Raw genomic sequence first — 62,010 nt, 5'->3', positions numbered from 1 at the left:
TTGTACTTCCACCTCATGGAAAGAGACCTCCGGGAAGGCCAAAAAATAAAAGACATACTCAACTGAGAGAAGATGGATTCAAGAAGGCGAAAATTACATGCAGCAATTGTGGACAACATGATCACAACAGGAAGACTTGCAAAAATGTCAGGCCTTATGATCAAGAATAAAAAAATAATTTGTTTTAGTAGTTTGTTTTAGAAGCTCATTGACTCTATGAATTTGGATCATGTTCGGTTATATGGTTTATATTTTTAGTTCCGCAATATCGTGTTATTCAATTTAATAGAATGCTTTCTTAGTTGTGCAATCTCATGTTATTTTTTACTGGAATATTTCTATGTGTATAGTTACATTTTATATGATATATAAATGAAATGATATAGTTTACTGGAATAATCCAGTTGAGCTTGAGGCTTGGAAATGTCTTGCTGAGTATATTTGTCAGGTTGGGGAATATGGGTGATGCTTGGTATGTTTTTGGTTTGTTAGTATTTGTGTAATATAGGTTTAATTCAAAGTTTAATTCACTTGTTAGTATTTGTGTAATACAACTTTAGCTTAGGTTTAATTCCCTTGTTAGCATTTGTATAAATATAACTTTAATTCAGGTTTAATTCAATTGTTACCATTTGTGTAATATAGATTTAATTCAAGTTTAATTCAGGTTTAATTCACTTGTGAAAATTTTAAGGTTAGTGTTGAGTATGCTCTGTTCACTTGAAAATCCTGAAACAACTACCATGACAACATCAATAAGGACACAAAGAAGGAACAACTTCAAATAGAAGACTTACATATAAACAAAACAGTTAGGTATATAATATGAAGACTTACAAAATAGACCAATACAGTTTTTCATAGCCATAGTAACTACAAATTGTTTTACATTATATAGTTTTCATAGTCATACTAACTAATATAACTACATTCCTTTATCTAACTGGTCTTTCGTCTTCACTTTGAAGGTCATTCGCTTGCTTCCTTCTTGCATATTTTCATAATATAGCTCCAAATCTCTTTCGGAGAATGTCTGCCTTTACTTGTTGATTTAGAATATGTTGGTCATTACTTACAAACTCCGCAAATGCAGCAACGAAAACTCCACAATCCCTACAAAATTCAATATAAAATTATTATCAAAAAATCAATTTAATACAAAAAAAAAAAACACATATTTGATAATATTTACAGCGAATCCTCTTGTTGTCTGGGAACATCTTTAGTTATGAAATGAAACTCAATTTTCTCGNTGTATAAAGCCACTTAGTGAATGAATCGATCAAATCAAATTCATCATCTGTTGATTGAAAATTAATCAATATATATTAAAATTATATTATGAATATAACAGAAATGTACTGAAAATATAAACGACTAGACTATATATTAAAATTATATTATGAATATAACAGAAATGTACTGAAAATATAAACGAACCTCCATTAAAATCTAATCCACCCGAAAATGTCTCGCCAGCATGCTTCTTAGATGGTTCCTTGACTTCTCGAATAACAGAGCTGCTACCACCACTCTTAGCAAACAGCAAAGAGATATCCTCCAATAATTGTTTGTTTGAGTTCACCACAAATTCTTTGATTTGATTGAATCCTAAATCAATCTTCTCTTCAAGTGCTTTGTTATTTTCATTCACCTAATAGATATTAAATCATAACGCAAATATTAAAAAAATAACAGTTTTAAAGTAAAAAGCCTAAAGTTTAGTTTGTGTATACTTTTACAAGCTCTTTTCTCAATTCTATGACTTCATTGGTCAAAATGTCTAGACCATGACTTGATCTTTTATGCTCCAATTTCAAAATTTCAGCATGGTAATCACGAGTTTCAGGAAGCCTGAATTTGGATACTTCATCTTCACTGGCCATTATGTTCTCAAACTGAAAAACCAAATACACAAAATAACATTAGATATAGTAACTTGAGTTCAAATAAACAATGTAATAAAATGTATTAACTTTGTACAAATACCTTGTTTTTTGTAGGCATGAAGAGACATTTCTCAATATATTTTAACCATGGACTTTCTGCAATTGTCTTCCAATTCAAGATTCTTGGAATAGAATCAGCAACACGAATAACTATATCTTCATCAACCTTTGAACAACACTCAAATATCCAAATTTGAAGAGTAAGAGGCAAGCCACCAATTCTATAATACTTATGTGTTGACTTAAGCTCATGCCTCACAGAATCAGACAACTTTTTGTAGACATCTAAACTATACGGATATGAAATGAATTTTCCACTTTCCACAAGGTAAAAATCTCTATTGCTAATTTGGTATTCGTTGTCCTCATATGAAAATAAAAAATCATTAATGAAGTATAGAACAGCCAATGAAACAGCTGAGTCATCATCTATAAACTTTTTAGCTAAAAACAGTGCACGTAGATGACTCTTTGGAACTGTGATTTATTTCGAAAAATAACTACTCATCAAACTACATCTAGAATTGGGAACATTGATAGAAGTGCCATCACTAACACAATTTAAGCCCGTAACTATCCCAAATTCTCTAAGACCAAAAAATAACTTTTTGTTATTTATTTCAATAGCAAACACATCATCCGGTGTGTGTTTTAACTCTCTATTTATAAGACAATGAATAAGTTGTAGTTGTGTGCTCGATTTTGGAAGGTCAAGAAAGTACCCAAAACATGTATTCCTAAACATCTCAAGTTGTTTATCAGATAAAGATAGTTTGATTTGTTCAATGACACTATGATTAGTGTAACATGACCACCTACTCGAAATATACACAACATCAGGATGTTTCTAGAATTTACGATCCTGCATATGCATTAAACATGAATTAAAAATGTGTTACTACATACTAAAGATGAATGAAGATGAATTTCACATACTATGTGTCGAAGAAAGGTAGTAATCAGTTGAATAAAAGATGAATTAAAGTTGAAATAAAGTTGAATTAAAGTTGAATTAAAGTTCAATTAAAGTTGAATTAAAGATGAATTAAAGTTGAATTAAAGTTGAATTAAAGTTGAATGAAAGTTGAATTAAAGATAATTTCACATACTACATCTAAAAAACAAGCAGCAATCAACATACAACCCATTGCTAAACAACAAATAACTAAGAAGTACTAGCACATACCGGATATCTACTCTCTGGTAGAATGACACTTTTGGGTAAACGATTTCGTGTTTTTCCATCATTCACCGGCTTTTTCTTCTCCAATCCATCTTTATTTTTCAAATTTTTTGACTGAAATTGATGAGGTAAATCCTCAAAATCATCATCACTGTCAACGAGTTTCTTCGATGTAGATGCCAAAGTAACACATATTTTTTTCGATTTCTTCATTGTTTTAACCTCTTTAACTCGTTTTTTACCTTTCTTTTGCTTCTTGTTTTGTTCCTCATTGTTCTTCTCCTCATTGTTCTTCTCCCCCGATATTTGTGAGATTCCCAAACTAAAACTTGGAACTTCATCCATAGAAGTAGAAGACGAAACTTGAAGCTTCTTTCGATTTCTTCGATAAACTTTCGGATTCGAAGTATCAATATCCCTCACTAGACGCGGACTTCTTCTAAGACCTTCTTCCATTAAAATTCGTGCAGAAAAATGGAGAAAAAAAAACAAAAATTCTAATTTTTTGAACAGACGAGACGAGGAGAAGGAGAAAGAAAAAGAAAAGAGCGAGAGAGGATATGACTTGAGCGAATACGTTTTACTTTGTTTAAAAATTGTATAAAAAAGAAATAAATGGGTTCTAAAATTGTTTTAAGTTAATATAGCTAAAAGTTGACAAAAATGGTAATAAATAAAAAGTATATTTAAAATTGGTAATTATAAAATAAAAGGTCTTTGTTTATGTAATTTTTCCAAATTTAATATGTGACTCTTAAAGTTATTAAAAAATTTATGTTAAAACCAAATAAATATTTGGAGGTAAAGCTTTAATAATTTTTTTTTAAAAAATGCAGCCACATTAAGAAAATAATTCCTGCCAAGTGAAGGATAAAAATAAAAGAATATTTTAAAAGTAATTTTATAGATCGAATAATTAAGTTAATTTGAAATATAAAAAATATTTTAATAATAAAATAATTTCTTAAAAATGTGTCAAATTAAAATTTAACAAATAAAACGGTATTGAGTTGATAAATATTTTAATTGGTTAAAGTTTTACTTAGCATCTATCCAAAAATTGTCAATTTCCCAAATTCACTGCCCAATACGGCGGCGTTACCACAACTACCGCCCAATCTAGCGGCCGCATTACCGCCACGACACCACCACCACCTGTCGTATAAATTGAATTTCAAGGTAGCTGGAAAATTATGGCTGCACCCGTTATCTTTTTTTTTGCTCTGAGAGTAGTGTATAGTTGGCCTAATTTTTATATATAGAGAGTTCCGGTCAGAGGCATCTGCCGACTGCTAGATGCACTTCTTCTCTTCTATGTCGAGTTGATTTCTCATGATTTTTAGCAAATATTGTTTTAGGTACCGACTGTGGGAAGCATACTTGCTTCTTCAAGTTGAAGTTAACAATGATGATAGGAACTGTTTGTGCAAGGAGAAGTATATCCACAGTTTCTTGTTTATGTCAAAGAATTAAGCAGACAGGTGAGTGTGATGCTTCTTCTTCTTCCTGTGAACTATATTATTTATTTTGTTCGTTGATTCAGGAAAGAGTTGTATATAGTTTTAGGATACATAAAAATAGATCAATGTTCTATTAGAATCCAATTTTGGTGTAGTTTTTGATTGCCCTGGAAAGTTTGAAGCTACTATGTGATGCACATACTGGGATTTCTCATGGCATGTATAACTTGTAGAAAAAAAACCTCTTTTTCCCCAAATGCACAAAGATAGTGAATGGTAATAGCCTTTTTTTTGTTTGTTTATGTTGCAGAAAGTGATATTGTTAAAATGTTTGAAATCTCAAGGCCTAAGGCCGAAACAGAAGGCACTCAAGAGAAGAGACCACCCTTAAGAAGGGGTTCTGTAAGGATATTGGATGAGAGGTTTATCAGGATTCTGAAGATATTTAAGTGGGGTCCTGATGCTGAAAAGGCATTGGAAGTGCTAAAGTTGAAAGTAGACAATGAATTGGTTCGAGAGGTTATGAAAATAGACACGGAGGTCAGTGTGAAAATTCAATTTTTTAAGTGGGCTGGTAAAAGGAGGAACTTTGAACATGACTCTACTACTTACCTGACTTTGATTCGATGTCTTGAAGAAGCTGGGCTGACAGGTGAAATGTGGAAGACGGTGCTAGAAATGGCACGGAGTACATGTGTTATTACTCCTGCTGATCTATCTGAGACTGTGAGAATTTTGGGCAGGGCAAAGATGGTAAACAAAGCACTATCAATATTTTACCATATTAAAGGTCGCAAGTGCAAGCCAACTGCAACCACTTACAATTCCATTATTATGATGCTGATGCAAGAGGGTCAACATGAAAAAGTGCATGAGCTTTACAGTGAAATGTGTAATGAGGGCAACTGTTTCCCTGATACAGTAACCTACAGTGCTCTTATATCGTCCTATGCAAAGTTAGGTCGTGATGATTCTGCTATTAGGTTATTTGATGAAATGAAGGACAATGGTTTACATCCCACTGCAAAGATATATACAACCTTGTTAGCAGTTCACTTCAAAATGGGCAGGGTCGAAATGGCTTTAGCATTGGTCGATGAGATGAAGAAGAATGCTTGTGCCCCAACTGTGTATACTTACACTGAATTGATAAGAGGGCTTGGTAAAGCTGGTAGAATCGAGGAAGCGTATTCTATATTTCTGTCCATGATAAAAGATGGATGTAAGCCGGATGTTGTGTTGATAAACAATGTGATAAACCTTCTAGGAAGGGGAGGACGTATAGGTGATGCGTTTAAATTGTTTAATGAAATGGAATCATTAAACTGTAAACCGAATGTTGTGACATATAATACTGTTATAAAATCCCTGTTTGAGTCGAAAGCGCCAATATCCGAGGTTTCATCTTGGTTTGACAGAATGAAAGCAAATGGTGTTGCTCCAAGCTCTTTTACTTATTCAATACTTATTGATGGGTATTGCAAGAAAAATAGAGTTGAAAAAGCCTTAGCTTTGCTTGAGGAGATGGACGAGAAGTGCTTTCCTCCTTGTCCAGCTGCCTATTGCAGCTTGATCAATAGCCTTGGAAAAGCAAAACGCTATGAAGCTGCTAATGAGTTGTTTCAAGAACTAAAAGAGAGTTGTGGATCTAGCAGTTCTCGGGTATATGCTGTAATGATAAAGCACTTCGGGAAATGTGGCCGTTTGACTGAGGCTATCAATCTTTTCAATGAGATTAAAAAGCTGGGATGTTCTCCTGATGTATATGCACACAATGCACTCATGTCCGGGCTGGTGAGGTCAGGTATGCTAGATGAGGCTTTTTCCATGTTTCGTAGTATGGAAGAAAATGGTTGTGCTCCCGACTTAAACTCATTTAACATAATACTAAATGGTTTGGCCAAGACTGGTGACCCGCAGCGAGCGATCGAGATGTTTACAAAAATGAAACATTCAACAATTAAGCCTGATGCTGTCTCTTACAACACCATTCTTGGTTGCCTAAGTCGTGCTGGCATGTTCGAGGAAGCTGCAAGACTGATGAAAGAGATGCGTACCAATGCTTTTGAATATGATCTTATAACATACTCCTCAATACTTGAAGCAGTCGGTCATGTTGATGAGGATGGTACATGTCAAACTTCATGAGGGAGCTTTGGTATGGGAGATTCTTCTAGTTAGTGCTTTTCTTTATTTACACTATTTAGGACATGGGAACCGTTTAAATCATCTTGGCCTGGCAATGTGCGCAGCTCTATGTAGGGTTTTACGATGCTCTAGTAAAATTGAGTGGCAAATAATTGCAGCATTTTGGTTATTCTCCCTGCTGGTGTTGGCTTCTGCAGATATGTGATTGAATTTTCACTTTGGGGTAAGGGTTTAAAGTGGTATGTTCAGCACACATATTAGCATGCAGACGGAATCTTCCTCCTGTTTTGTCGAATCACTGAGTGGAATTGGTAGCACCCTGTAACAAAAGACGAAGGATGGTTAGCTTTTGGCAGTTGGACCTGATTAGTTTCCTTTTGCTTCATGATTCTCTCTGTCATAAATATATCTAATTCCAACTGTGGGTACGTGAGTTACAAAATTTCCATTAGTGAGTGTTTCTTCTGCCATTGGTAGTTCCTTTGTTTGAAGAAGTGAGAGCTTGCTTTGGGACACTGTGGTTCTGGCCTTATATAAAAAATTCCTTTGGGAAGGAGGAATGGGGAGAAGGTAAATTTCACTTGTCCTTCTGCATAGGATATTTTTCACCAGAATCCACTGCTTTGTGCTCCTGGATATTTGACATCTGCTTTTTATCTCCTTAGAGTATGGCAAAAACTATTTTATATGGGCTTGGTGTTCCTTAAAGATCCAATGAAGTTCATTTTTTTCCTTATTGACCCCTGTGGCTACATGGAGGCTGGAGCTAGCAATCCTTGGCCTTCTGTCGGTTAAGTAGATCATTGTGAATCTTTTGTGACCCTTCTTGCTGCAGTTTCTGAAGCTAGCGAGCTTCTGTGATCAATTTACTCATAATTATGTTTAGAAATTTCAAATGTCAAGGATTATCTACCCTCCCTTTCTCCTCTCTCAAAATGACCAGGGTGTAACTATTGCTTCCTACAAGTGAAATTCTCCAGTAACCTTTTGGTGCACCAATTTCGGGTCTAGAATGAGACGGGGTTGGAGGCATCAGGATCACTCATCCAGCTCATTTTCTCTTCAGTTGCCAAAAGGTATGGTTGTGATGATTTTACCAATAAAAGAAGTATATCATGAATTCATAATGGTTCATCCAAGAAACCCTTTTGTCCCAATATAATAGATTAAAATTATGGTGGGGAGGTGTGATAAATAATCCAAGGAAATGAGCTTTTTGAAATAGAATTTCTCGAAGATCAATATGTAAACTTAGTCATAAGAAAGATCAATATGTACACTTTAAATGTGAAATTATGAAAATAACGCTTCAATGTTTTTACCTAAAGCTTTATTTGCTTTGAACAAATCATTTTTGTTGTATATTTAAACATCTTAGGTTTTTAATGTGCTATTTCTTATATTTTACGTTGGTTTAGTTAGTATTTTATTATGTTCTGGTGTGTAAACCTTATTTTTAAAATTAATTTAGATAATTTATACCCTCCTTATGCAGTTCCTCAGAACAAATATAATACAAATTGGATTGCATAACTATATCATTTTGGCAAGTCAAGTAAACTCTATTATTTATGTGCATTTTGGTGAAGTTTTGTTTATCTATCCGGGAGATAAATGTCTTTACCTAAAAGGCATTGCTTGTCTCAGTCATTCTCTTTGCGTTACATAGCTGTTTGTGTTATCATCTGGGTTAAATTTCAGGACCATTTGTACACAACCCTCTTAAGGTTTGAAATGACAAACACCTTTGCTCTAATATAATGTCTTAATTGATTTTTTTTGGAAAGTTAATTATTTTAATTGAATTTATACGATAAACTAAGCTCCAGTTGGACATGGTTTAGGGTTGATTATGCCATAAAAATTTGTCGAGATATTGGTAAGCACCTCAGAGATGTATGAATTGGTAGACTTCCCTGTTCTTCTTCTTTCTTCAGCTGGTAAATGACTCCAAGAGAACAAAGAAAATCAAAATTATATAATTTGGAGAGAGTACATGATAGGGCTAATTACCTTTAGCAGCATAAGTTGATAAAAAACAAAAACCTACTCTGCTTGTAGCTTTTTTGCCAGAAGTGCAGGTCTCTCAAAGGAAGAAACAGTTGTGAATTCGAAAATTCAAAAGGGGGTTCATAAATGATGGGAGATCATGAAGAGTTACCACTTGGTGTTGGTAATGGTAGTGGCTGTTACTGAATTGGGAACATACATAGAACGAAGGGGAGACTGTGGAGGAACAAGTATGATGGGAAAAAGGGATAAAAAGAGAAAAAATGAAACAAGAGGAACAGATGAAAGTGAGAACCGAAAGAAGGGAGAGGAAACAAAATGGAGGACTAAAGAAATGAAGAGCAATTTTTAATCCAGGTGGGGGATGTAGCTGGGTGGTATCTTTTTATCCATGCCTTGGTTGGTTTAGAGCTTCACCGCTGATGCTTAGGTACTATTGTACGTTTCTTTAGCTTGAAGATGCTTATCAGCTGATCCAGTTCCCTTCTGTCATTGAGCAATGAATAGAATCAGAATCTATTTCTTTCAAAAGATACTTAAGATAAATGATGGGTAAACTAGTAAAAGGTTTCTCAATGACAACATTATTTTGTTGCACTTCAACCGTTAAGTCATAGAGGTGTCCGTCTTTCTCAACCAGAAGGAAGGTCTATTTTATTTCGCCAAAACTAGAGTGCAGGTCCTTCTATTTTCCTAGTTCATACTTCTGATACTGAATGCCAGACTTTTTGCTGTAGTTCTCTAATCTATGCTGGTGGGATGTCACCCTTGTGTGCAATTTGTATCAAACTGAAATGGAAATGCCATTGATTTTGTTGTCAGATCAAGAAAATAATATGATGTATTGCTTTTGTAGGACACTGGTGGTGGCTGCCATAATTGTTGTATCTGGTGTAGAATTTTCCTCATCATCCAAGCTGCAAAACTACGTGCATCATACAGTGCATAATAGTCCCTTGAAGCCAGCAACACTGCATCACCATACTGAACTTATGTATAGTTAGGTGCAGCCACCAGTTTGAAACCGAAGTTATTCTTGTTTTACACAACTATTGCACAAGGATGAAAACGCTGACCTTATCCGTCTTGAGGTTCAACTATTGATACAGATACTATCGATTCGGATGCATGCCAGGTCTTATTGTCTTAACATATAACAAGCTGACCAATTGCCATAAATCTCTTGGAGAGAGAGCTATCATATCTTGTGTGGGTATCACCAAGGAATGCTGAAATGTAACATCTTTTTTGATAAGTTGCTCAAATGTACTAATGTTACAGGGAACTCTTTGAAGTTATGTTCACCATGGGAAGTCTGCCCTTTTGAGAATATTGAAGGCAATATTTTCGATATTGGGAATACATGTAACAATTGTATATAAAAACACCCACTTCGAATGTTACTGTAATATTTCGAATATCTTGTTGATAGGTGTGTGGTTACAGTTAGAAATGTCTCCAATTGCAGCTTCTGTTATAACCACCAGAAGCCTTTAGATGGAAAATAGCAGCACATAGTAGTGTTAGTATATTGTAGTATGAAGGATGATCTAAAACAATGTTAGAATAACATTGATGATAAATGTCAAATGAGCAGACATTGCTTTTTTTGCTCAAAAAGTGAAGTTACTTGTGGTAGAGTTTGTACATCAAGCTCAACAAATGAGCCTAATATCTGAAGAAACATCACAAATGGCTTCTCTATTTTTACTCTGGTTTTCCTGTGAATATTCACCATGGCTTTAGCTCATACAACACACAAACAAAAAATTACTCTGGATATCAACACCAGAAACTATCAACTCTAAATCGTGGATTCACCACTGCCCACAGAAGTCGCACCTACTAGCTTTGCTGCCCCCTCATACCAGAACTTTAATTCCCATATCTTGAGAAAACTCTGATGGGTCCCTGTGATTGAACTCACGTAAGTTCTAAACCATAAAACAACTATAGAGTATTGGACAAGAGTGGATTAGGTTAACAGAACTCCATAATGTTATTATTGACTGTTGAAACAACATCCAGATACATTCTTACATCACATTAAGTTGCCTTGCATATATATAGCCATCAATGGTGAGAAACTAAAATGCAAGATATAATACAACAATGGAAAATAGCCAACATAGAACGAATTGAGAGATAATCTGGCTTATCATCCACTAACATTTTCAGCAGACATGTCGTTTTCTTCATCACTTCCTTGACGTATTCTTGCAATTTCTGCCTGAGCTCTCTCCATAATTTGCCTCTTTTGGAGTTCCAATTCTCGGTGGAAGTCCATCCTCATTTTCTCCAGTTCCATCATTTGCTGTCTCTTGCTATTCTCAATCTTCACATATATCTCACTAAATTTATGGATAGAATCTGCTATTAATTTGAAAGAATGTCCATTCCCATTCCCGTTCCCTCCTGGTTGCACATTTCTTGATCTTTTTGGTGGAAGATCCTCTGAACCATCCTCACCATCAGCAGATTCTGAGTTAGCAGGACTGTCCCTCATCTCATCCAAGCCATTAGCACGATTCAGATAAGCTTTTGGGCTCATGAAAACATACTCTCCAGAGTCCATTCCACATGAAACACCAGCTTTCTGGGGAGTTGATGTTAGTAACATGTCCATCTTTTTGAAGTACACCCACTTGCTAGTGTTACTGCCAGTCTCTGCAAACTTCATCTTCTCCTTTTTGTATTTCTTTTTCAAAGTATCCAAACGGTTACGACATTGGGTGTCTGTCCTCTCAATTTTGGACCCCCGTGACACTCTGTCTGCAACTTCTTGCCATTCCTCTGATCGAAGACTCTTCCTCCCATGTCGAACAAACCTAGTGCCCCATGCATCAAGCAAAATAAATGTCTCATTTTCAGACCAATCTGAAAGTGGATTCCTACCACCAAATGAAGGCTTAGGAGCAGTTGCAGCTGTAGTAGATGGTGGTGGTACTCGAGGTGCAAACTCATAACTTGATAACAAGCTCTTTAACTTCCTCTTCTTTTGATGCCTCTGCGAATCACCATACTCATCATCATCATCATCATCGTCATCAAACACATCTTTCCCTATCCGCTGAACACCATTTTCTTCGCCATCATCATCTTCTTCTTCTTCTTCGCCATCAACTTCTTCATCATCATCCGCCTCCTCCACATACTGATTGTCGACATGCCTTGAATAAGAAGGGTCGTGAACAGGAAGCTTCTGGCGATTTGATGACTCATAACCCTGGTTCATGCCATAAGGGTTGGAAGGATATCTCCCATTATCCTCAATGTCATCCATTGAAGCACAAGAAACCAACCAAGTATCAACTACTACGACACACAAATACCTAGAGGGAGTCTAAGTTAAAATTCCAAGCACAATGTTTTCTTGATCAATTTCGATCCATTTTAACTCCAAATAAACACTTTATTCCTAGCAACTAGATGAACAAGTTTCCCCATCATATTTATACCATCACAAAAACCTAATTAAAAAAACAATCTCAGATACAAGCAAAATCCCTTTTATCTAATTCAAGAAATATGCCTACAACAACCCAAAATCCAAATAGAAACTTCTCACATACAGTTGATAACCTTATTAAAATTCAAGAAAATATGCCAACATAGACCCAAAATCCAAACAAAAACTTCACAGTCACAATTGAAACCCTCTATCAAATTCAAGAAATTATGCCTACAGAAACCCAAAATCCATACAAAAACTTCTGAGACACAAGTCAAAGGAAAACCCTATAATCCTTTACCTCAATAAGGGGGAAATTTGTACTCAAACAGCTCTTAAAACTGGAAACTTAATCAAACCCCTAAACAACCCAAAAAAAACAAAGAACTTTTCATTTTCCAATCAGAAGAGATACCTGCTGTTTAACTCCCTTATTTCAAGAAATGATTATTTTTTTTGGTTTGAGCAAATCAAACACCTTCACAACCAAAACCCATCTAAAAATCAACAACATCCAACAGATTAAGTTCCAATAAATAAATAAAAAAGAACACCCTTTAACTCCCTTACCTCAAAAAATGGAATCTTGTTCTTGAAATTGCCTTAAAGTTTGAAACTTTGAGGGAAAATCAAACAGGTCGCAAGAACAAATTGAAGAAAACTTTTAAGGATCTGAGACTGTAAAAGAATTACATGAAAATAAAAAAAATTGAAAATTTAGTAGGGTTCATCTTCTGGGGTAGCAAAGATGTGAGAGAGAGGAGGACGCAAAAATCAGGTGAGAGTGCAACCACCAAAGTTGCTCAAGTGCGCCGATTGTGATTTTTCCTTCCGGCTGCTTTTGGGGTCCATCAACAGCACGGGTGTAACGACATGTGTCCTCACATTATTAGGGCCAACTATTTATTTTATTTCTTCAAAAATTAAAGGGAAATGACTAAATATTATAAAATCTAAGCTCACAATAATAAAAGAAAGAAGATAAGAGAAGTAAATGTAGGAGAAAACTTTCTTCTTATTTAAGTATATTATTAAATGATGAGTGATATCTTTATTAAATGGTGAGTGATATCTCTATTTATAGTGTTGAGATATCACCCTCAAAGGTCACTACATTAATAGATACGTAGTTATCTCTTATGGTTCTTATTACCTTGGAAACACTTATACATGAATTCAGTTAATTGTTGGATAACTCTAACAGATCATCCACATAAAACAATGGATTTATAACACTCTTTCTTGGATGTCCTTTGATAATGTGTCTCGTTAAAACCTAACTAGAAAAAACTCAGTGGGAAAAAATTCTACTGAGGGAAAAAGAGTACACGTATCTTTTGATACTCATTATTTGTTGCCTCATTTAAAACCTTGTCAGGGAAATTCAGTGGGACAAAACCTCGGTCAAGGAAAAAAGAGTGCAACACGTATTATGTTCCCCCTGATTAAAACATCGTTTAATTTTTTGCGATGATGTCTCCAATCTTCGTATATTGTTCTTTTTCAACGAAAAATCACACATTTCCTGAAAATGGAGTGTCATTTATCTCAACCAGAGGCACTCTCGACTTGCTTCATGGAGGGCTTTTATTTCTGCAAAGCAACATTTGCTTCATTGATCGCCAAGATATTATTGTGCCTCTATATGCAAATAAATAGCGTGTTTGAGATCGTGTTTTATGCGAATCAGATAAATATTCTGCATCTCCGTAACCAATCAGCTCTGACTTGAATTCTTCGGAATAGCATGAACCCATGTCTATGGTCCTTCAAAGATATTCAAGTATATACATAACACCATTCAATGTCCTTTTGTTGGGGAGGAATCAAATCTTGCCAGTAAGTTTACTGCAAAATAGATATCTGGTCGAGTATTGTTAGCAAGATGCATTAGTATCCTGATTGCACTAAGATATGGAGTTTCATTACCAAAAAAGCTCTTCATCCTTCTCTTGAGATCAAAATGAATCATCATTTATTTCAAGCGATCTCATAATCATTGGGGTACTCAATGAATGTCATTTATCTATATAAAAGTGCATCTTAATTTTGCTGTGTATGTTGATTGTTGGACAAATATTTCATTCAAAAATTTTTCAATCTTAGGTCAAGACAAAATTTTGTCTTTTCAGAATCTTTTCATTTTAGATTCCCTTCTCAAATACTCAGTAGCTTTTAAAAGCTCCATAAGAGTGTTAGTAATTTTAAGTCATCTACATACACAATTTATAACAAATTCAGATCCTGACTTTTCATAAAAATTCAAGGATAATCAGGGTCATTCTTTTTGTATCCTTTTCTTCCTTGATTATTTCAATCCATATAAGGATTTTTGAAGCTTTATAGAAAAAGTTTCCTTCAAACTTTTATATGCTCAAACACCTCGATTACTTCAAGGATTTTTGTATAACCTTCTTATTGTCTAGCTAGACATGATAATTATTCATTATATGCATTTAAGTGTTTCATATGTTACCAGATCAAAACAAACCTTATTGCATCCATCATAGGAGAAAACATCTCCAATAATGTCAGAAATTTTGCGACAAACCTTTATGTCCCAAGGCACAAGTTGTACTTGATATATTACAATTATACCATCACATAATAATTTATTGTAATCCACTGACATTATACGTTGATTTATGGATTATCAGTCCAAAACGTCACTATTCTAAGTGAAACAATATACTTGAATTATGCATTTTACTTGGCCAACCATTTATCTGTCCACACTATATGACAGATTTGAACTCAAGATCCTCGTCACAATTTATATCATTGAGCGGACCTCATATCAAAGATATCGTCGATGGTTGTTTTATATCAATTTCCAATATGAAATAATTTATCGAGATCTCTTCATTTTTCATCATTTTACAGGTACCTAAACCTTTTTCAAGGTTTTATAAAGTGTATGTCGTGGTGATCTCTTATAGCACTTGCCTCATTATCATGACCATATTGATCATTTGCTCCTCTCCTTCTTCAAGAAATTTTATATTTGGAATCGATTGGTCTATTGCGCTTCTGGCGTATCATAGACTCCAACCTTCAAGGACTTGAAATTGGAGCATTTGCAGCTGAATTATATCATAGGGTCAGTACATTCATCTGGCAATTGATTCAACATTATGCAAATGAAGTATCACTTGAACTGTAAGTTCACATATTTATTTAACAAGGACCCAGATAATTCATAATTAACCTCATAAATAATTTTCAGCTGTCAATCATCTCTCCCCCTAATGTTAGGAAATCTAACATTTATCCCAACCTTATTTGGAAATTTATCCTTGTGCGTGGTGGAACAATTAAAATCATAACCGCACATACAACATTTTAGATGAAAATTATTTGGTTCCTGACCCTGAACCAATTTTAATGGGAAACCTTGTTGGCTTGATGCATACATGTGTTGCTACATGTTAAATAAAATTATCTCACACCAAATCTTATTAAGGAGTTTTGTTTTCATAACCATGATTAAGCTATAATTGGAGGCATACAATTTCTACTAAATCAACCAGCATTATCAATATAATTTCATAGTTTAGAACTATGTTCTTAATTTCATAATTCGAGCAACAACCTTACAAACACCAATTTGTAAGTTGACAACAAAGCACATGTGATAATCACACGGATACGTCTATCATAGTTGCAAATGATCCACATAGCAGATGAATGAGCTCATATTTATCTTTTTATACGTTCCAGAAACTTCAGGGAATTACAATCCCAACCTTAGCTGGTACAATGATCATTTTATCAAAGATCAAGAGAACAAGCAACACAAAAAATTCTTGAAGAATCTTTTATTTCTTCATCATATAAACCACATAATTCTCAATTATATTTGCATCACATTTAAACCATGATGGCCAACTGGTCATACCAACTGATATTTATTTCAGTATACCTATAATTTACTTTTGCATGTGATGCCATTAGCATGTTCATGTTTGTCTGCAACAAACAAGAGGAAAAGTGGGGTAATCTTTCACATAAATATTTATAACCCTCTTCGGTTGTAGTAATATGAAGATAATAAATCTTTTCATAATTTATAGTCTCAATATTTCTTTTCAATTCATTCGAAACTTACAAAGTTTCTTTTGAGACTTACTACAACCGTACTCAATATTATTCCTCTGGCAATATCACAACTCGTTAGAGCATGTAATTAATTTATGTGTACCATCACATATTTCATGACGACATACACATGATGAACCTCTCCTTCAAGGAGAAAACTATATTGTTATTGTCATGGTCAAAATTATTACAAGCAAGACATGTTTCTTGCTTTACTTTTGTTGTACCATAGGTACACAACCGATGATAAATTTGTATTGTCACACAGTATATTTGATCATGGCCACAACCTTTATAGGCAAAAATTACTTCTTTGTTTTGTTCTTTCAGTAGTTCATAACAAACATATCATAATATTCATAATGTATAAACGCAGACGACTATTGATTGTTCATGTCAAATAAAATTTATTTATTTCTCTCAAACCTCCTGTAGAGGTGAGTTTGACATATATCCAACCATACATGAATATATTCTTATTCATATATTTCCTTCATATTTTTCCATATGCACTTTCAAGAATAGGCAAACATTCACATGCTTATTACAAGTCACAATCTTTTCATGAGTTGACGATAACCATTTATACATGTCATACCTTTATATTTGGCATATTTACATGATCCACCTCAACATCACTTTGAAAAATAAAGTGCACCACCACTTCATATTCTTTTATTTTGACGGAGAATTTATAAAACTTGTCAAATTATTGGGTTGACAACATTCACAAATCCAATGACCTTTCATACCATTTTGATAATAAAAATTGCCTTCACATTTTGAAAGACTATTTTAAGAACCCATAGTGTTTTTTCTTTTATAATTACCACAACGATGACTATTATAATTCCGTCATTTCACGTCCTTTTTCATATCGTTAATCATTTGTCATCTTTCAGACTAATTATTTACTGCTACCACATTCATACGATAGAATGGAGCAATTCAACTGGCGGATTTCAAAGTTATCATACATTACTACCACATTCTTTTCAAGGAATGAAGCAAATTCAATATGATGAATTTCAAGACTTTACATCAAAATATATTATTTTTTCCTTAGTCATCATTTCATCATCACTATGGTGCATTAAGACTCAAACTCATTGTCTTACCCATATAAGACGTGTTAATGCCATAATTTTATGGGACTTGAACCCAATCATGATGCATCAAAACTCAAATTGATGTCTTACCCTTTTGGTGCGATAGATCATAAATCTACCGTCTTACCCTCAAACATTTTTCATTATGGTACATCCGGACTTTAACCTGATGTCTTACCCTTTTGGTACGATGAGATTTGAATCCACCATCTTACCCTTAACCAACGGTATAATAAAATTGAAGTACAACATGACTCACCCTTTTAGTCTTTTAAAACAATCAAAATAATATTCAAATTCATGCTATTAAAATTTTATACCTTCTTCCATTTAAGAAGTTTTGTATAGCATGTCATATTCAACCAATGGTAGTATATGCATTTGGTTCCTGATAATTATTAGTGACTGAATACTATTGTACTCTAAATCATAAAAATATTTTAGAAAATATATACCTGATTTTATGCATATAATACCTAAATTCTCATTACGAGATCAACCAAAACATAAGTTAAAGAAAAATTAAAACTCAATCTCAATTGGTTAGAGTCTCGTGTTGATAACGTGTTATAAAATCTAAGCTCAGAATAATATAAGTATAAAGGAAGAAAATAAGAGAAATAGATGTAGGAGAAATATTTCTTTTTATTTAAGTGTATTATCAAATGGTGAGTGATATCTCTATTTATAGTGTTGAGATATCACTCCCAAAGGTCACCACATTAATAGATACATAGTTATCTCTTAAGGTTCTTATTACCTTAGAAACACTTATACATGAATCCAATTAATTGTTGAATAACTCTAATGGATCATCCACATAAAACAATGAATTTATAACACTAAATGATTTATAACCTATTATCGAAATTTCAACTATATATTTACTTATTACCTCTTTATACTATTTTACAGAGAAATTATTTGCTTCATAACCATTCATCTGTTAGAATGTATAAAAATGTAACGATCGGGTTTCGTCGTTACAGAAATATCAATGGAGAAAATTAGGGTCGGAAAAACTTATGATTTTTCCAATCTTATCCAGATTTGGAGGAAATTGGAGTCGTCAAGGTGTAAGAAAATCTGGTAGCAATCGGGGTGGAGTAAATAGGAATTTTATTACATAATCAGTTAGATAACTCGTTAGAAAATCCGTATGACTTTTTAAAATTGAATTTGGATAAATAGACCTCCGGGATTCGACCATAGCGTTAAGGGTACTTTCTAGTGTAGTGGATTAAGAGTATGTTGTGAAAGATGGAAACTGGAAATCCCTTAGAGGTTCACTACCTCACTTCGTGCCGCTGTAGCAGGATTCTTATTGCTGCAGCAACGTCACTACAGCGGGATAGGTACCGCTGTAGCAGAAGAGGCGGAGATTGAATTATAGAATTTTTGAGATTTTTCAAGACGGAGCTCACTGGTTCAAAAATTATCGCTACAGCGGGATTGGTATCGCTGCAGCGATGCCGCTACAACGGGATGGGTGTCGCTGTAGCGGGATGACGAATTTTAAATCGTAAATAAGACTGTTACACGACTTTATTTTGTATTTTTTAACTTTTTGGGTTAAGAGACGACCCATGGGCTATTCTAACTCGTTTTCCACCATTCTTGAAGCTAGGAGTAAGTTTTTCACTCTTTCATTTTTTGGTCCGTAGAACATTTTAGAATGGGTAAATATTGATGGGGAACGATTTCTTAAAGAATCCTATAGTGGAATTAACCCAAAATTGATTAGTTGGGGTCATAGGTTTGAATTGGGGTTCATAGTTTGTTAGTATTTCGAAAATTTAGTGTTTCTTTATTGACTCCCGTATATAAATTGTTGTTTGTAGACCACGAACAAGCGGAACAAATCCGAAAAGAGAAGGATCGAGTTGTCTAGTGTTTCAAGCTTATTTCGAGGTAGGTGATGGTTGTGATTCTATGATTGTGTGATATACACTTATTTTGCTCGTTGTGATACTTGTATATGTATGGATGTTGCAATATTGATCATAGATGTTGAAATGAGATATAAGAATATTAATACCGTGAAATCATGACTTGAATGGGTGATCTTGATGTGTTATTGTGATATGTGATTGGGATCGGCTGTCACGTTCTGGCATACTAACTTGGATCGAATTGCTACGTTCCGGCATGCTAACTGGGATCGGATTGCCACGTTTCGATATGCTAACAGGGATTGCTTGCCACGTTCTGGCATAAAAATTAGATCGGATCACCACGTTTTGACATGCTAACAGTTTGACTTTGGGTTCTGTTAGAGGACCAACTATGTGATGAAGCATGTGAATTGTGATATTTAATCTTATGATAGTATTATTATGTTGATATTTATGCATGTGTTATAATGTTGTAATTGCTTGTTTATGTTACACTAGTGGGATAGTTGAGTGATTCTACCAGTACACGGTGATTGTGTACTGATTCTGCACTTGCTCTTATTTTTGTTGAGTACGGGACATCTTCACGTGGCTATTGACAAACTTTGCTTAGGAGATCGGTGATTGCTTCGAGTTCAAGGGTGAGCCACATCGTTCGAGCTGCCATGGAATTCTCTTTAGTCTATGTCCACCATTTTTGGACTTAAACCTTATTTTAGTCAATTAGATAGTTCACTAGAAATTCTTGTTAGATTTGGTTCTTGTTTCTAGTTTTGGTACATTGACTTTCAGATACTAGGTTTATCTTCCGCATTGTTAGTTAGTTATTAGATCTTTAATTAGTAATGGAACTTAGCTTAGTTATTTAACTTGCTTTCGAAACTTAAATGTCATAATTTTTTGATTTATTGTTTTGTTGGTTGCTAGTAGTGGTTCTCTCACCGAGTTGTAGTGTGGGTGCCAATCACGATAATTTGAATCGTGATAAATAATAAGGTGCAATAATCTGATGGACCCTTATACTTGTATGAGTTTGTATTTTAAAACCTCTTACTTCATACTTTATCAACTTAACCCTTAAACTTATTAAAACACAATAGTTGAAAACCCCTCTAACCATTTATCAAACCTATGTGGCATAAATAGTGTTGATTTGGAAAAATGTGTAAATGACTCGCTTCCAAATGCGTCATTATACTATTTTCAATTTAAAAACTTTTTTTCGAAGAAAAACAATATTTTTTTAATTAAAAAAAATCTTCATTAACCCTCTCTCACTCCGCCCCCGCTCCCGCCCCAGCCCGAATTTCTCTTCTTTTCCACTACTCTTTCCACTGTAATCCTAAATTTTCTTCTCTTCTTATTCAACAAAATCACCCACCACATTCATTCTCTTGTTCTTCTTCTAAATCAACAGTCATATACTTTTGTTTTTCTTCTTCTTCTTCAATTCAATCTCCTCTTTGCAACAACTTATCTAAATTTATAAAGTTTTTATTTTAAAAGTTGATACCATTATTTGTGTTGAATTTAATGAGAAGGTATTAGATGGATAAACGTATATGGTTGATGGCGGTATTGAAAAAATTGAAAACTCCACTGATAAGTTTGAGAAAACTTGAAGAACAACAAATGAGTCTTATGAATTTATAAAATTAATTCAAATTTGTGATTGTGACTAGTAGATTTTGTGTTTATGAACCTCTAGTTAAAATTTCAAGCCAAATAAAGAAATTTCATCTATTTGACATGAATTTTGTGCTCAAACTGTGAGCATATATGGAGGTTGAAGAACATGGCTATTCAAAAAATTTCAAAAGTTAAATATTTTTTTCTTAATATTTAATTTCTTACATGTCATTGGAAAATGACATAGAATTACACATGTAAGAGGTTGGAATACAAACACAATGATCTGATGAGAAAAGAGTTTAAAACATTGTGTTTGATGAGTTTAAGGGTTTAGTTGACAAAGTGTTAAAGTAGGAGGGTTCAAAATACAAATGCATACAAATATAAGGACCGATCAGACTATTTTACCTAAGAATAATGCTAAATAGATTGTACTAGTAATTCTTGCATTAGTAATGTATGTATTAGTTATGGTTGTGTTAATTTTACATAAATTATTTTTATGCATTGTTTGATTTGATGTGTTAAAATAAGATGTAATGTATAAAAATTATTATTTACAAAGATACCCCCCACAATTATGGTGGAAAAGATGGGGAAAAAAAAGGTTTTCAAGGGAAGTCGAGTCTTTAATTGAGTTGATGCATGTGTTAAAATCATTGCATGCTCATACCTAGAAATCCATGATATTAATAATGCACACCTTAATACACAATAGAGTGTATAACCAATGGAATCATTAGTTATATATAGATTAGAAAAGAGTACCAAACAAGGTACTGATAGTAACAAAGTTAATGCATGCATTATTTTTTCTAGTACACTCAACCAAGATGGCAAATAATGTATAGTTTATTTTCTTTGAGAGAGTGAAAGGCAAAAAAACTTCTTTTATTTCAGATTAGCTTTTTGTTTTCTTTTTTTTTTCCAAAAAATTATATTTCATTTTTTTTGTACTTTTTACGCTTCTATGAAGACAGAATAAAGAAAACAAATTAATTTGTTTTGATACATAAACAGAGTAATATTATGTGCTAGGCGTGTGCAAATCACTTCATGATACAAATCTAATTAAGGATTTTTAAGGGGTTATATATATCACTTTTAAAATGTTCAGGGGGCTAATGAGACCCTCGTGATGTACAAGTGTGTAGTTGAGAATTCGATAATAGATTGAGGAGTCATTTAACTATTTTCGCAAAAAAATAATTTTTTAAAGTTCTTATCCTGTTGTGAAAAAAGAAGTACTAATAGTGAACAAGAAATGAAAATAAAAGATATGAGATAGAATGTAACTTTTATTAATTTTTTTATATTTTTAGTTGTATCTTTCACATAATAATGATCACCTATTTAAAGTTTACAAGACAGTTTTAAATGTTAGAATTGAACACTTTAGTTAATTAGTACATGAATTATCAAGAAACCGTATATATATAGCTGAGAGAAGTTATGAGTGAACATTCATATTCACGTTCAAAGGATTTGTAACACTTCTTGTTGTATGTCTATAAATGATGAAAAGAAGTCAAGTGAAGAAATTAAAGTCCACCCGTCGTGTAATACGTCTTGAATGTTGCTTCATTAAAAATCTTGTAAGAAAAAATCAATGGGATAAAATCTTGATTAAGGGAAAATGAGTATAACACATATTTTACTTCGCCTGATGAAATTTTTATTTAATATCCCAGAGACGACTCATTCCAATCTTATGTCTTAATTTCTCAATTGTTGATGTTGATAATATTTTATTGAATAAATTTGTAAGATTATCAATCAAACGAATTGTTGAACATTTGTCTAATCATTTTATTGAAGATCATATACGAAAAATATAGGTGAGATATGTTATGGTTGGTCTCTTTTGATATATCCTCCATTCAATTGGCAAACAACATTATCTTCATATAATATTATTGGAATCTTTGTTTTCAAAGAAAGACAACATAATTACAAAACATGTTGAGTCATTGACCTCAATCATACGCACTCTCAATTGACTTCATGAATGAATTATTTTTATATTATTTGATGAAGTGAAAATTATTATTTTTTCATCAAATGTCATGATATAATTGTACCTGAATAAATCGCATATCGATATCAAGTTTTATATGGATCAAATGATTATCTTATCAATGCAATTTCGATCATTTCTAACTTAGATGTAATAAAAAAAAAACAATCTCTTATCAATCATTTTTTGAAGATATTTGAACGTATGTTTAACATATTTTCAATGTCTTCCTATTGAAAATAAGCTAAATCTCATCAATAAATTTACTGCAAACAAATATCTGATCGACTACGATTGAAAGGATATATTAATGTCTTGATAACATTGAAATATGGAGATTTATCACCAATTTTTTTTTTATCATTTTCTTAAGATTGACTTGAATCTATATTTATGTCAAATGATCTCACAATATTCGAAATATGATTTATTTATATAAAATTGCTTTAAAATTTTGTAGTACATATTGATCGATGGATAAATATTTTATTTATCGAATGAAAACCCTGCAGACTAAGAAAAAAATCTATCTTACCAAAATCTTGTATTTAAAAAATAATAATCAAAACACCAATAATCTTGAAAGCTCTTAATTAAGAATGTTAATAATGTTTATGTCATCAACATACTACATATATACATGTATCATACTGTCACGACCCAAAAATGGGTGTGATGGCACTCGTCTTATCCCACCAAGACAAGTCAGCCTAAAACCCAATATCTAACAAAGTACGGAAGTAAATGACAATCCAACAACAATTTCTATTATGAAACCAAGTCATATTAATTCAATCCCCAAAACCAGGTTGTCACGTGCACAAGTCTCTAATGTAAATATTAGAATTGAAATAAAATAGAAGTCTAAAATGAAGTTGTCTTTCAAGTAAAAACAAAGTCATAAATTGGAGTAGGAAAGTTCGCTGAGATGACAAGCAGCTACCTCACAACCCTCCACAAGATGCCTCAGAAACGAAAAGAATGACAGGTATCACGAAGATCCGGGCTCGTAACCTACAAAAATTTGTAGAAGCAAGGGGTGAGTACCAAACCACGCGGTACCCAACAAGCAAACCTCTAAACACAAGTTAAGTGAACAAAATACGGGTACTCCTTACACCCTATCTAAACCTCCACGCTACAGCCTAACAGTTTACAGTTTACCAAACACACAACTCAATAACCACACTCTATCAGTTTACACATTCTCAATAACAACTCAATATTCAACAGTCACAAGCTTCACAGAGTGTTCAAGTTCATCAATAATAAAAATGTGCAATGCCATGTAAAATATAGTGATGCATGTCTTTCTTAACGATACACACCCGCTGTCTCTCAGTCCGGGACCCACGGGGGACATATCTGTCCATGCATCTGTCGCGGCGCACGACACGACCCTCGATAATAGTAACCGTAGCGGCGCGTGATACGTCCCTCGAAATATAATATTCATCGCGGCGCGCGATACGACCCTCGAAATGGTACATCCTCTTATCACATAACTCTTATCACAACCATGCTTCAAATGCAGTGTGAATTACATACTAAAATAAAAAATGAGAAGATAGCCATTTTGATAACAAAGCAAAATTTGTAACAAGGAATACAACACCAACAAATAAGCAACAAGTCTCCAAATCATTCTCAACATCACACAAGGAAATACACGAATTTCATACGCTTAACAAGAGTTTAGAAATCCACTGCCTTAGTCAATCGAATAATCAGTCTGGGACTTGAGCCTTCCCTTTTCGTTGAACTTCCGAATCGATGCAACCTATTCAAGTATATATATTCACTATAAGATTTCGGTACTAACAATACCCACATTTATTTATTTATTTATTTGTGTTTAACCTTGACTAAAAATTCACCCAAATTTATAATCAAGTTTGTAATTCTTGATGTCAATGAAAATTTCCTCTATCATAATTTTTTTTTTTCAAGTTTCAAGCTTAGGATTAAATTTCTATTATTTCTTTTCCACTATCATAATTCGAATGACATTCACTCCACACCATACATATAATATTTAATTACCCATGCCTACCTATCAAAATTAGATTCACAGTAAAATGACCTAGATATAAAATTTGCACTACTAATTTAATTAGAATAGTGCTAATGAAAAATTAACCCCTATTATTATTATTATTATTTTCTTCTGTTTAACAATTTTTTTGTCAGCCAATGATTGACTCATTATGGCCAATGATTGACTCATTATGACCAATCATTGGCTCATTATGGCCAATCCAAATAGTCCCAATTCTTTCTCTTAGTTTCCCAGAAACATCCACGTACCAGTTAGCCACATAAAAATTATTACTACTAATTTTTCACTCAATAATTCTAGCACTTAATTTATTGTTTTATACAATTTTCATTGTTTCTCTAATGCAAACTAATTATAGCCTTCACATGACCTCCAATTATCCTCATTTACGGCTGGCCCACATTGCACTAGAAAGATACCTTAATTTCTCAATAAACCCAGATCTTAAATTCATATCATATCTCATTTATCACACATAATTGACAAACTAAAAACAATTATGTCAAAGTACCATGGATTGTTACCTGAAGATCAAAGAAAACCTCTCGTGTGCGTCGGCTTAGGTAGGTTTCTGCCTCCCCTTGTTTTATCAATTGATAGTTTATTAAAAACTGACAAAATACACTAATTTATTCTTTTAATACAAGACCCTAATAGTATAGGGTCTTAAATAAAAGATCACTTTAGTCCACAACTATCTATTAATTCCATTATTTATAATCAATCATAAATAAATTAACTCAAGTTATACGAATAATTCAAATTTCCAAAAATAACCTTGCGGGTCATTATACATACTTTTTCTATCTCAATATACGTGACACATTTTTATTTTTTAAGAGTCAAATAATTTAAGATTGATCGATAATTTGCTCATGAGATCTTCAAAATATAAAAAATTAATTATATATTTATAAAAGTAAGAGAAAAAAAAGGTGACATAATATTAGTATTAAGAACTAAATTTTAATTCAAAAGTTGAAGTTTAAAAAACTTTTTAGCCAAAATCAAAACCCCATAGTATGAACTATCAATTACGATGGAGAGTTTTTTAACTATGTCAAAGATGGGATGTAAAAACATGTCAATTAAAATGGTTATGCATGAGCATAAAATGAAATTTGAGATTAAAAAATATGATTTTCAGTTCAGTCTAGACGCGCCTAACATTTGATTTTCGTGTTCGCAAGATCCAACCCACATGATTGTGATGGGTCTTTTTCAGTAAACGACGATTGAGACCATTGACCACACGATCATGAGGCTGCAAATTCTTGTTGACCGTGATAACTACGTATTGACCACACAATCGCGATGACTAATTTCATGTCAGTTCAATTTTTAGCATTTTGTCCTCTTTTTACCTCAATTTCACTTGGTTTCATTAAATATCTTTTAAATCCATTCTTCGCTTCAGATCCTGCAAATATGAAGTAAATCACATAAAAAGCATCAATTCACATCTAAAAAAGCCAAAACATAAGCTTAAAGACAAGATAAGCAAAAATACCACTTATCAAACCCTCAAACTTAAGTTATTGCTTGTCCTCAAGCAAGATAGAATCAAAGCATCAAGAACATATTTAAGTCAAACACACCAATGATTCCTTAAGCACTAGAACTTGTCTTCGGTTGGTAAATAAATAGTCACCGCATTCAAAATCTTTACAAAAGAATTCCCCTCATTTCTCATATCTTATATTTAAAAAATAATAATTAAGCGATTACAACTCAAATTCAAGAAGTGACTCAAAATCATTAATTCCTTCACATGATCATGTGACTCAATTAAGATTGTTTTCATTATCATTACTTGTTCTCAATTTACGTGCCCTCAGAAGAAATGAAATGTCCTAAAACACTAACAGAATATTTACAAAACAAGGGACAAAGACACAAACACTCACAATCGCAAAGAAACATCTCATGAACACAAGTGCCACTCCATAGGCTCACCCTTTAGAACCTCTCTAAATTAATATTGGTGGAATTATGAAAAAAAATTGAGGTATTATTCAATCGAAAATTTAAAGGGTGTTACCAAAATTTAATAAAAGTTGATTTTGATTATTACATCAAAATCATTGAACTTACGAATTTATGTATCTTATTTTTTTGAATAGATATACAAATAAATTTGTTATACGTAAAGTACAAAATATGGTTTGTTGTAATATTTTTATTTATTAAATAATAATTGTTTATTTATTGTAATACTCATTTTTTATTTAATATAATTAACAAATTATCTTGTCCATTACTTCTTAATAATTAAATATTATTCATTGTACTTTTAAGAAAAATATTTGATGCATGATGGTGAAAGAAAAAACTTTATACACAATATAGAAAATATTGCTTAGAAGGTGTGGTAAATCAGGTATAATTTATTTTGTTAAGGTTGTTCATGATTATTATGCATATCTGTAATATTTCAAGGATTAAATTCGTAAATAATTCATGATACCGAAAATCGATATTTTTGAGTTAAGACGGTAAGGTACGACTCCCCAAGAACCAACTAGAAATCATTCCTTAAGGAGCACCTTAAAGCTCCCCTTAAAACTTCCCCAAAAGCAGTCACCCACGGAGGTCCACGCTCCGTGGGTCAAGGACTGGGGTGAGGGGCTGCAGAACCCCAAACCACGGACATGCAGGATGCCACGTGAGTCTACTCACGGACTGTGAGTCCTGGGCTATAGGTCACCCCGGAAATTGCCATTTGGTAGTTTGGTCTAGGGGTCTTTTGGGAATTTTCTTTTTAATTAATGGTTATGTTGTACCGTTTTAAGCCTATTTTAAACACCTATATGAGTATTTTCCCCATCTAAGATCATAATTCCAAAATCTCAAAATAAAAATAAATCCTCTCCAAAATCTTCTCTCTAGAATTCCAAAGAAGAAGAAGTGTTGGCAAGAAGAAGTTCCATGCTTCACTAGTTTCATTATCCATCAGTAGCAGAAAGAAAGAAAGGAAAAATAGTGAAGCAAGTCTAGAGATTTTAGACACAAAAAAGGGAAAGTGTTCAATCTTTTCATAGGTTCCCCTCAACATGCCACGTGAAAGAAATTCAACCATTCAAGTATATATCTGATAGATGAAATCTCAACCATTGGATGAAGATATTTTGTGATAAAACAAGCACGTGAGCAGCACAATATTCAGCATAGAAAGAATCATAGTTTGTTAGGTGGTTAGAATTATTTGTATAGGATTAGGACAAGTGTACAGCTGAAAATTTTCTTTTTATTCTTTTTCTTTGATTATTCTGTACTAATACTAGTATATAGAGGAAATACAGAGAGAAGAAAAATATGAGAAAATTTTTCCACAAGCTTCTTCTATTTTTTTACATGGTATCAGAGCCATAAGCTCAATCTATCAAATTTCATAATCAAATCATTTTTCAGATTCTTAAATGACAGGAGAAACCAACAATCCCAACTCTGGAACCAACACTGCTAATGCTAATGCAACTGTCATTGATTCCAGTCATCCATACTATCTTCATCCATCTGATTCCCCTGGAATGAACTTGATCAGCACAGTGTTTGATGGAAGAGGATTTCCAGGGTGGAGGAGATCCATCTTGATAGCACTATCAGCCAAGAAGAAGCTTGGCTTCATCAATGGGACCTGCAAGACACCAGATCTCAATTCTTCAGATTTCTCTCAATGGAGTTGCTGCAATGACATGGTGATTTCGTGGTTGCTGAACACATTGTCCAAAGATATTGGAGACAGTGTCATCTACTCCAACACTGCTAAAGAACTTTGGGATAGTCTTGAGCAAAGGTTTGGCAAGTCAAATGGTGCCAAACTTTTTCACCTTCAAAAGGAATTAAACACATTAGTTCAAGGAAATTCTGATGTGTCAGGGTATTTTACAAAAATGAAAAGGATTTGGGATGAGCTAGACTCTTTGAATGCAGACATTACATGCTCTTGTGTATGCACATGTGATGGGAAATCAAAGTTATCTAAATCTTTGCAAGATCAAAGGCTGATTCAATTTCTTATGGGATTGAATGACATTTATGCACAAGCAAGAGGTAACATACTGATGATGAAACCTTTGCCAGGGATGGATGTTGCATACTCACTCGTGTTGCAGGATGAAAATCAGAGAGAGATCTACGTGAATGCACAGGTTTTCTCAGATTCTTCCTCGTTTATGGTAGGAAATCAAGAAAAGCAAAACTTCAGGAATGGCAATGGAAATCAGCACTTCAGAAACGGAAATGGAAATTCGAAACCTGCTTTTTATCCACAAAGACCTGGACCTAGCACACAAAGATCAAGTAACACTCAGAACAAATCCAAAGGGAAGAGAGCCAAATATGACCCAAATGTAACTTGCACATACTGTTTTAAGCAAGGGCATGTAATGGATAATTGCTTTAGGTACATTGGTTTCCCCGATGATTTTGAGTTCACCAAAGGGAAGAATACTTTGGTAAAAGGAAATGCAGTCTCCACAGGAGAAGATGCTCGTCAGCTAGGAGAAGGATTTATGAAAGAAGCAGTGAACAATTCCTATCAGTTTCCCAAAGTTGCAGGGAACAACTCTTTTCAACATTTCAGTGAAGGACAAATAGCAGAGATTGCTCAAATGGTCAATGCAATGAACATGTCAAAATCAACTTCCACTGCAGAAATTAGTGCAAATGCAATTGCCGGTACTATTCTTAAGTATTCAGGCACATGTTTTTCTGTTTTTAAATCGACAAATTGGATCATTGACTCAGGAGCATCAGAACACATGTGTTTTGATGCTTCTTCCTTTTCTTCCATGACTCCTCTTCAGTTTCCTTTAAACATTAGTTTACCTAATTCTTTCAAGGTAACTGTCACTCACATAGGTAGTGTGTCTATTCTGCCTAATCTCACTCTCACTAATGTACTGTATGTTCCAGTGTTTAGGTATAATCTACTCTCTGTGCATAGGCTTAGTGATCAAATCAAATGGAATGTTTTATTCACTTCTGGACATTGTCTCTTGCAGGACCTTTTAATGAAGAGGGTGGTAGCTTTTGGTGAACTTAGAGAAGGATTATATCTTTTGGAACCTGCTATCCCTAAGTCTAGTTTAAGTGTTGTCAATCCAAAAGGAAGAAATTCCATTTCTACTCCAGTTATTGCTAATGCTATTCCAGATGTAAAGCTTTGGCATATTAGACTTGGGCATTTGCCCCTTTCAGCAATGAAACATCTCAATTTTATCAAGTTGTCTCCTGATTCTGAGTTTATATGTCATGTTTGTCCTCAATCTAAGCAAACTAGATCATCTTTTCCTATTAGCTCTATAAAAACAACAGGAATTTTTGATTTGATACACATTGATACTTGGGGTCCTTATAAGAATGCTACCTACAATGGATACAAATACTTCCTTACCATTGTGGATGATTATAGTAGAGGAACTTGGACATATTTGCTGAGTACTAAAAGTAATGCTTTTCCGGTTTTGAAATCATTTTTGTCTATGGTGGAGAGACAGTTTAACAAAAAGGTTAAGTGCATAAGGTCTGATAATGCTTTGGAACTTGGAAAAGGAACTCATGAAGCTGCTTACTTGAAAGAACATGGGATTCTACATCAACAAAGTTGTGTAGCCACCCCACAACAAAATGGGGTGGTAGAAAGAAAGCATCGTCACCTATTAGAAGTTGCAAGAGGTTTATTTTTCCAATCACATTTTCCTATATCATACTGGGGTGAGTGTGTTCTTACTGCAACACATTTAATTAACATTTTTCCTTCAAAAGTCTTGAAAGGAAAGACACCCTATGAAGTTCTTTTCAATCAATTACCTTCTTATTCATTTTTGAGGTCATTTGGTTGTCTTTGTTATTGTTCAACTCTATCTCAAGGAAGAGGAAAATTTGACCCTAGAGCTATAAAATGTGTTTTCTTAGGATATCCACAAGGGCAAAAAGGATACAAAGTTATGGATTTCAAAACCAGAAAGATTTTTGTTTCTAGGGATGTCATATTTTATGAAAATAATTTTCCTTTTGCTGACTCTTCTTCTCTGTCATCTTCTCCTATTTTCCCATCCACTATTCCTTATTTTGACACAACCTCAGACGTATCTCAAGTCATTCAAATACCCCAACATATTCCTTCTGAACACATTGATTCTAACATGCCGCATTCACAAGAGGCAATTGTTACTTCAACAGAACCTAGTCCCCTGAGAAGATCAGGAAGGATTTCACATAGACCAGGTTATTTACATGATTTTGTCTGTAACAGTGTCTACCTTACCAACCTCACTGATTCATGTTTTGCTTTCCCTCCTCCTGCTTCTAGTTTTTCTTTCAATGTTCTATCTATGCCTAACCAACAATTTTTTCATTCTCTTAACTCTTGCTCTGAGCCTACCAGCTATTCTCAAGCTGCAGGACATCCTGAGTGGAAAGCTGCAATGGATGCAGAGATTGCAGCTTTGCAATTAAATAACACTTGGGATATTGTAGATTTGCCTAAGGGAAAGAGAGCTCTACCTTGCAAGTGGGTATATAAGATAAAACTTCATTCGGATGGATCAATAGAGAGATTTAAAGCTAGACTTGTAGTGAGGGGGGACATTCAACGAGAAGGGATTGACTATAATGAGACTTTTTCTCCCGTTGTCAAAATGACAACAATCAGATGCCTCTTGGCAGTGGCAGTGAAGAAAAAATGGACAGTTTCACAATTAGATGTGAATAATGCTTTTTTACATGGATCTTTGGAAGAAGAAGTTTTCATGAAGTTTCCCCCTGGTCTCATTCCACCTTTATCTAATCAAGTTTGTCGACTCAAAAAATCACTATATGGTTTAAAACAGGCTTCACGTCAATGGTATTCTAGGCTTGCAGGTGCTCTTGCCTATAAGGGATACACATCATCTTTAAATGATTATTCTTTGTTCTACAAGACCTCAGGAAATTTTGTCTCTATTCTGGCCGTTTATGTTGACGACATTTTGCTAACAGGAAATGATGTTTCTGAGATTGCAGATATTAAGTCTTTCTTGAATTCAGAATTCAAAGTAAAAGATTTAGGCGACATTAATTACTTTCTTGGTATGGAGGTTATTCGAGAAAAACAGGGGTTCATCATCACTCAACGCAAGTTTGCTTTGGATCTAATAAAAGAATTTGATTGCTCACATATTCCTAGTGTTACTTCCCCTTTGGATCCATCTATCAAATTACAAGCAGATGATGATATACCTATTCCTGATCCTACAATTTTCAGACACTTAATAGGAAAGATGAACTACCTGACTCATACCCGTCCAGATTTAGCTTTTCCTGTATTGAAGCTCAGTCAGTTTATGCAAAGACCTTGTCGTTCCCATTTTTCTGCTGCACTTCGTGTGTTGAAATATTTGCAGTTGGATCCAGGGCAAGGAATTCTTTTATCATCTGATCCTTCTTTGGAACTCTTAGCTTTTTGCGACGCTGATTGGGGATCTTGCAAGGACACTCGCAGGTCAATCAGTGGTTTTTTTATCACTCTTGGTGGTTCTCCAATTTCATGGAAATCAAAGAAGCAAGCTTCGATCTCCCTTTCTTCTGCTGAAGCTGAGTACCGATCAATGCGGAAGGTCACAGCTGAAATAACTTGGTTGGTTCGCTTGCTCGAGGATCTGTCAATTTCCCCTTCATTACCGGTCCCAGTTCACTCCGACAGTCAAGCCGCGATTCATATCGCCCACAACCCAGTTTTCCATGAGCGAACCAAGCATGTGGAGCTTGACTGTCATTTTGTGCGCCAACAATACATCTCGGGTCTCATATCGCTTCAGTTTACTCCTTCAAAGAATCAACTCGCCGATCTGTTCACTAAACCACTCTCTGGTTCTTCTCATCGTGGAATACTATCCAAGTTGGGGGTTTCGTCATTACCACCCTCATCTCTCCCCTCCAACTTGAAGGGGGATGTTGGCAAGAAGAAGTTCCATGCTTCACTAGTTTCATTATCCATCAGTAGCAGAAAGAAAGAAAGGAAAAATAGTGAAGCAAGTCTAGAGATTTTAGACACAAAAAAGGGAAAGTGTTCAATCTTTTCATAGGTTCCCCTCAACATGCCACGTGAAAGAAATTCAGCCATTCAAGTATATATCTGATAGATGAAATCTCAACCATTGGATGAAGATATTTTGTGATAAAACAAGCACGTGAGCAGCACAATATTCAGCATAGAAAGAATCATAGTTTGTTAGGTGGTTAGAATTATTTGTATAGGATTAGGACAAGTGTACAGCTGAAAATTTTCTTTTTATTCTTTTTCTTTGATTATTCTGTACTAATACTAGTATATAGAGGAAATACAGAGAGAAGAAAAATATGAGAAAATTTTTCCACAAGCTTCTTCTATTTTTTTACAAGAAGATCTAGTTTGGACTTGAAGGAGGTTTTTTTCACACTAATTTGTTGGATTTATTAACCTAAGGTAGGATAGACTTTGATTCATGGATAGCTTTCATCCATGGAGTCCTCAAACTCTCAATTTCAAAGTAGGAAATTCCTTAAAAGTTAGGATTTTCACTCCAAGTCATGGATTCTTTCTAAAAATGTTTTTAATTATTTAATTATCATATATTATGATTGAATTGTTGATTATTATTATTTTTATGAGAAAATCTCCCATGAATTCATGAAACCTCCATAACCCTAATTTATGACTTTGTGATGTGGGTGAATACTATGAAATTGTACTTGTAGTAGTTTAGTTATTTCAATCATGTTATCATCCATGTATAATGTAGTAATTTTAGATATGTTGATTGAATGTGATCAATAGTCCTTGAAGGGCAAAACATGAGAATTAGTTATCTGTATGAGACTTAGCTTGTGTATTATGCATATAAATCACTTGGAAAGTAAGGTGATTATACTATAATTTAATTGTTCTATTGATTGGATGATTATCCTCGCGTAAACACTTAGTTATGCATATCATATAACGTAAAAGTTTTATCACATGTAGTGATTCTAAGGTTGGAAGATAGTCTCACCTAATGAATTTGGGAGTTTTATGGATTGAGTGTCAAGACATTCTTCCGTAATCATGAAGTTAAGTCAAGACTTAACATAAACTCAGTGGGAATGATGCTAGTACCGAGTGGATAGTGATATGAGATGGAAGCCCTCACGATAGTAGAGGCCGGGTTTCTAGGAACAATCTCTTGGGATGAAAGTCCTCATGTAGAGGCCGGGTTTTCTAATAGCAATCTCCTTACCCCATAAACTATGTGCCCTCATAGATCTAATAGTTCGGTTCTACCTTAGGCAAATAGGACAACCCTATTTTGATGTGGGGTAGACATCGAATTCTATGAGTAAGCTCTCATGGTCTATATCGATTAAAGCTAATCCCACTATGATAACATGAACTAGAATTTGAGTTATAAATTATAGTTACTCAATAAGCTCTCTTTAGTTTTTAACTAATATTAATAGTTTGTTGAATTTTTGTTAAGGTGAAATAATATTTTTCCACGTGAAATGTCATGTGACAAGGTTTTTTCAAATAAAAAAAAGAGTGTAACACACACACATCAATGAGAAACGTTTCTCAAACTAATAAGTGATATTTTAGGCATGAAACTCAAACTCTCAATAATTTAGGTTTGAAACTCAAAAAAAATAAATAGTTTAGGTGTGTTTTTGACACTTATGTCATGCATTAATAGTTTTTAGAATTGATGGTATAAATTATATTTTTTAAAATAGTTAAATATGTATTCCATAAACTATGATCGAATGCATGGCAAATTTCACCGAAGTATGACTTGCTAGCTGGGTATGTTGTTTTATTATTGTTGTTTCTACATGGCATGACATGAGATGACATGTTTTACAACCTCAAGATTAATAACATTTCAGTACATTTTATCTATGTTTAATTTCAAACTTCAGTCTAAATAAAAAAAATTTAAAAAATAATGTTTAAATCAAAATCAAACAAATAAATTTGTAACCGAGAAAAAATATGTCTTGGTAATTTTGAGACCCCCATTAAAAAGTAATAGGTATAATATAATAAACTAGAAGAAAAAAAAAACAAATAAATTGTCGACCACAGTGGGAGTCGAACCCACGACCTTTTGATCCGAAGTCAAACGCGCTAATCCACTGCGCTATGCGATCTTGAATGTTCAACTTCTTCTCAACAAATTATTTTTATTCTTTTTTACGTACCCAAACTATTTTTTCAACTTATTAGATTTTTTTTCCAATTGAAACACATATTTAAACAGAAAATTTATGTTAAAGCATATTTTGAAACTTAACTTTAAATACTACTACTCCCTCTGTTTCAAAAAGAACGGCTCAATTTCCTTTTTACTATGCTTAAAAAAGAATGATCCTTTTTTTTTTGCAATAATTTAACTTTTAACTTTCCACCTGACATGTTTAAGGTCGTAAGATATAAAGGACATTTTGGTACATTTTATATAATTTTAATTTAGAACCACAAGATTAAAACATCTTTTTTCTTTTCTTAAACTTCATTCCAAGTCAAATTGGACCATTCTTTCTGAAATGGAGGGAAAACTATTTTTCCAAGTATCACTTAGTATTCAAGTGATTATTAAATAAGGTGCAAGGATAATTATGTAATGGTACGATGATAAATAACTATTGATGGATTAATTTTTAATTGGACACTTCTATACTTTTTATTTCTTTATTATTAATAATTAAAAAAAACAGCAAACCAAAAGAGATTATAATGGTTATTGAAACCTAATACTCTTTTTTGGAGAGTTATCGGGTGATTAAAATTGATATAATTATTATGGTAGTAATTATCAATCTAGTAATTACATAATTTATAATTATATTGATCTATTTATTTGTCATAATGTAATTACAAATATATTGTTACGTTGCACAATTGCAATCATGAAATTATATTAAATTTTAAGGATAAAAAATAATTATCTAAAATTGAAATTTATATTAGACAGTAAGAAACCTTATAAATGTTATTGAATTAAATATTTAAGATACATATTATCTTTTGAAAAGATATTAATCAACAAACATATGCTCTTAACCAATATTATATATATAAAAAATGATTTATGTTTTTTCATATTAGTATATATTAATTAAATTAATAACAAAATTAAAAATTCACGATTTCTATAAACATCATAAAATACACGTTGATTAAAAGATTAATATTGTAAATATAATGTCATATATTATGAAAATATTTGACAAAAAGATAAATATCAAGTCAATACTATTAAAACTAATAAAATTAAAAATATAAATAAGTTCTAAATTCGAAAAGAAATCTATTGTAATACTCTTAGATCAAAATCAACATAACATACATAAATGTGATTTAAAAAATGAAAACGTAAATCTATAACTTTATTTAACAATTGAATTTACTTTCAATTTAAAAATTAGATTACTAACAAAATTATGCTAATGAAAAAAACAAGAGCGAACAAGACTTATACCCCAAAATAGTAAAATATTTACGCTTATATTGCCCCATTACTTTCATATCATTTTTTTAAATTTCAAAATGACATATATTTTGTGCACTGCGTCATAATAACATCAACGCACATCCCCTTTTACCTTCTTTGATACTATTACAGTATATGAATATATTATGATTGTATAAAAGAATAATTGATCAGCGTCTTCATCTGCTTCTTCCTCCTTGAAATCATCAAAGTATAATGTACTTTGCTTTATCAAAGAGTAATTGACAAATATTTTAATTGAGGTTTACTTCAGTCCTTCGATGAGATTCCTCAATCATCTATGATACCATTACGATATATCTAATATTGTCGTATCATTAAGCTATGTTTCAATTCTTCGATATTTTAATCTAAAAATAGTTTTAAAAAGAGCCATAATTTAGATACAATTTTTAAAAAATCTGCAAAAAGAGAAAAAGATATACAGTATTTTCAATTGAGTTAGAGTTTTATAAATAAGATTGTGACTTTAATATTTTTCTCTTAATTGTTTCTTATTTTTCCTTTAAAAAAGAGTTCAAATCTATATGATATCGATAAAGTATCAATATCTCGATAGAGTATCACATAACAATACGCACAGTCATATATAATACCGATATGATATCAACACACTAACATAATATCCTAGATTAATTATTATAATAATACTGATGTTATGCCAATATTGTGCGTGAAATGAGAAAGGAGAAGAGTGAATAAATAGTTTGAGCCATGAGTCTACTAAGGGTACATAGTTAGAGTTGTGTCCAATTTGGATACATAATTTAACAATAGTTTGTGTAGTTTACCAAAATAAATATAGAATAAGTAAATTAAATAGACAATACAAAAAAAAATAGCATGAAATAACAAAAAGTAAAAGTTGAGAATAGGAATAAAAAAAAATATATAAATAGTAATTTATTTTTAGAAAAATAGTTAAAAGAATTCAAAATAATAAAATTAAAAAAAAATTTAAAAAGTAATCACCTTGTAATTGTATAATTACCAACAATTTCCAATTACACTTATTATCAAGTATTTATATACCAACCAAATATATGTAGAAATGTGACTTTTAATTTGATTCTAATTTTGAATGTACACAAGTAGACATAAAAAATTTATAACATTAAACAAGTAAACGTATGTATTCTACATAAAATATTATATGTCGGACGCCAAGTAGGATATAAAATTTTCATATAGTATGTTATGTCGAACGATATGTCTATTTATTTAACTTTATACGTTTTTAAGTGTTTACATATATATACCCAAAATTAAAAATCATAGTTATTAATATGCCAAATTTATTATGCCTATATATAATACAACTCAATTATATCGAATATAATTACACATTCCAAACGGGCTCTTAATAAAATTCAGATTTTACGATATACTGGCGAAATTGAGGTTTCGTATCTCCTTCCTTATTCATATCTTTACTGTTATTTTTCCTTTAATTTTGACCAATCTCGCCCCTGTTATAGATCAGATTTTGTTCCTTTATGGTGTATTTTTTTCAAAGATTGTGTTTTGGTGCGTCTCTGTGGTTGTATTATTCTTCAGATTAAAGAATACCTTGGTGGGTTTTGAGGGAATTTTAAAAATAGACCTTTTATTGTTGAACAGCCTGGCTATAAACATCAAGATTGTATTTTTTTGTGTGTTGTGGGGTTGAATTTGATTTAGATCACAGATGGGATGGGTAGCTTTTGTGGTTGTTGGATATATTTTTTGTTTTTGAGTGGAAGAACTCAGCAAGAGTAATCAAAGATTGTATTTTGGTTTTGTGGGGTTTGAGGAAACTTGAAAGTTGGTTTTTGTTTGTGGGGAAGATTGATTGACCTTTGGTGTGTTCTGAAGTTGATTTTTGATTCTGATGAAAGAGTACTTTTGTGGGTCTTGAGGGTCGGGTGTTTGTTAATGAGGAAGGGAATAAGCAACAGTATATCAAAGATTGTACTTTTGGTGTGTATTGAAGTTCAGGTTGAAAAAAACATACTTTTAGTGGATTTGAGGGAATCGAAACGTTGTTAGTTGTGTGTTGGTGGGGAAAGTTAAGCTACAGTCATCCAAGATTGTTCTTTTGGTGTGTTTTTTGAAGTTTAGATTGGAAAGAAACATACTTCTTGTGGATTTGAAGGAGTCGAAACATTGTTGGTTGTGTGTTGGTGGGGAAAGTTAAGCTACAGTCATCAAAGATTGTTCTTTTGGTGTGTTCTGAAGTTCAGATTGGAAAGAAACATACTTCTTGTGGATTTGAAGGAGTCGAAACTTTGTTGGTTGTGTGTTGGTGGGGAAAGTTAAGCTACAGTCATCAAAGATTGTTCTTGTGGCGTGTTTTGAAGTTCAGATTGAAAAGAAACATACTACTTGTGGATTTGAAGGAGTCGAAACATTGTTGGTTGTGTGTTGGTGGGGAAAGTTAAGCTACTGTAATCAAAGATTGTTCTTTTGAAGTTCTAATTGAAAAGAAACATACTTCTTGTTGATTTGAAGGAGTCGAGACATTGTTGGTTGTGTGTTGGTGGGAAATTTAAGCTACAGTAATCAAAGATTGTACTTTTGTGTGTTTTGAAGTTCAGATTAAAAAAAAAAGACATACTTCTTGTGGATTTGAGGAAATCAAAAGGTTGTTTGTTGTGTGTTGGTGGGGCAAAGTTAAGCATCAGTCATGTTCTTTGGTGCAGTGGTGTGGGATCCGTGGCTAATTGTTGCTCAAATTGGGTGTATTCAATGCTTATACTATTTGATATTAGGGATATTCTTGGAAATTCTTGTAGGGACTCGTGTTTCTCGAAGGAGTCTTGTCTATTTCTTTGATTACGCCACTGTTACTGTTTCAACTGTCACCGGATGGTGCGTCATTGGTTCCTTTCTTCTCAGTTCACTTGCAGGGTGAGTTATTGTTTTGTTCTTTGTGTCTTTGCATGTAAGTTTTTCAATTGCTTGTCAATGCTTTTGTGCTTTAGACTTTGTGATATTTTACCGAATAATAATGATAAATTGAGTCTTTGTTAATAACTTGTATAAATTGTGTTAGTTTATTCCCCGTTCTGTGAAGTTATTAATTATATTAGCGTGGTGAGAAATTTCTCGCTATAAGCCTGTTCATACAAAAAGAGAAGATAAATTACAAGCAGTATACAAAAATAGGAAGTATGCACAATAATATGGTTCTCTACAAATAACACTTAGTCAACTCCATGGTTCACCAAGAAATCAACTACACTTCACAAAATATTGGTCTTCTTCTACTAAAATTCATTTCCCACCCCTTCAAAGGCTCTCATGTGTTCGTTTATTCCTGTTTTTTTTTTTGATTTTCAGTTATATTAACTTAGTGAAGAATATAAGTACAGGTAATTAGAAGTGGTCATTCACTGCTGAGTGTTTGTGGTTCTGTTAGATCAAGCAGCATTCCAACCTTTTTTGTTGCAATGACCGGTAGAGGGTTAGTTTGCTTATATGCTTCATTTGGGTTGGTTGTTTTATTTGTTATGTTAATGTATTGCTAAATTTTCATAAGTTCACTCCTAATTGCTACAGGGGAAGTGTGAGAAAGGATATTAATTTATTGATATCTCATTTTTCAAAAACTACCCACCTCTACTCTTTGCTTGATATGAAGTAGAATAAAAATGAAAAATTAGGATAATGGAAGACCTTATCGCCCCAAAACCTGCATGGTCAGACAATATTTGTAGTATATTAGTTTAGGTTAAGGTTCGACTTATAGAACTTCTAGTTTTAGAGTACTCTTAGTATGATCAAGTCTAAATTATGAACTGCAGATTGGAGTGGGTGGTTTGGATCAAATGCGGATCTAGGATTTGGATTCATAGAGTGCCAAGTGGACTCATCAACAGTGTTGTGAAAAACGCAGAAAAGCGCGCTTCAAAGCGAGGCGACCCTTGTGCGATTTTTTATCTTGAGGCGAGGCGATCTGAAAAAAGCTCTCGCTTTAGATGAAGAAGCGAGAAGCGACCCTAAGGCAAAAGCGCAATAAAGCGCGCTTTTTTATAAAGAAAAAGCGACAATTAGTTTTTTTTAAAAAAAATAATCTGAAATATAACCTTCTCTCTCTTCACGACTCTTCTTTCACGACTCTTTCCCTTCTTTCTCTCCTCGCGACTCTTCTTTCACAATACTTCTTTCCCTTCTTTCTCTCCTGACAATCTCGACTGAGGCTGCCTCTCTCTTCAACCTTGACCGCGACTGCAGGTAACTTTTTGTTCATCTCTTTTTTAACTAATATTTATTAGTTCATCTCTGAGTTTCTTTTCTCCTGAAATATACAATCTTCGCCTGTGCTTCATCTCTTCATCTCTCTGAGTTTCGACTACTCTAGTTTTTTCTTCTTCTTCTCTTCATTTCTTCATCTCTGCTGCCTGCTCTGTTTCTAATTACTGACTGCTGCCTCCTCTGTTTTTTTTTTCAATTCTTTTGCTTTTTTTTTTTTTTAATTTTGTGATCAGTCTAGCAGCCTTGTTGAAGAATAGGAGTCTGAATCTTTGTGATTTAATTATGTTTTTGATTTTTTGCTTTATATGTTATGACTTATGAGTATTTTTGCCTATGTAATTTCTTTCAATCTAAGACTATATTACCTCTATTTAGTTATTTAATATTTTTTTATTTTTATACTAAATGTCGCTTTTTTTTAAAAAAAAGCGCACGCTTCGCTTCACGCTTCTCACTTCTGTGAAGCAAGCCCTCGTCGCTTTTTTCCGCTTCTCGCTTCCCAAAACACTGCTCATCAATTAAGTCAACTTTAGGCTTCAAATCAAATTGTTCGTCTTTTCGGTCTATACGACAGATCAATGAATAAAATATTTACAGTTATAAGCTGACTATTTATGTATATATACTAGAAATTCACATCCTACATTAAAATAAAATCATGAAATGAACAAAGTTAAAATTTTTAATAATGTTACCAATATCATAAATATCCATCAATCATTTACAATTGTCTAGGTGAGCTTTCATATTTTGAAATTGATCAATGATTACATCAGTACTTACGTTTGCAAATATATTACGTTCTATGTAACACATTAAACATTCTTTGAATATTAATCACCAAAGTTATTTTGCATTTCATTTTTATGTGCTTCATGAATGAGAATGCTCTATCCACACTATATTGTTGTCGTAGCAATAGTTAAAATCAGAGTTAACTTCATAAGTAAATAACATTTTCCAAATCATGAAATCCTTGTAAGTTGGAGAATTTGGGATTTCCACCTCATATATGAATGATAAAAGTATCGAGTTGGGAACTCAAATCTTGAATTTGTTCATTATCAAACTTAACATGTTCAACACTTTGCTAAAGTCTTGATTCTACCTTTATCAAAGTTAGAGAAAGAATTGATCAGATTCAAGCTACCCATCCCAAATAGTAAATAAATATTCACTATATCAACACGATCATTAAGCTCTTGAATTTGCACATCAATAATAATAAAAAAGACTTCGACGCAAGTGAGTCGAATAACAAACTCCAAAAGACTTGCGCTCTGACTTTCTTGGAAAATAAAACTCATTCAGCTTGGGGAATCAAGATATCACGAATATCATTGGAATCACAAAATGAGGAAGCATCATCCAACAAATATTCTCAATCTTTTCTTCAGAATGTTAAGAAACTCAACGACATTAACTACATCTTGATTTGTTTTCCTCGTAAAATCTTACACAATTCATTTGACATTGCCAATACTTAGAACATCAAGTGAAGCATGGAAACAAATTTAAATGTTTTTAGTTTTTGTCAAAAGATATTCTGCTTAATTTTTATCACTTGAGGTGGAATCCTCATATTCAATCATTTCGAGCACATGAATAATAGATGAGATGATAACAATAAAGTTATCTAAAGTTTTGAAATGTGATCTCAAAACAAGTATCAGTTTGTCTTTGGAGCCAACGTTCTTGATGTAATCCTTGACCAGTTTGAACTTCACCTGATTGAAGTAATTGCTCTAACTTTTTCAGCTTGGTGATGACAAAGTAAATCTCTATGCTTGAAAGATCCTTCAACAACATCTAATACATTAATGACATGTTTAAAAAAGTCTCCAGAATTCAAATATTTTTTAGTTACAAGTGTTAGTTGCAATTGATGAGCAAAACAATGAATGTAATATGCCATGGACTATCTTTCTTAATCAAAGTTTTAAGACCATTTATCTCTCTCTTCATAATACTAGCTCTATCATAACCTTGTCCTGGTTGGATAGACATAGTGAGTGATAGGGAAGTAAAGAAATAAATCTCTTTCTTCAATGAGCATGCTGAGACAAACCATCATTCTACTTCTTCACTATTCTTATCAACATACTGTAAAATAAGAGCCATTTAAAACACATGCAACATCTGTTAGAATTCTAATACTTGAAATCTTAATCACCCAAAGATATAATCTTCACCTCAACAATTCCAAGTCGTGAAATGGCAATTTATAGACATCTCACCCAAAGAACAAATGACTCTTGCTTTGCGGTATGTTGATAAGACTGGTGAAGTAGTAAACTTGATTTATTGGTCTTATCCATGTTAGTGATACAATGTTCTGCTCATTGAAAAAAAATTATTCTTTGCTTTTCAAACACTCACTAAGTTTATCCATATTACGTGGACAAAATTATGGAGTTAGTAATATGAGGGAAGAGATAAAAGGTCTCAAAACTTTGATTATGAAAAATACTACATCTACATATTACATTCGTTGTTTTTCTCATCAATTACAATTAATATATATAGCTATTGGTGAAAAACATTCGGATGTTGAAGACTTTTGTGATCATGTTTGAATGTTGTTGGAGATTCTTTCAAGTGTTGAGATTTACTCCATCATTACTAAGCTGAAAAGTTAAAGTAATTACTTGTTCATATTAGTCAAGGATTACAACAAGAATGAAGGTTCTAAAAACAAGGTGATACTTGTGAGGATTACATTTCAAAATTTTACATAACTTTATAATTATTTCTTATGTATTGAACATGAAGGTTCCATCTCAAGTGATGAAAATCAAGCGGAAAATCTTTTGACAAAAAATAAAACAATTGAATTTTGTTTTTATGCTTCATTTGATGTTGAAAGTGTTGGTGATGTCAAATTGGTCTCGCAATATTGTACAAAAAAATATCAAGATATTGTTACTGCTATAAAATTTGTTAACGCTACAAAGAAAAGATCACAAGATATGAGGGAAATTGGATGAAAATCTTTGTTGGATGATGTTTCCTCATTTTGTGATTCACATGCTATTTTGATTCCCAAGTTGGACGAATCTTATTTTTTTGAAAAGTCAAAGCGTAAGTCTCCGAGTGTTTGTTATTCACACAACTTGCATATTGAAGCCTTTTTTGTTGTCATTAATGTGCAACTTCAAGATCTTAATGATCATTTTGATGTTGTGAATATTGATTTGCTTCTTGGGATGAGTAGCTTGAATTCGATCAATTTTTTCTCTAACTTTGACAATGATAGAACCAAAGCGTTAGCAAAGTGTTATCCAGGTGAATTTGATACTGGACAGATTTGAGATTTGAGTTACCAACTCGATACTTTTATTATTCATATGCAAGGTGGTAATCCCAAGTCCTCCAACTTGCAATGAATTCGTGACAAAAGGTTGAGGCAAATCTTGTAAGTTGACTCTGATTTTATTTGTTTCTATAAGTGTAGAGAGAACATTCTCATCCATGAAACACATAAAAATGAAGTGCGAATTAGCATTGGTAATTAATATTTAAATGATTATTTAGTGTATTACATAAAAGTGTAACGTATTTGCAAATGTAAGTAATGATGTCATTATTGGCCGATTTCAGAATACAAAACTCGTTGAGGACAATGGTGAATGAATGATGGATAGTTATGATAATACATATTAGTAATATAGTTGAAAGTTTTAACTTTGTTCACCTCATTATTTCAGTTGAATGTGGGGTGTGAATTTGTTATATACATAAATTATCTTATTACTATTTTAATGATTGATTTGTCAAATAGACAACTAATTCGATCTGAAGCCTAAAGTTGATTAGATCGATGAGTCTACTTGCCACTCAGAGACTCCAAATCCTAGATCTGCCGCTAGTTCTATTTGCCAAATATAATTTGGTGGAAACAGGGAAGAGGGATCTTGTTATGTAAGAAAAGACAACAAATGCAATGCCAGATAAGGCCAAAAACATTAGTGAAGAATGAATTACATTTTTTTTACCTTTCCTCCCTAGTTCTGAACTCTTTTCCTTTCTGGGATAAGATAATGAGATAAATACTCCAAAGTTATGTAATTATGTGACCCTTTTATTTCCCTTGCACATGTTGTTCACAGTTGAGAAAAATACTAACCTGTGAAAAGCTTCCAAATTTCCAGAATTTGATTGACCTGCTTGATTGAATTTCCTATGTCTTATTCCCCAACACAGAGCTGGCATTTTACTCTATTTGATTGAGAGGGCAAAGAAGTGCCTAGATTTTTCTGCAACACTCTACATCATCCATCTTTTTATATGCATTGTCTATGGTGGTTGGCCTTCCTCATTAACATGGTGGATTGTGAATGTTACTGGGCTTGGTGTGATGGCATTGTTAGGTGAATATTTGTGTATAAAACGTGAATTACGAGAAATTCCCATTCCAAGATACCGATCAAGTAAGCTCCTTATTATTCTGCTATGGTCTCTTTCTGTCTTGTTGGCGTATGTATGATCACTTCGGTTGGGTGTTTTTCAGCTATTCTAATGATTTTTCCTTGGGATTTATGATTATTGCATCTTCTTAATTATGATGTGAGCTGGAATTCTGTAGATGTTCTCTGTCCATTTTAGTCTGTAGGCTGTAGCTATCTTTTTTTTTTTAAATCTATATATATGATTTTGCATCTATATATTGAACCATATTTTACCTCACTTGTGAGATTTCACTGGGTTTATTGTTGTTGTATATTGAACCATACTGGTAGTTTTCTAAAATTTCTCTTTTCTATGGTGCTTTGGCCACAGCTTGTCATAGCTATTAATGGTGGCATGTATGAACCTTGAGAACTTTACTCGAGTTTTTTTCACTTAACAAAATGTTTTGGAATTTATATATATTTGATACAACTTAGTAGTTATATGTGCTGTGTTCAAGGTAATGAACAAAAATTAGAGCAGTAATTGGAGTTGCAAATTTGTCATTATTACCACAAGCATGACAAAAATGGAAGTCAGGGAGAGGGAGTCAGAATCTCAAGAAACTGATGGGAGTTAATGGGATGAAAGTGCAGAATATTGTTCAGAGACCTCGAGGTTGACTTTTCCTTGAGCACCATGTCTCTTTCCTACATGAAGTAAAGTGTCTTTCTTCCACTTGCTGGTCCTTATTAACTGAGAGGTTTGTCATTGTCAGCGTCATGGAGATTAAGTTTCAATGGATAAAGAGGGATCCCTAGATACCATGTCGCCGTGGGAGAGTTTAAAATGAGTAATGCTAACTATTCCATTATTCAAACAAACTCTTTGATGACTTATTGGCTGCTTGTTTGAGGACTAAGTTTCACAAAGACGGAGCAGATTTTTTGACAGTAACTTATGGAGTAATAAATTTTTTAGTGTATGTTCAAATTGTACCAGATGTTTGGGATTTGTTTTGATTGTGTCCTTGATATTACAAAAAAAGTCTAAATTTCATCACACATTATGAATTAGTTGATGTCATTCCTAGTATTTGGAAAATATGTCTTATATACCATTAGCTGTATGCTCCTACCTGTTTTGCCAAAGCTGCATCTTTGAGTGTTTTAGCCGAGCCACATCCTTGCAGTATCAATGCTGTAAGGGAGACATTTTAGGACAACTTTTAAGTCTTCCTGTAATTTGGTCAAACTTCTTTTTCTGTGCGGTAAACATTGTGTTAAAGCAACTCAACCTCCCCCCAGTGCCTAATATATCTTCATAACCCCCTCTTTAGAAGTTTAAGGTAGATTCTTCGTAGAACTCAAGGTAAAGTGCTATCTAATTTAAGTCAGAAGAGGACTTTGCCCTCAGTTATGCTGAGAATCCATATTTTCTTAGCAAAAGAATGACGAGCTTGAACCAAAGAAGGATTTGAGGGTTTAGTTTACTGGAAGCCATGTTTATTTCTAAGAACCTACCACTTCCAACCCCAAAAAAGAAAAAGAAAGAAAGAGTCAACTAGATTTTAAGAGAAAACAGAGTTTCTTAAAAAATGACCTTTTTGTCGAGCTTGAATCACGTCTCGGAAAATATTACTAGTGCAGACAAACATATACTTATCTTAAATTGTAGGAAAGGAAGACATTAGGAATACCTGCGACAAAATTGAAACCAATCCAGTGTTGTGGAAATTAAATAAAGATGGATCCTTTTCCTTATGCTTTGACACTCCTCTTTACTTCTCTGGTTTTGCTTTCCCCTTTTTCCTTTTCTTTTCTCTTCTTTGAATATTGTCTAGTACTTTAGTTTGACGCTTCTGTTCTACTCTGTGTTAGTATCACTTCACCCCGTGATTATGAAAACTTCAAATCCTTTTAGAGGCTTGGAGACTCATCACAAAATGACTAATGAAATATTTACATGCATAGTATTCAAAGTACATGTGTTACATATTATATATAAATTCTATATAGCCGTGTATTTCTGCTAGTTCAACTAATTCAAAATTCATCTTATGTAGGTGTTTGACTAAGTAGATGTTCAACAGCAAACAACATTTTTCCTTTAGTCATGCAGCCGGTGGCTTCTTTGACTCCTACACTATTTTGAGAAGATTTAAAGCGTCTCTATGCAATATATTTCTCTTGCCTGTGGCAATGACATACTGGGGACTGCTCGGTAATTGCCAAATCCACAGAGAAAACAAGCTAAGCAGCTGATTTATTAGGTGATTTCTTTTCAATCTGAGGAAAGTTAGAAAGAAAGGATAGCAACTTTAATTTGGATGTTCGTTGTTGCCAAGCTACTTGTATATTAAGTTATTTAGTCATGATTGATCATTTGTCAAGTTGCAATTTTTTGCAGCCAATCTTCTGATCAGATAGTTAGAAGTACTTTGATCCTACTTGTTCCTGCTGGGTTGTCTTTCCTTGTGTTTGAACCAGGATAATACAAATGGTTGAAGAATTTGTTCGAGTTACTAATATATCAGAAATTCAGAAAATCTTCCAGGTTCTGAATAGGAGAAAAAGCTAGTCAAGTTGCTAAATGTAAATTTTATGAAGTTCTATTCAGAACATGTAGAACGAAAAGCGTCTTTTTTCAATGTTTCAAAGTGCAGAAAGAGACAGTAAAAACATTTCATCTTCCTTGATAATGAATGAAGGGAAAAAGTTGAAGGTACTTGTTCAAATCAAGTTTTAGAATCTCTTTTTTCCCTTTTCCTCATGAGTCTGTTTATCTTCTTTGGTGATGTATGGTTATAATGACACAGTATTTTGTGCTGTTTTATAACAATGGAACGTCAATTATTTGACGTTTACTAGCACATATAAGTTTGGTATAGAATGGGAAACATGGTTAGTGAGGATTCATTTAGTTGATTCTAACTTGTTTGGGATTGAGACTTGTTTATATTGTTCGAGATTGAGAGAAAAACAAAGAAATCACTTGACCATGATGATGAAACACATTATAGGTTTAGTCGATGAACTTCTCTCCAACGTTACAATTTTCAAAAATTTCAGAAAAGACTTGTTGGGAATCGCTGATTGAGTCGATTCAACCAAGAAAGACATGGGACTTCTGAATGTTGCTTGGACTGAGGTAAGTAAAGACTGGCTAGTTACATAGTTAAGTAGGGTAATACCCAAGGACTACAGTGAATTGAAATTCATGCATTGACTCAGATTTGAACTAAACTCTTACATAAATAAACTTCAACCAAGGATCTGATATTATTAACTTTCCAAAACTTGAGTTGTAGTAGTATCATCACATGCCATTTCAACTATATCTTATATTGGCAATTCAGTTTCAGTCTTCCACAAAGATGAGATATCAGCCACAGCTTCAGAAACTGTTAGATATATTCCATTTAATCCAAAGCCCTCAAGAGCATTAGATTCATGTAGTTTTTCCATAACATTCCCACCTGGATTTGCCAGCACAAGCTGAAAACAAACACACAAAAACAGAAAACAAATTTTGTTGAAAATTTTTAACTTATGAAGGGAGGAACCACAAGAGCATCTTTGATATGGCTGATGTAATTACCTTAAGAGATCGTTTGTCCAGCGTCTTTCTTAGTTCACATATTGTGTCGATGCCACTTGAGTCTATGGACGACACAGCTGGTAAACAAAGATGGTGTTTTGTTACTCAACATGTTACAGATACAGACTATCAGCAAATTTCTCTTCTGTTTTTCTCTTTAACTGACCTGTCATGTCGATAATTACACATTTGATTGCAGTTTCTTGGTTGATTTCTATCCTCTCTTCCTCTTCGCGTATCCATCTCAATATCCTGTAGTTAACAAAATGGAATCCCAAGTAAATGAAACTGTGAAATGAATACAGAATGTGCAGCCTTTGTTAGTAACTAACCTTTCTTGTAAGTAGGTAGAATTTGCAAAGTAGATAGGAGCTTCTACAGCTAGGATCAGGAAAGAAGGAATTCTAACAGCTGTTCTATATCTGTTCATGTTTTGATATACTTGAGTTCCAGGAATATTGCCCAACACACCAGTATTTGGCCTTGTAACATGCAACAAGATCTTAAAAACCGAAACTCCAACCTAAAATTTCATGACCAAAAACCAGAAAATATTAGTTAGGTAAGATCAGATGGACTTAAAATGTGAAACTTTCGAGGGGATGCTTACTGCAATGGCTAGGCCGAGAGGTACTGAGATGAAAAGAACACCAAAAAACGAACACAAGCAAGCTAAGAAATCGAGCTTGTCAACTTTCCATAACTGTAATGCAGCCTGATAATCGATTAGGCCAATCACTGCTGTTATGATGATTGCTGCCAGGATGACAATGGGAGTGTAATAGAACAGTGGCATTAGAAACAGCAGGGTGATTAACACAGCTGTTGCCATTATTATGTTTGAAACAACCGTTTGTGCCCCAGCGTTGTAATTTACTGCTGATCGAGAAAAGGATCCTGTAGAAGTAAAACTTATCTTGGTAAAAAAGGAGAGAAAATCGTATTTATACATATAAAATAGCTAAAACCACAGGCCAATAACGCCAAAGGCAGAGATCCCTTGGCGTAAGTTTTTTTTTTTTTAAATGCCCTTGTTTAAATTTCTGGCTCGGACACTGAATGAGGTAGGTACCTGTTGTAACATAGCAAGAAGAACAGGATCCAGCCATGTTCATTAGTCCAATAGCCATCATTTCTTTGTTTCCATCAACTTGGTAATTCTTCAAAGCAGCAAATGTCCTTCCTACTGCAATCCCCTCCTGTAAGTCCATGAAAACGTCGATCACGAACCACATCTTCACAATTCCTATGACCAATCACTTGTAATAGATAAAACAACTTACTGTGAGTGCTAAGATCCCAGATACAATGCCAGTTTTGATGGCAAGCGGCAGATAAGGACCACTCAGATATAACATGTTCATTGAGGGTGGATTTAGACCCTTTGGCAGATGTCCGATCTGCAATAACTCAAAGTTATTTCCAGTTTTATTCTGCTTAAAACTTATGTATGAACGTTAAGTTGATGCATTTTACTTACAGTTTGAATCCCATGAGCTTTCGACTTAAGGCAGGCAACTACAAGAGTTGATAGAACAACTGAGGCCAATGGAGATGCTGCTGAAAGCCAGAAAAATTTCGGATTCCTGGTGCTCTGATATCACAAAAGAAGATTCAACAACGTCAAAATTCAGAATGTCGGTATGTTCTCTTTTTCTGTACATAAACCAAACAGATACATACGATTTGCCTTGTTGTTAGCAGGAATGCGAGGAAACAAATGCCCATAACTATGGTTTGCCAAGACCACTGCATAGAGATATAGAAGATTAAAATTTCAACTTATTGACCAGACAAAGATTGTTGCTTTTTTCGACAATCTTATAAACTCAGATATATAGATGCTTCTTCTTACTTCGTCTTTGTGCTGGAAAGCAGAAGACAATACAGGAACTATTTGCATCTTGCTTGTGAAATGGACCATTCCTAGCAACCCTTTCAGTTGTTGCAATGAAACTATGACTGCTGCACCAGCCATGAACCCGACTAACGTTGCCTTAGATAGAAAATCGATGATAAATCCCAACCTACAAACGTTTAAACTAACTGAGTTCTAACATAATTCGTAAACACAAAGTTCTAACATTCATTTTTCACAGATTCCTTATTAGTATACTTAAGCTAGAATGAAATGGACTTGCATACAGTGAAAATGATATATCAAGGATTCATAAAGCCGACTCACAACTTGTTTATAATTAAGACAATTCAACTCAATATCACCATATCTATATGGCTAAAGACGGAGATTAACTCATTAACTCGTCTATAGCCCTACAAAGGTAGATGTAAAGTCTGCGTACATCTTATCCTTCTCAGATCCACTTGTGAGATTACACTGGATATGTTATTGTTCTTAAAACTCGGAATCTTTGTTATTTCATAGTGCACAAAATTCCACTCCTTTTCTTTTTTGTTGCTTTTATTAGTGCAATATCTCTAAATGATTCTTCTTTCTAAAACTTGTTTCCACTTGGTCATTAGAATTATTCTCCCTTTTTTTTAAGCCAATAAAAGGTCCAAATTAACAAAAAGAAAATTGTGTTTTCAAGTGGACGAAAAGGATTTAAATTATATACACTAACAATTACCTGAAAAATCCGAGTGAAGCCTGAAAGACTCCAGCAAAAAGTGTAGCTGTAAAAGCCAATTGTAGGTAAAGAATTGGTTGTTCAGTGTAAGAAACAACTTCACTTAGCATTGTGCCCATAACAAGTGATGCAATTGAAACTGGACCAACTGCTAAGTGTCTTGAACTTCCCAAAACTGAATAAATCAATGGTGGCACAAAGCTTGAATCTGCATTATTAGATTGAACATAGTATTATTATGTTAGATTGAACATAGTATTATTATTACAGTGACGGACCCAGAATTTTTATGAATTATATATATATATATAGTGATGGTCTGTCAAAACTATAAGTGCAATAATGTTTCGTATCGATTGATATTAATATCTTGCATGTCTCTGCCTTCAATTAATAGAACAAGTGTAGAATCCACTTTTAAAATATTTCATATATCTAACAAAGCTCATTTCTTTTATAAATTTGTTTTTAGTTTATATTCTTTTTATAAAAGATCTAAAGGCAATTTTTTTTAAAAAAAGTTTATAAAGGCTAATTTCACCAATCTCCCAAACACTACTAAAAATCACAATTTTTCCACAGGAAAATATTTAGAGGTTTTTTACTAGATATTTTGATCAGTGAAAAAAATATATTTTCATACGAAAATATGTGAAAGTATCTTCACTATATCTGTGAGAATTTGTTCCCACCATCTTTTTTGCTGTAAGAAATAAGTGGAAAAATTATGTTTTAATAGCATAAATTTCTTAATAATTTGTGATAAAAAAAAGCTTTTGTTTTAGTAGTGAAACTAATTAAAAGTTGATATCAAATGTAGTTATATTTTGTCTAATTTAATACCAATACAACTAAAATCCCATTATCATGGTTAGAAAATGTTACACTAAATTCTATAATCATACAAATTCTATAAATTAAATGCTAAACAAAATTAAAAAGAATTGTAGGGAACTTACATAATCCAACAATAGGTGGCAAATTAGCAAGTTTAGCATAGCTAATTCCTTGTGGTATAGCAAGACTAGCAATGGTAAGTCCAGATATGATATCAGGCCTTAATAACTTGAGATTATACTGAGGGCCCCACTCAAAAACAGGAAAAAAAAATTGTAATCCCAAATACAATTTCATCAAACATGTTTGATTCTTGAACTTATGAAGTGGATCATCTGGGAAAAACACTTCTAACAACCTATGTCTTAGTTTTTCAAGTGTTGTTTTGTGTGGTGGCAAACAAACTCTATGCACTTCAAGTGGTACTACATCATGATGATTTGATATTGGTAATTCAAAACCCTCTTCATTGCATGCATGTGTTGACAGATCTTCCACTCTATTTGAACTTAGTACCATATTATAATAAGAGGTTTTCGATACGATATTAATCAACCAAGTTCAGATATCGAGTTCAGACTCACAAATGAATAGGAAGCGAAGAGAAGGTTTTTAAGACTAAGTTGGAAGAGTGGGAGAGAGGTAGTTGTTTGTTGGTAAATGGAGAAGGACACTTACCATCCTTTTATAGGGACAACATTAACTATCACAATCCCCAAAGAAAATAAAAATAAGAAAGGTGGTGGCAACTTTCAGAGGACAAGATTATTTTGGTTTTTGTTTTCTAATGTTACAAAAAGAAAAAAAAGTATATGGGACGTTTGAACAAAGTTTCATATTGATAGCTTGAAAAAAGAAAATAAAATTAATGTTGAATATTTTTTAAGGGGTCTCTTATGAAATATTGATACCCCTCAACGCTTTCTGAATTGAGCCTCAAATGAGGGGTTTACCCCACATAGTGTTCATTCGAAAGGTAGAGACTGTGACAGAAATTGTAGGACTGCGAATGAATTATCCTGAGGTTCTAAAAAAAAATCCTTGTAAATAAATAATTTCAAAATTAACTGATACTTTTAATCAAACATAGAATAAAATAATTTTATACTTTATTTCGAGATTACTGTCCCCTCTCCCATGTATCAAAAGAACCCTAAATGATGTGAAGTATTTTTTTTTCTTTTGGAGAAAACACACATGGCTAGCCTGACAACAATAAGGGTTGTGCTGTAACAACATTCAGAGGACAAGATTTTTTTGGTTTTTGTTTTCTGATGCTACAAAAGAAACCTAAATTTGATGCTCAAAAAAAATATTATGATTTCAAATATATGAATTCTATTGGGACAATAATTCTAGGGAAAATCCTTTTGGTCAGAATGGTAAGATAACATATTTCATATTATGTTTATTTTATTTTTTTTAAAATTTTTTACCCTTTTAATTTTAATATTTTTAATTAAAAAAAATTAATTAATTTTAAAATTAAAAAAATAATATAAACTTTTTAAATTTCTGAATATATTATCTTAAAAATATAACCCTTATCCCATAAAACAAACGCAAAAATAATAATTGTTTAAGTGGTGGGATAAGAATTATATATAAAAAGATCGATGATGGAATTGACATTTATGTTAAGAATTAATTATGATGGAATATTTATTTGGTGTCCAGGGCATGACCAATAAATATTTTAGTATGTCTAGTGCTAACTTTTCTATTATATATATATATATAATCATTATTTAAAAAAATGTTTTTTTTTCTTAATATGCGTAATGTTTTCCCTCAATATTTTTTTAAAACACTATTAATTGTGTGAAGAATTTTAAATCATAGATATTGATAAAGCACTGAATATAAGCCATATTATAAGTCAAACACTTATATTCAAGCCTAAGTTCCAAAAAATATGGTATAAGTGTTTGATCGGTGGAATAAGGATAATAATTCTGCGATAAAATGTGAGATTATTTGGCTATGGATATTAGTCTCAAAGTTATTAATTTATTTCACTATTTGTATTAAAATAATCGGATTGTTTAATCTCATAAAATATTTTGATCCATATGATATTCTTATTTATCACATTTCACCAATCAAACGATCGTTTTAAATAATTCAAAATTCACAATGTGGAAAAATGGTTGAATTAATGACATCGTGAGAATTCCATACTTTTTTTTTCTACCTCTTAGGAAAGATGAACTTTTATATCATTTAAATCCAAATAAATTATTAGGAGTAAAAAATATGTTAATTGTAAATAATTTTCAAATAAAAAGATAATCATCCATTTTAGAATACACTAAAAAAGTTTCCTCTAAAAATAGGTTAGTGGGGAGTACTATATATTAGTTGAGTGAGAATATAAAGAGAATATTCTATTTATAGTGAAAAGTGCACCAAGACATATTTGTTTGACTAATTAATTAACGGGTATGGATTAATTAATAGTAATGTTCAAATTTCTATTCCACCAACTTTAAAACATGTTCAAAATTAGTGCTATTGTAAAATTGAAGTTTGCCATGTTTGATCACGAGTTTATTTTAATACAATTTTTTTTTGTATTCAGACATACTTAAAAATTGTATATAATAGCAAACTAATAACCTAAAATAAATAGAGTAGCTAAGGTTTGATTTAATTGTGGTCCATAGCAAACGTTTGCAAAAAATTGTCAGGTGCCTCCCAAATATCTCGCTCGCCACTCTCCTCCAATCTCTCGCTCGCTTCCTCACTTTTATACAAACACAAGTGTATAAAAATTGTTTCTAATTGTATAAAGCGGAGAAAATTGTATAAATACATATATTTTTGTTCCCCTCTCTTCTCTCTTTCAGATCTCGCTCGCCACTCTCCCAAATCTCGCTCGCCACCCTCGCCTTTCTCACTTATACAAACAGAAGCGAAATGTATAAATTGCGTTTCTGTTTGTATAAAGCGTGAGAAAATTGTATAGACACATGCAAGTACATATATTTTCGTCCTATACACTTATAATTATACAATAAAAATACTCCCCTGCCCCCAGTTTCTTTTGTCTCTCTCTTTCTCGTTTTATACAATTTTCAACTTGTATCTAATTTCTCTCTTTCTCGTTTTATACAATTCAATTCAATTGTATAATCCTTGTCAAGTCTCTTTTGTCTTTCTCCCTTTCTCATTTATACAAATTCAAATTGTATATAATCGTTCGATACACTTATAATAGTACAATTTGTTTTATCGTTTTTATACAGTTCTCTGCTCAAGTGTCTTTCTCTTTCTTGTTTTATACACATCGTTTTATACAATTTGCTTCAACTGTATATGTATAGCGAATTATATAGTTTCTATGTTTGCTATGGAGCGCAATTATGCAAACTTTGCAATAGAATACAAATATGAATTTTTTATTTGCTATATGTGAAGTTGCCCATTAAAATATAAATAAAATTTTTTGGGTCTGGCTCTAACTCGTATATGTAGGAGAGAACTCTTATAATCACAAATAAGAATAATTATACTATCATACATTTTTTTATTTCTTTGAAGATTCCTAATGTGTCATGTGCTAAATTTCGCAATCTAACTACCAACTAAAATTAAAAAAGAAATAAACTTCAAAAATCAGTCGAAAAAAGAATCGCACTATAAATAATGACACTCCCAATAACAATCTATATATGTAGTCCAAGTCAGCGTGGCACCAACCACATACAAATAAACCTTTAGATTGTTTAGCTGATCTTTTCATATGATCAATTATTTGAATAGTTGAATTTACATTAAGTGTAATTATTATATTTATATTTCATTTTTTATGTTCTCTTTTTGTCGAATCAAATTGACCAAATAACACATGCCATTAATAATCAATATGTTTAACACATGTATATTAAAAGAGAAATTATTGAACTAGAGCACCACATTCATTATGAGGAATCTCAGAAAATCTCTTTAATTAAAAAAAAAATAGGCAAAAAACAAGGATTAATTGAACTTGATCATGATAGCTAAACTCGAGTACAGAAGCCTGGATGGTCATACAACTTTTGAAATTGTTATTTCACTTTTTCTTTCTTTGAAAATTCAAAGAAAATAGCGAAAATCAGGACCGTTTCAATAAGTTTGAGGCTTAAATTTAAATTTCATAAATATGTACTATTTTTTTAGTTGTTGTCATATGTAAATTGAATAATTATAACTTACTTAATGTAATCCTCTACAACTGAAATTTCGAGAAGGTAGGATTTTTTTAATTAAAGGACTGAGAAGGTAGGATACATACACACCTTATGAATAATGTAAGCAAAAAATAAATTCAAGAGAAAAAATATACTATAAAAGTTATTTTTTAAAAAAGTTTATATAATGACATTGATATAGTTACATTGAATTTGATAAGTTAATATAATGATATTAAAATAATATTGATTTGTTGTGGTGCTTGAAATTTAAAAAATATACAAAAAAGATTAATCTTTCGTAAACACACAACAATAGATTTGTATAACGCAAAAGTTTTGTTCTTTTGGTGGACTTTAGAATATTTAATAATGAGAGAATAAAAATAGAAAAGAGAGTAAAAAAAATAAATGTAAAAACAGTAATGTGGGTTAATGAGATATAAATAAGTCAGAAAGATAGATAATCACATAAGAAAAGATGCTACAATTAACTAAACGATCTTTCATTTCTCAATTATTATAACGGGCTCCACATAAAATAAAGTAAACAACTACTATTTTATTTTCTATCCAAAAAAAAACTTTTCAAATGGCCCAATACTAAATATCAATTAATAGAAATAGTTAAAAGGTAAGTAGATACGTCAATTATTGTTTTCTTAATGAATATATCAAGTATAAAATATGACAAGTAAAATTGCGCGGAAGGAGCAGTATTAAGATGGCAGTTAATATAATGCAAAACATGTTTGTATGAACTATACATTAATCAAGCAAGAATCCAACTATACGCTTAGAAATCAATGTAACAATTTATTCGAACACAATCAATACAATTCTAAGTTGTCATAATAGATTATAATTTACTTCATTTTCTATATCAAACCAAATAAAACTATTATAAAGAGTCAAATATTATTGTGAAATATGTTGATCAAAGTTAACTATGAATGAAGAGAAAACTAATTACAAAATTTTGGAATTTGGCAATGGAATTTGATTTTCACCACCAATGAAAATGGAATAGAAAAGGCAAATCGAGCACCTAATTGCAACCGTCCAAATTATGCTAATCTTGGTAGATTCCATGCAACTTTCAATTTGGTGAAACTCCTTTTTATTTTTTCCAAATTTGATTGCTTCCTTTTATTTAGTTTAATTTTGCAAGTGTCATGTAAAAGTAAGTGTTCATATACTATATTTGATCCCCTTCGAAAGACATGTAAATCAAAATCCAAAAAAAAAAGATACTCTTCCAAACATGAAAATAGTTTTTCGGATTTAATGGCGAACGAAGAATAAATTTTGAAAAGATTCTTTCGTCAATTTTATATTTATGAATCAATGATCAAAGAGTAAGTAGTCACCTTATGCATTTAAAGGAAATGTCCTCGATGATGAATAAATTGAAAAGACTCTTTCTCACCCACAACAAAAAATTAAGGTGGTGACCAATTTTTTTTTCTTTGCTTCAACAAGTATTTAAGAACATAATAAATAGTCTAGATACATATATGTTGACGCAAAAAAAAAAATTCCTTTTGTCCCTAGTTGCTTGTTCAATTTTGAAATAGTATATCTATCAAGAAAATAGTTATTGATATGATGAGTTTACCATTTTACCCTATTCATTATAAAGTGGATGAATTAAATACTAAAGATCGATATTAAAGAAGTTTTTACATTTTTCAAAGTATTTAATTAAGAATATACTCCCTCTGTTCCTATTTAGTTGTCCACTTTAGAAGTGACACACATATTAAGACACCAATTATTATCATAGGTTAGCTATAATTTTACACTTAATTTAAAAAATTATACAACTCTCCAAGTATAATAAATGTATTTTCTGGTTCCAAAAAGCATATTTTACAACTTAGTAGTACTAGAATTTTTCTAGAATTAAATAAGGGCATATTAGGAAAAAAATTATTATCCTTTCTTGATTTGTTAAAATAGACAAGTAAATAGGGACAAATATAAAAGAAAATATGAACAAGTAAATAGAGACAGAGAAAGTAATAAATAAAAAAAATTACTCTTTCTTAATTTGTCAAAATAAACAAACAATTAGAGACAACTAAAAAATAATTAAGAATATGTGGAGTAGATATTATGTTTGCTTCAAGATGTACTCAAAATAGGAGATTGGATCGTTACAATCAAGATTTCCAATTTAATTTGTCATGGTAATAAGGTCTCATTTATTACGATTTACATAATAATCACTCAATCACATTCAATATCAATATCGAACCTCAAATTACGATTTAATAGTACTACTTCTTATTCTCTTTATTAATTTAAAGTGCCATATAACATCACATTTTCCCCTTTTGATATTATAAAATATTTTCTCATGTATTAAAGTGAAAACTTTTGAAACTACTAGAAACACATGCATATTCTACTTTAACACCTTTACTCAGCATATATACCAATTCAAGTCCTTTATCATTCTTATTTAAGGAGAATCCTCTCCGTTCTTTTTTAGTTATTATAGTTTTCTTTTTTAGAGTCAAATAATAAAATTTTAGTTAATATTTTATAATATATTTTTCATCATATTCATATGCAAAAGAACTAATTTGTAGTAGTTTTTTTTTTATATAATTTTTAAATGTTTAAATTTTTATTTAAAATATCAAATTAATAATCTAATTTAATTTTGAAAATTAAATAAATTGACTTTTTAAAAATACAACATGACAATTAAAAAGGAACGAAGCAAGTATTATCTAATTCTTAACATGCACGATATTCTTAATTTAATAGATTATCACAACATGTATCCTTCCCTAAAATAAAACTTTCAGGTTGGAAAAGAAACTAGCATGAAAGTCAATCTATTACGACCATATCCCATTTATAAAATTACGCGAGTATATTATTGTGGTAGCATGAATAATTTTAAATAAAAAACTATAACCTGAAAATTAAAATAATAACTTATCAATTATCATGATTGATTAAATTTATTTGTATAGTGGCTAATTAACATTTTAATTAGAGGTATCTTTTGATGATATTGAAGTGGAGAATAAATGGAGGTCAAAAGTTTTCACTTGGCGTAATATAATTCAGATGCATGATTCTCCCTTTAAAACTAAACTAGAAGCCCCTACTATTTCATTTACAAAAGAATATATCTTTCTCATGATATTTTCCTATATTTCTTTATTTGGCTAAACTTAAACTTGTCCATAAATTTAATTTAGACATTTTAATTATAGAACTTATTTGAACTGAGTTACCTAAACATACGATATCATATTTTTATTATACACTTCCAATTTATTTTGAAAAAAAATATGTTTGTTATCAAGCGTTACTTATGTAATTAAATTATCTCTTATTTATATAAAATATGTCATCTCCATATACACATTAGCCTCAATTAGAATATAGTTATTGACATTTTTACGACTTATTAAGGCTAGCATGTATAAAAAACACATTTTAAATAATTTACTTATATACGGATGAACACTTGAAAATCTATAAAAAAATTTCTCTAAAAATTGTATTAAAAATATCTAACAAAAATATTTTGTGATATATTTAAATGTCCTTTAAATTTTTTATATAAAATTTACTGATAAATATAAGAAGCCAATCAATTTATTAACCCTTTTTTGAAAAGATATTTTCCTATATATAGTATATCAAAGGTAGCATAATGTACTTTAAAACGTGTCAATTTTAGAGAATAAAGATTCATAAATAATAATTAAAAAAAGATTCATAAATAATGAGGGCAATGACATGTTGTTCCTTTCTATATGCGGCGAACAGAAAAAACAGTTGTAATCATAAATACTGTTTCAAGAATCCACCTTCAATGGACCAAATTTCAATATGCATGTTAGCATTTCCGTTTCTATTTACGTGTCATCATTTTTAATTTTATCGTATATTAAGAAAATAAATAATTATCACTTAGTTTTTTTATATTGATAAAATGTATGTTTTTACGGCTAATAACTCATAAGCATAAAATAGAAAGAATATTATAATTTTATGCATTGATTTTATGAAATAACAAGTATTATAGATCAACTATGTATAATAGTGATGATATATAAAAATGAACGGTGGAAGTATGTGTTTTCTCTAAAAATAGTTATATTAATTTATTACTCTATTTATTCACTTTTACATCTCATTTATTCTTAAAATATGTTTTCATTTTTATTTGTCACTTATTTTTTAAATAAACTTTTATTTTTACTTGTTACTTTTGACATATCAAGTGTTACAATTTTTTTTCCATATTCAACAGTAAATACTTATGTTCCAAATCATTTTCAAGACATAATTTAGAAAATACCAATATTAATAATTATTTTCTTAATAAATGTGTCAAATCAAAATAAGACAAGTTAAATTGAATTGGGAGTATTTTATAGGAAAAATTACATAAATTAATACATTTTGAAAAATAATTACTGATTTTAGCGATACTTTTTGTTTATTACCATTTATAGCAATATTGTAATAAATCTGTAATATGTATTAAAAGTGAATTATGTATGCAATATATTTGAATTATAATTGTTTTTGAAATATATTATGTTTGTTTGGTAAAAAATTGTCACATTGTATTATTGTTAATCTTCTTGTAGAGAAGAAGTAGAAGTGAAGAAACAGAGAAGAGATAGAGAGTGAGGAAGAAGATGAGAGAAAAACGTGAACCTCTCTTCTGTATATATTTTCTAATGCCCATTCTGTACACACAACTTGAACATATATACAAAAATAATAAACCAACTTCTAACTAACTTTAACAACTTCTAACTAACTTTAACAACTTCTTTAATGAATAGCCCTCTTAGTTACAATTATTTACACAATGAACCTACTACTAAAGCTTTAAGTAATGCCTTCTTTAATACTCCCCCTCAAGTTTGTAGGTATGAATAGATTCAATACACCAAACTTGGATAGTAGATGTTCATGTTGAGTTCTTCCCAAGCCTTTTGTTAACATGTCTGCTTCTTGTTCTTTGGTGCTCAAGTATTGAGTTTGCACTAAACCATTCTGTATCTTTTCTCTTATAAAATGGCAATCCAATTCTATATGCTTTGTCCTTTCATGCAGCACAGGATTAGCAGCTATTTGGATAGCTGACTTGCTGTCACTATATATAGTTACTGGAGTTTGTACTTCCACTCCAAGCTCCTTGAACAGCTTCACTAACCACACAACTTCAGCCACTGCACTTGCCATACTCCTGTACTCAGCTTCAGTTGAGCTTCGAGAGATGGTTGCTTGTTTCTTAGACTTCCATGATATTAGTGAACCTCCCAACTTAACCATGAAACCTGTAACTGATCTCCTTGTATGTAAACAGCTACCCCAGTCTGAATCACAGTAAACTTGAAGTTCTTTACTCTTTGCACTTGATAATAGAACTCCCAGTCCAGCTTCCTTTTTGATATATCTCACCACTTTGAGAGCAGCATTTAGATGAGATTGTTTAGGCTGATGTAGAAACTGACTTAGTGTCTGTGTAGCAAATGCAATGTCTGGTCTAGTGACATTTAGATATATTAGTTTTCCAACTAATCTTCTGTACACTGATGGCTCTGTCAACAACATATCATCTTTGTTTATTCCATTTATCTCATCATACTCTTTAGTAGTTAATTGTAC

The 62,010-nt window shown here is 32.2% G+C and overlaps 4 protein-coding genes, 1 non-coding gene and 1 pseudogene across 10 annotated transcripts; 2 read left to right on the top strand and 4 right to left on the bottom strand.

The window, feature by feature from the left end:
- Positions 1–1,971: 1,971 nt before the first annotated feature.
- On the bottom strand, positions 1,972–3,725 carry LOC107006419 (annotated as a pseudogene).
- Positions 3,726–4,159: 434 nt separating this feature from the next.
- LOC107007232 (pentatricopeptide repeat-containing protein At3g16010) lies at positions 4,160–10,365 on the top strand. 3 transcript variants are annotated; one of them, XM_027913279.1, is made up of 5 exons: positions 4,160–4,311; positions 4,491–4,613; positions 4,903–7,310; positions 7,406–7,816; positions 9,607–10,365. In XM_027913279.1, the coding sequence occupies exons 2-3, from the start codon at positions 4,538–4,540 to the stop codon at positions 6,738–6,740; spliced, it is 1,914 nt and encodes a 637-aa protein (XP_027769080.1). In that variant the 5' UTR covers positions 4,160–4,311; positions 4,491–4,537; the 3' UTR covers positions 6,741–7,310; positions 7,406–7,816; positions 9,607–10,365. The 3 variants fall into 3 exon arrangements, with proteins under 3 accessions (XP_027769080.1, XP_027769081.1, XP_015061244.1); XM_027913280.1 differs by lacking the exon at positions 7,406–7,816; XM_015205758.2 differs by having other exon boundaries at positions 4,903–7,816.
- A 360-nt stretch (positions 10,366–10,725) lies between these two features.
- Positions 10,726–13,066, bottom strand: LOC107007233 (trihelix transcription factor ASIL1-like). The gene is made up of 2 exons (XM_015205761.2): positions 12,772–13,066; positions 10,726–12,082 (listed from the first exon to the last, which is right to left on the bottom strand). Exon 2 carries the CDS (start codon positions 12,031–12,033, stop codon positions 10,909–10,911), a length of 1,125 nt encoding a protein of 374 aa, XP_015061247.1. The 5' UTR covers positions 12,034–12,082; positions 12,772–13,066; the 3' UTR covers positions 10,726–10,908.
- A 22,020-nt stretch (positions 13,067–35,086) lies between these two features.
- TRNAR-UCG lies at positions 35,087–35,160 on the bottom strand. The gene has a single exon. It is a non-coding gene; the product is annotated as a tRNA-Arg (tRNA).
- Positions 35,161–37,868: 2,708 nt separating this feature from the next.
- LOC107007381 (protein SYS1 homolog) lies at positions 37,869–47,899 on the top strand. 4 transcript variants are annotated; one of them, XR_003575473.1, is made up of 5 exons: positions 37,869–39,413; positions 44,964–45,190; positions 45,670–45,827; positions 45,928–46,002; positions 47,215–47,899. XR_003575473.1 is itself a non-coding variant. In XM_015205980.2 (3 exons), exons 1-3 carry the CDS (start codon positions 39,190–39,192, stop codon positions 47,220–47,222), a joined length of 459 nt encoding a protein of 152 aa, XP_015061466.1. In that variant the 5' UTR covers positions 37,869–39,189; the 3' UTR covers positions 47,223–47,899. The 4 variants fall into 4 exon arrangements, 1 of the variants encoding a protein (XP_015061466.1); XR_003575474.1 differs by lacking the exon at positions 45,928–46,002 and adding an exon at positions 39,878–39,969 and having other exon boundaries at positions 39,166–39,413; XR_003575472.1 differs by lacking the exon at positions 45,928–46,002.
- Positions 47,900–48,127: 228 nt separating this feature from the next.
- Positions 48,128–52,858, bottom strand: LOC107005693 (probable sulfate transporter 3.4). Its single transcript, XM_015204339.2, has 12 exons — positions 52,300–52,858; positions 51,341–51,548; positions 50,605–50,776; positions 50,433–50,498; positions 50,230–50,343; positions 50,033–50,149; positions 49,822–49,948; positions 49,360–49,646; positions 49,082–49,272; positions 48,916–49,001; positions 48,750–48,826; positions 48,128–48,646 (listed from the first exon to the last, which is right to left on the bottom strand). The coding sequence occupies exons 1-12, from the start codon at positions 52,694–52,696 to the stop codon at positions 48,491–48,493; spliced, it is 1,998 nt and encodes a 665-aa protein (XP_015059825.1). The 5' UTR covers positions 52,697–52,858; the 3' UTR covers positions 48,128–48,490.
- Positions 52,859–62,010: the final 9,152 nt, after the last annotated feature.

The sequence above is a fragment of the Solanum pennellii genome, chromosome 12 (assembly GCF_001406875.1).
Source record: "Solanum pennellii chromosome 12, SPENNV200".
In the NCBI taxonomy this organism is placed as follows: Eukaryota; Viridiplantae; Streptophyta; class Magnoliopsida; order Solanales; family Solanaceae; genus Solanum; species Solanum pennellii.
The sequence above is the reverse complement of the archived record's forward strand: the minus strand, read 5'-3'. Positions and strand labels throughout refer to the sequence as shown.

Coding starts and splice junctions, on each gene's coding strand:
- LOC107005693 (XM_015204339.2), bottom strand. CDS start 52,696: ATGGTACTAAGTTCAAATAGAGTGGAAGATCTGTCAACACATGCATGC. Junction 50,344..50,432: donor TGCTAACAACAAGGCAAATC/GTATGTATCTGT, acceptor TTGTGATATCAG/AGCACCAGGAATCCGAAATT. Junction 48,647..48,749: donor TGGACAAACGATCTCTTAAG/GTAATTACATCA, acceptor GTTTGTTTTCAG/CTTGTGCTGGCAAATCCAGG.
- LOC107007381 (XM_015205980.2), top strand. CDS start 39,190: ATGTTCTTTGGTGCAGTGGTGTGGGATCCGTGGCTAATTGTTGCTCAA. Junction 39,414..44,963: donor CTTCTCAGTTCACTTGCAGG/GTGAGTTATTGT, acceptor TCCCCAACACAG/AGCTGGCATTTTACTCTATT.
- LOC107007232 (XM_027913280.1), top strand. CDS start 4,538: ATGATGATAGGAACTGTTTGTGCAAGGAGAAGTATATCCACAGTTTCT. Junction 4,614..4,902: donor TCAAAGAATTAAGCAGACAG/GTGAGTGTGATG, acceptor TTTATGTTGCAG/AAAGTGATATTGTTAAAATG.
- LOC107007233 (XM_015205761.2), bottom strand. CDS start 12,033: ATGGATGACATTGAGGATAATGGGAGATATCCTTCCAACCCTTATGGC.